General features: G+C 34.0%; 3 protein-coding genes across 8 annotated transcripts; 1 reads left to right on the forward strand and 2 right to left on the reverse strand.

Moving 5' to 3' along the window:
* Positions 1–1,535: 1,535 nt before the first annotated feature.
* LOC7480765 (UDP-glucose:glycoprotein glucosyltransferase) lies at positions 1,536–26,093 on the reverse strand. 2 transcript variants are annotated; one of them, XM_052451098.1, is made up of 37 exons: positions 25,720–26,093; positions 23,805–24,254; positions 23,543–23,696; positions 22,928–23,099; positions 22,725–22,798; positions 21,408–21,504; positions 21,220–21,332; positions 20,978–21,093; positions 18,782–18,839; positions 17,448–17,600; positions 17,269–17,361; positions 17,012–17,176; positions 16,773–16,841; positions 15,373–15,458; positions 15,049–15,211; positions 14,637–14,771; positions 14,422–14,527; positions 14,237–14,325; positions 13,999–14,111; positions 13,702–13,912; positions 13,347–13,415; positions 13,021–13,166; positions 11,573–11,674; positions 10,715–10,862; positions 8,061–8,117; positions 7,856–7,986; positions 7,567–7,655; positions 7,108–7,454; positions 6,900–6,995; positions 5,956–6,020; positions 4,992–5,094; positions 4,736–4,894; positions 4,481–4,621; positions 4,302–4,345; positions 4,097–4,211; positions 2,469–2,621; positions 1,536–2,336 (listed from the first exon to the last, which is right to left on the reverse strand). In XM_052451098.1, exons 1-37 carry the CDS (start codon positions 25,884–25,886, stop codon positions 2,100–2,102), a joined length of 4,986 nt encoding a protein of 1,661 aa, XP_052307058.1. In that variant the 5' UTR covers positions 25,887–26,093; the 3' UTR covers positions 1,536–2,099. The 2 variants fall into 2 exon arrangements, with proteins under 2 accessions (XP_052307058.1, XP_052307057.1); XM_052451097.1 differs by having other exon boundaries at positions 14,237–14,331.
* Positions 26,094–29,769: 3,676 nt separating this feature from the next.
* LOC18096625 (pentatricopeptide repeat-containing protein At1g10910, chloroplastic) lies at positions 29,770–44,831 on the reverse strand. Of its 3 annotated transcripts, none has more exons than XM_024596350.2 (11): positions 44,449–44,831; positions 42,529–42,613; positions 40,594–40,857; positions 39,755–40,057; positions 38,998–39,102; positions 38,350–38,449; positions 37,394–37,713; positions 35,046–35,222; positions 34,837–34,965; positions 33,542–33,793; positions 29,770–30,315 (listed from the first exon to the last, which is right to left on the reverse strand). In XM_024596350.2, the coding sequence occupies exons 1-10, from the start codon at positions 44,769–44,771 to the stop codon at positions 33,563–33,565; spliced, it is 2,037 nt and encodes a 678-aa protein (XP_024452118.2). In that variant the 5' UTR covers positions 44,772–44,831; the 3' UTR covers positions 29,770–30,315; positions 33,542–33,562. The 3 variants fall into 3 exon arrangements, with proteins under 3 accessions (XP_024452118.2, XP_024452117.2, XP_024452120.2); XM_024596349.2 differs by having other exon boundaries at positions 29,770–30,401; XM_024596352.2 differs by lacking the exon at positions 40,594–40,857 and having other exon boundaries at positions 29,770–30,401.
* A 3,144-nt stretch (positions 44,832–47,975) lies between these two features.
* Positions 47,976–58,502, forward strand: LOC18096626 (phosphatidylinositol 4-phosphate 5-kinase 7-like). Of its 3 annotated transcripts, XM_052451036.1 has the most exons (10): positions 47,976–48,313; positions 48,878–48,935; positions 49,102–50,184; positions 51,077–51,244; positions 52,493–52,658; positions 54,544–54,654; positions 54,761–54,948; positions 56,090–56,244; positions 57,214–57,382; positions 58,064–58,502. In XM_052451036.1, the coding sequence occupies exons 2-10, from the start codon at positions 48,892–48,894 to the stop codon at positions 58,341–58,343; spliced, it is 2,364 nt and encodes a 787-aa protein (XP_052306996.1). In that variant the 5' UTR covers positions 47,976–48,313; positions 48,878–48,891; the 3' UTR covers positions 58,344–58,502. The 3 variants fall into 3 exon arrangements, with proteins under 3 accessions (XP_052306996.1, XP_052306997.1, XP_052306998.1); XM_052451037.1 differs by lacking the exons at positions 47,976–48,313; positions 58,064–58,502 and adding an exon at positions 57,898–58,003 and having other exon boundaries at positions 48,780–48,935; XM_052451038.1 differs by lacking the exons at positions 47,976–48,313; positions 57,214–57,382; positions 58,064–58,502 and adding an exon at positions 56,429–56,987 and having other exon boundaries at positions 48,780–48,935.
* Positions 58,503–65,368: the final 6,866 nt, after the last annotated feature.

Consider the following 65,368-nt stretch of genomic DNA (forward strand, 5'->3'; position numbering starts at 1 on the left):
TTGTTTTTTAAAGTATTTTTTTATTTATAAATAATTTAAAATAATTATTTTTTTTATTTTTTAAAATTTATTTTTAATATTAGTATATCAAAATAATATAAAAACATACAAAAACAATTTTAAACAAAAAATAACTTAAAATAAAAAAATAATTTTTTTAAACACCTAAAAAACACAAACAAATCACCTATATATTCTAAAATGCATGTATCATTGGTTCTAGAAAGCTTTTTTCACTGAATCATCAGCCTGAGGCACATTTTTTTTTTCTTTTTTCTTGCTTTTCTAGGTGGGAGTGTGGGACTATTTCCGTATGTTATTTGATGGAATATCTCTGTCGGCCACCCAGAAATTTCTGTCCTGGGAACCATTGTTTTCACTGTGTGCTTTAGCCTTATAATAGAATTTTAAATTAATTTTTAATATATAAAAAGATGTTGATATTATAGGTATATTTTTAGATACCATAATCTTTTTCAATTGAGAAACTGAAGGATATTGACATAATAAAATAAATCAAAAAATATATAAACTAATTAATTAAAAACAAGTTGTTGAAGTTAATTAAATAATAAGGCAAAAATCTAATTTTTCTAGTAAAAATAAAAACAAATATGTACGTCGGTTGTTTTTTTTATATGTTTTTTTCATTTTATCTTAGAGGCAAGCTATTTTCATTTTTTTATATATGAATCATGAAAATATAATTTAATTATAAAAAATATAAAAGAGAAAATGTAAATACAAATTATAATAATTCTTGAAGCAATATGAAATTAAAGAAATTAAAATTTTAAAAAAGGAGAACTAAACAATTAAAAAAAACAAGAAAGAGAGTATTAATTAAAATTTGAATAAAAAATTAATGAAACGTAAAAAAAATAGAAAATTAAATATAATTTGAATAAAACCAGAAATTGTTTTATTTTTTTTAATAGTTTTTGAATGTCCGCTCCACTTAAAAATAAAATATAGATGACATAACTCATGAAAATAAAATAAAATATAGATAATTTTATATTTTATATAAAATATGAAAAAGAAACAATTTAAATATAAATGGCTATAATCTATGAAAATAATCAAAAAACTTAATTACTATTTTAAAAAAACTAAACAATTTAAAAAAATTAGAGAGAGTATATTAATAGGAATTTAAATAAAATAATTAATGAAAAGTAAACAAACAAAAAAAGAGAAGAGAGAGGGCATTAATTAAAATAATAAAAAAAATAAAAACAAAAAGAGAGAAGTCTAGGTCTTGTAGGCCTGATCCATGCACCTAGTTAATTTATTTTGTGATGTTCTGCTCCACTTTATAGATGACCTCTAGTCCACTAATTTAGACAAAAACATTCTCCAGTCACTCTCTCTATCTCTTAATATTTAGGGACTCAAATGTAAAAAAAATAAAAAAATTTGAATCAAAATGTAAAATTTAAAACAAGCAGGGACTACACAATAGATAATTGAAACTCCCAAGACCAAATTGAAGCTTTTCATGCCACTAGAACCGATTCAAATTGTTCAACTGCTTGCAAGAAAAGATCATTGAACTATTAATTATTAAAAGAGAAGCCTTTAAAGCACTGTGCATGCATGATACCCTCAAGACTGCATGTTTACTTTTCCAGGCAAGAACTGAAGGTGAGTTGGGGTTTTGACTACAAGCTGAAATATCAAAGTAAAGCGCTAATTCTAGGCTAACATGATTCATGGCGAAGAAAATCCAGTGCTTGCTGCCATTAAAAATTGTACACCATCAAAATTCTTGGATTAGCTATGAAACCATTTCCCACATCAAAACAGGTAAAACCTAAAGAAAACAACTCCGGCACTTACTCTTCCTTTGCGTTGAGATTACAGAACCAGGTGCAGATGGTAATGTGCTTATTCAGTTTGGGAGAAGAATAAGTAGTACATCCCTAACATGGTGCCTGTGGTTGTTACTAGAGCTTGGGTCTCATTAAGGCATCAAGCAGACAAAACACGCTGCTAACAATTTTTGTCAAGACTTCCATGTATAAAGCACTGCACCAGCTAGCCAAGTCCTCCAAAAAGTGATCACATGAACTGGATTCAAATTGCAAGAATAATGTTCATAATTCAGACTTGGATTCAGCGTCTTCCTCCAGTGAATTATCAGTTTGATAGTCCTGTGATTGGTTGGGGGACACAAGTTCTTGAGGATTTACTTCATCACCTAAGATTTTTGCCTGTGATTGGTTGGGGGAAACAAGTTCTTGAGGATTTACTTCATCCCCTAAGATTTTTGCAGTGAAGTGTCTCGCCTCAGAGTCAAGATTAACCCATTCCGAAACTATTCTTTTTGCGCCCTGAAAAAAACCGAGAAATGAATAGATTCTTGAAAACATAGAAAGTGTTGTGAGCAAATGAATGATGAAACGTGGTGTTGGTTATAGAAACAAGTCATATTTGTAGAATCATGGCTCCAAAGGAAGAATCACCTGAAGCTTGGGTTCCTTTGTCATGGGATTGTTGCAAAGATCAATAGTTTTTGCTCTGGATTTCGTAGCATTACCACACCATGATTCGCACCACAACCATTCTTGAGGCAGTGAAAAGATGGGTACTGTATGCTGAGCATAGTTCGGAAGATCCTGAACAAGGAAAAGGAAGCAACCTTTTAACACAATCTAGTACGTGAAAGAATATCACAGACACACAAATAAAACAGAACCCAACAAGATCCAATACTGTGTGAGGATATCCATTCCAATTGCAAACTCTCATATACTTATGTATACAGCTGAGCCAAACCTTATTATAACACATATACTACCTGTTGTACTACACAGGCAATAAGCAACAACTTGAATGGATATCCAAGTATTTAATGGATATACTGCCTGTTGTACTACACAGGCAATAAGCAATAAGCAACACATAAACCTGGAAGACTGTCTCTGGTAGTCAACGGTGGATAATTGAATGCTTTTGGTGATAATACAAAAACTTTTTCAAGCAGTCAACAACAATCATTAGAGTTCCAAGTATTTAATGAAGATTATAGATAATGTACCAAGTGACAATACATACAGGCAAAATTTAATAAAGCAAATTTGATGATGATTCCTCCACTAAATGGCATGATAAAGTTTCCTCCTTGGAAAGTGGAACCCAGTAAATGGACCCATGTCCAGAAATAACAGCCTGCTAATGAATTATAGCAAAAACTGTCCATGCATAATTGCAGCCAGCTAGCTGCATCTCCAGCTACCTCCCACGCAGCATTGCTGCCAGCAAGCAGTCAATTTTCTAAACTTGATTAGAATATATAAAATTGAGCAGCACTCCATCACCTGAAGGGTGGGCATGGACCAATTGCATGAAGTTTTATAGCCATTAGACCCACAAATCTCATGGCTAAAAACCTTCATATGACATATTCATGTACCATATTTTAGGACACCATGAGTACATTGTTTGTTTATTCCCGAATTCTCTTTTTCCTTTATTTTTCTTGTTTTATGTAGAGCAGGCTCATGCAAATGTAATGCAGGAGCAATGAAAGAACTTCAAAAAAACAATTGTTTCAGAAAAATTACATTTATTTTACTAGAGATACAATTTTATCTTATTTATAAGTTAGGTACTTAGATTTACTGTGACATTAATTAATTAGAAAGTTTACTATTTTAGGAGTTTATTCTATTTCCTACTTGGTTTTGGTCTATTTTACTTAGATGCGTGTAACTCATACCTAGGAAGATGAAGATGATGTCATGAATTGCAGAAATATTATGATGAATAACTTTAAAATGATGAATTTGCCAGAAAATCTTCTCTCCATTCTTGTCCTCTAGTGCTCCAGGTGATCTCTTATCACTCTCCCACTCAAAGCAAAATAAAGATAATTTGTGTGCGTGAAGTTTGAATTTGTTTACTCTTAACATTTTCTCTTCATATCCGATCAACTAAGCCAAACAAAATCATTCAAATTCAGAGAGAACAGTGACACAGGAAATTCTATACACAACAACAATTTTGACAGATCACTGAAATAGTATGGTATGCGAACTAAGTGAGCACATCAAACACAGTGATTATAAGAAAAATCAGGTTGACTAGTTACCTGATCCAAATTTGAAAGACTATTTGGATCCTTGCTCAGTGTTTCATAGAAAACCCTTAGATTATCTCCTGCAGCTGTCTCTCGAAATTTAACCAGATCAACAATGTACAAAGCACTGGATAAGGAAGAGCACATGTCAAGCTCATGGCTGGGTCTAAGAACTGAACCAACTCTAAAGAATAAATTAACAAAAAAGATTGCTTACCTGATATGATATGGTCTTCCCCGCAAATGTTCTTTCCAGAATCCCTGTACCACACAAAAGAATGGGAAAAGATAAGGAAACAGTGATTAGATGGCAAGTTGCCTAGGCCTTCCATGGCACAAAATGAATTTATGGCAAACTATCTTTAAAAGGGGGGAAGACTAATCAGTGAAGTATACTTGGCTCCAAAATCGATATCCATCCATATCTCTGTTGTTATCACAGAATGGTGTATAAGCAAGAGGTCTTCCTTTTATATCCATGTCATACAGTTCTCCCATGTCTGCTCGCACAACCTGATCAGCATCAACAAATATAACCTGCATATGGAACCATTGATGCGTTTTTAAGCAAATGTTTAATAAATATGGAGTCAATAGCAAGAGAATACAACCAAGTTTTGACAAAAAAGAAAGAAAGAAAAACTAATATACCCTCTCCAAAGAAAGTGGAAAGATAACATCAAGGAACAAAATCTTATATGCCCAAATAATTCGCTGCTTTTCTGTCTGCTTATGCAACCATGATGGCCATTTATAAGTGACCAGTTCGTACTCAAAACCATACTCTTGTGCCATATGTGGAATCACATCCTGCACGATTCATTAACAACCAGAGAATGCACACAAGTCAGACAATAAAATTAGAAAACAATATGCGAGTGACAACTATAGATGAAATAAATACAACCTTAAATTGCGGAGAGAGATAGTTCTTTATAAACCAAAATTTCACTGGACGCTGGGTGTTCTTCCAGACACTTAGAATCATGATTTTAAGGAAACGTTCATATCTGCCACGCTCAAAACACATAATGAAATCATTATGATATTACATTAACCAAGCATTATGAGGTGTACAAGCAGATGAGTGTGATAGTGAGACCCAGAGTGAATAGGTCCCATTTAAGTGTGACAGTGAGACCCAGAGTGAATAGGTCCCATTTAAGTGTGATAGTGAGACCCAGAGTGAATAGGTCCAATAAATGGGCTGCTGCAGCTCACACTTTTTTTGCTAATACAACAATTGCATTGAACAAACAGCAAATGTGTGTGTGTGTGTTACCAGGAAGAAAACTGACAGCTATACAGGTTTATCTATGAAGCGCACAAATGAAAGTTCCTCAGTTCCACATACAAGTTCTCATTCAAAACTTTCAGCACATGGCTGTTTGAGCTTGTTGCTTACATTGTGATCACAGAACAGAAAACAATCTCAGAAAAGATTCATAGGGGCTAATTTTATTAAATCCAGAACAGTTAATCCTCTAAAATTTCACTTAGCTCACTTTGGTTTTTCAAATTTCTAGAAATAAAAAAGATAAAAGTACATAATGCAGAATACATTAAGGTTCTGTTTGGATACCAGGCAGGATTGAGAATCAAGGATTCATAATCTGTTCATTTAGCAAAATTGGAAGGGAAATTGGAATTGAAATGGCTAAATGGGAACCCGAAAGAACTTTCAATACAATTCTATATCCAGGCGGTAAGCATTTCTACTATTTATAATCTCATTCCCATTCCAATATTTATAATCTCATTCCTGCATTTTCATGCTGGTAACCAAAAAGGACTAACTTCACATCAGACAGCAGAAGACAACATAGAATAGAAGACAAGCACAAATACGGAGAGAATAAGAAAAGACTTACAGATGCCCAGAAGCAATAGAGAAGATATTAATAGTTTTTCCATGCCGTCCACGCTTCTCATGCTCCTAAAGGAATAATTTTTAACCAATCACCATCTAAAAGAATAATGAAAGCAGATGTGCACCACTGAATTTGTTTTCCAGTGCTGGTAGATGTAATAGTCAGTTTTCCATTAAACAAAGCAACTCAAGAGCTAGTTCTCATAGCCAAAGATAAAATTTTAACAGCACACTAAAACATCAGAAAATGACTTGAGAAAATGATTGACAAAGAAGAGAACTTGGATTTTCATGACAGCAACCATTCTGATACCCTATGGACTGTAAAAAACAAAATTATCCAGTCTTCAAACAAAATTAGCTAATATTCCATCTGGACTGTAAAAACAGTCCACTATTTGATTTTTTCCCATCCCTAAATGTCAGTCCGTACTATAAAGTTGATGAATGGTTGTTTACTGCCCCATTGTATGATGCATCAACAATCTAAATATATCATTGAATCAAAAGGTGCATCTTTATTATTAGGGGCAAATTTGACACTGTGCAACACTTACCTACATTTTGAATAATTGCTGAACACAATGTGCAAAACTCAAAATAAACTATTATTAGAACCAGAGGTAGTATAAAATCCAGAAAGAAATGACAGGGAACCATAAAGATGCCCCTACTTGGTTGGAAAAACAATTCATTAAGAACCAAACAGAAAGCAGCAAAGAATAGCAGGGAAACAAACAATTGTCCAACGAGTACATTAAACAGCCAGAAAAAGATGATGAAAGATCATATTTCTAAAATCAGCGCACTATGAATCCACAAACGCTATAGAGAGGACTATAAGTATAAAATCAGAGAGCCAGCACAATCCACCAAGGCACTGTGAAAATCTGAATAATTTAAGTATAACAGCAGAAACAAGTAAGTGAACAAAAATTAACTCACCATTAAAGCACTCTCATTCTTCTTGGAAAGCCCGCCGCCGCCAATAAAGCCAGAAGCCCATTTAAACAAATTGGAGTTCCAGCTATCATGAGTTCCCTGTAAAAATTTCCCCAAAACCATTCTAAGGATGCAAGACTTAACCAAATTATCCAGCTGTGGTTGTCCTTGAAATTAGTAATAATTATAAACCAATATAACAAGAACTGACCTTCCTTTGTGAATTGTTATCATCATCACTTGAAATGAGCAGTTTCTCATGCTCCATGCCCTTTTTCTTCACCACTTCTAGATGAACTACCTTGCCTCGCAAATCATTAATAGTGATAAGTTTCGACAGATGCTTTTCCTGACTTCCATCACCACCTTCCCTAAAAGCATACAGCTCAGAGCTTCGACCTGGAGCAAGTTGAAGATACCACACCCCAGGAGAGACTTTCATTTGCCAATAACCCAAATTGGCCATCACAAGTGTATCAACCAAGTGAGGATTACTCTTAGTTCCAAGAATTAGCTGAAGTCCTCGGGGGGGTTCATGATCTTTCTCTGAACAATGACCTAAATAAAACAGTGCACAAATAAGTATGAAAGAATTGGTAGTCATATGATGAAACTTACAGGGAAACACCAAATTATAATAAGAAATTACTCAAAAGAAACAGAATCTAACCAGTAAGAACAAGTGCTTCAAGTTCAAAAACTGCTTGCAATGTTCTAGTGTCACCCAGGTTCTCAAGCAAAATATTATCCAAATCATGGCTGAAACATTTAAAACATTCAGCAGCGACAAGAATAATAATAATAATAATAATAATAATAATAATAATAAGCCACTGAGACAGTAAGATTATGTTTGCAAAACTAAAATTAATCCCCTACGCTTTAGTAGAATATATACAATAAAGATGGCGACAGTATAAAGATGATTTAAAATGTATTTGACTAGGAAAGGAACATACACAGCAATAACAGGCTCAACAAGCCAGGGCTCAGGAACATCAAGGTTCATGGTAAGAGTCTTCGATAATGGCATATTTGCAAAAAATGCTTTAGGACCATTTACTGTTAAATCAGTGCTGCTGAAATCATCCTGAAAAGTCATAGCACAACTAAGATACAATGCATTGGAACCTGAAATTACCATTCATAATCAAACATATATACCATGGTTGGGACCACATATCTATAGTAATTCTTCAGCGGAAGATCAACAAGAGAACTCTGCAAGAAACCAAAAATGTTAGTTCCTCGACATGTAGAAAGAGACAACAAAATGTTGATAAAAAGCTCATAATGAAGAAGTTCAGCTAAAAAGCATATCCCATGTGAGGCAATGTCTCAGCTAGCAGTGCAGATGCAAGCTAAGGCACTAAGCACCTAAGAAAAATGTAAAGTACATAGAAGAAAACAGCATACATGCCTTACAAATCCATCATATGTTTAGGCAATTTTGAAATTCATGATACAGAATAAAAACTAAGAAAAAGTGAGAAAAAAATAATTAGAAGCAATCTAGGAACATGAATCCAAAAAGAAAACGAGAGAGAGAGAGAGAGAGGTCATTTGCTGGCATTGTTTCTGCCAGAACAAGGCCCAGCTAAGCATAATATGGAAAATAAGTCCTAATCTTTCACCAGAAAATAAAGACACAGAGGTCAATGCCTGTAAAGAAGTGGCTGCTCCCAGCCAGATGGCAATCCAAACAAACTTCTCAAGGTGACTGTTTATATGGCAGCATCTTTCTAATAAAAGAGTGTCAGAGAGGCAAAAACCTTACTATATTGTTTGAGAAAAGAAAACCTATTTGGCCTACTTGGATCAGGTTGCCTTTGCATCTATAAAGCAGACACCAATGGATTGTGATCAAATCCCAGCTTCCAAGTTAGCAGCTACTAATTTCAAAAGATTAAAAATATTCAGGGAATTAATTCAACTTGTCCTTTTTATTTTAGACTCAATCTCCAATTTGTCCCTAAATATAGCGTCCATCAATCTATCCTTCTATTAGAAATTCTATCCAAACTAACAGAAATGCACATACATGAAAAACTCAAAAGTCCAACCTGATTTACTAAAAGAAATTGAACCGAGAAAAAAGAGGAGGAATTTTAACACCATGTAACAATTCATTATTTTTCAAATTAATTTTATAAATAAATCAGGTTAGGTTTGGGTTTCTCATATAAGGATATTTCCATCAATTTGCATGAGGACATCCACTGAAACGATAGATTGAAAAATGACCTAGAATATAAGGACAAATTAGGAGCAATTTTACTTTGAGAACAGATTGGAGACAAGACTTGGAATATAAGGAGACTAGACTTAAACTATAAGGATAGATTAAGCTAATATCCCAAAATATTCAAATACTTTTCCACAAATCTCTAATCAGCCACAGTAATCTTCATCTACCTTCAGATGTTAACATACCACCGTTTAGAGCATGTCATGCTTCAGATGTTAACATACCAACATTTATGGCATGCCATACTATTCCTTTTCTTTTCATGGTTCTTTCAGAAATTATATCTCGTTGTCTACCCACAAACTGCATGCAAGATCATTCATGTGGACTTTCATAATGTGCTAGAGAGGATTATAAAAAGTTAATCAAAGCATGACTATAAAAGAGAATTTTATTCGAATTCTACAGCCACCATATAAATAATACATTCAATAAAAATAGCTTCAATTTTGCAGAATGCAATGCATGTTGTGTGGAATAGAGTTGGATACATAATTTTATTTTGATACATGAAATCCATCATGCATATAATTAAAAAAAAAATACAGTGCTTTTTTATCCTGTAAATTCGTTCACTTCATGCAATTGCAGTAAATCACATATCATCCAACAGGTCTCCAATCAGGCCAACTGAACCATTGTTTGCATGGATTTGAATCTTCATGTCAGAAAACTAGCAAAACCTAAATGCCCCAATCCCAGTAATAGCACTCTCTAATTTTTACTGCTAAATACATAAACCACTAGGATTTAAAAAAAAAAAAAATTATTATGAACTATTACTGGGTTTACATAGATACTGATGCAAACTTGCTCTTTCAATTACTTTTCCAAGCCGATTGCCTAGAAAAAACTTGGCCTGCGCTTTTATGAGTGCAATAGAGGTTTAAAGAGATATATGATATTCCTAATTCTCAAGCTTCTACAGGTTTCCTTCAATTTCTTAGTTGAACTATTGTGACGGGAGTTTAATTTTTGTCAAAATCATAAAACTTTTGGCTTTAATAGGATAAAAACAGAATCTAAACTATTCAACTATACTTTGTAGGTATAGAAATCAAAGCCCACGTTTCCAACATCCAAGTCATTGTTTCACCTTTGGCCCTTCCTACATGTACAATAGAACTAATCAACACCCCCAGAAGTTGATGCAACAACTTTTTCTAACAACAGAGAACATTCATCAGTTTTCATTCACAACACCAAAACAGATCCATATGCATTGGTGCAGAGGACTGGTCAGACAAGGGGTACATAAAGTCAAACTCTAAAGTGGCAGTGAAAATTCTTCATTTCATTTAAATGAGATCAAAATTGCCAATTCGAAGGGAAAAGGCCATGTCAGGTTGATCTGTGCTTAAAGCAGCAAACCACCATAGGATCCATTGGCCTCCAAATTGTATCATCTTGGTTTAATGGCTTTCAGAAACCACCAGATATGTTACAAGAAGGTGTTCAAGTTATATGGTTGTAGTGGCCCAAGGCTTTCAAAACTGCAGGTTGCCAAACCAGTGTAACAAAATAAGAAATAAGAAAAGAAAAATGTACAATTTGGTAAATTTTAGCTCACCATAGGGTTTAGCACGATTCTCATGCTTGGTTGAACATATTTCCTTAGAACTCTAAGAAGTGAAGAAACCTTCTGACCAGCTGCGCTTAAAGGATCAACAACAGCATCAATATGAACACTGGAATTTTCATTATCTATAATAACAGCACTGCAAACAAGAAATGATTGTATTAGATTTCAAGAGCAATCCATTGTCGAGAAATCAAAAGATGACAATCTGTAGGAAATTACAGAATGATATATGAGAATAAACTATTACCATCATGGTGGTCTTCCATGAATCCATTACTTTCTTTTTTATTTTATCTTGAACATGCCTTTTGCATTTGAATAAGAAATCTCAGTAATTACTAATTTTGTCCATAAACTTGGGGATACAAGAAGCAGGTGATAATCATTGCAATGTTGATGAGGCAACTCTACCAAATAGGATTTTCAAAGGTAGGTTCACAGTGATAAATTGTCAGAATTAAACATACAATTACCAAATATGAGAACAATGTTGACTGAATTATTTATCAGAAGCAAAAGAAGAAGAAAAACATGACAAAAAAAAAGTGTGAAATACTACAGTCTGAGAAAAGAGATGAGATAAAATTTGTGATCTAGCATTAAGTGGGATGGTGGCGAATGTACTAAGCAGAGCAATTTCTCTTTCATATTTGTCAGATTCATCAGACATTTGACAAAATTTGTAATTAATGTTGAATATCACCCAATTATATATACATGGGTCACCATATATTCACCATAACAGTCATTGTCATTGCTACACAGCTCAAACGGATAACAGCGGAAGTCTTCTCCCAAAAACAGGTGGGAAAAAAAACAATCTATGGGATGGCAAATAATTCTTACCTATGTTCAGCATTCAAAATCTCAAAGCGTGCACTTTCTGAACTTCTTTCCCGCATTGCCATTGCAGATGACACATACATTATAATATCGCTGACAAATTTGCTGCAAGTCGCATGAGAAAAATTAACATAAAATCCCCAATGGGAATGGATAGGATATGAAATGTTTTGAGAAGGAATGTCATCTATTAAACTTCACAAATTAAAAACTAATCTTTGTTGAACAGAAACTACCAGCAATGGCATAATTGGAAGTACAGGAGAGAGCAAAAAACTTGCAGATAAAAGATTCAAAACATTAGTCACCAACAGTGAATGCATACCAAAATTGCCAAAGAGCTTCAGCCTCAGATATTTACTATTTTCTTCAATTTTCACCTACATTTACAGGGTCTTTTGTAGGGAGAGTTAGCTTAGTGAGTTTACATCACATTGAGTAGGGTCACACTTATCTGGACCTTATTAAGGGATGATCAACTTGTAGTCAATTGGTCAACCACAAAGCTTTCTACTGGTGGAAGCGACCTCCTTTCACTTTTCAATGAAACTTTATTCCAGTTCTCTCATACTACCTAATAAATCACTAGCTAAACCACTACATTCCTAACCCTCAAACAACGGCTGCATCACATTCTACCCTCATTCACTTGTGCATACTCCCTATACACTATCTGATATTCTCACCTACAATGATGTTGGAGTTCCTTAAGTGTTGTCTACATTTCCTCCCTCAACACTCTGTATACAATTATCGATAATACATCTCCAAATAAATTGATTAATTCCATTAAAAGAACCCTACATTATCACCTATTTTAAGATCCATAAACAAGGGGGTAAAGTGCGTGAAATTAAACCAGTTGGCTAGTCAAGCTGAGAGCCTAGTCACTCCAACCTTCTGCAAATGTCAAGGCAGCAGAAACACTATCTGAAGAAACTAGAATGATATGTTCTTGGAAATGCTTTAACCCGGTGTGCTGGATCAATTGGATAAATAAGATAAAAAGGAAAAAACTGTGTGGAATTTCAAATCAAAGATGTGAATTCAGCTCAACAAAACATTGTGCCAAGAATGAACACAAATGAAAAGAAAATGAAGTGAGCAAGGAAAAAAAATTCAAAAGTGTTCTAGGATACAGAACAATGGTATGTAAACAATTATAGCAACTTTCTAAAATAGAAATGGGCCATGGGAATAACTTCAATATTCCATCTAACCATTCACTAACTTCCTTTTAACAACTTCCCCACCACATGCCCAACACCTCCACGCCCTAGCCATTAAAAAAAGTTTGTTCCCCTCTTGCTTTATGATGGGCAAGGTATTATTAGAAAATATATATAAGAATCTCAGCTACAATTAGAATTCTCTGAAGGGAAAAACTCAGACTGTGGTAGTTGGGTATGGAAGTGGGTGAAGATCCAGGAGCATAAAACAAACAAACAAACCTTGTTAGCATGTCAGGGTCTACATCCTGCCACTGCACTTCTTCAATAATTTCTCCAATGTGCTTTACTCTTTGCTTGAACTCCATCGTCTCTAGAAGATGTAAATCATGACTCAAAAAGGTGCCTTCATCACCAGGAAACATCACCTATCCAATATTGAAGAAAAGTTAAAAACATGAAACTGCACAACATTGACTGAAATTAAACAAATTTTGAAAAACATTGTGTGCAAAAAAATAAAACAACAGAAAGAAAAAAAGAAAAGGATGAGAAATTAAACCCATTAAACAACTTTCTGGTTATGTTTGAGAGTCTAATTAACTCACCCTTCCATTGGTAATGACCGCATTCACTCCAGATTCAAGCCCAAGAAGCAGGTAAAAAAATTGTGACACCTGCATATCATTGGAAAAATTGATGCTATTTTCTCTTGCTCATGGCAACAAATGCAAAATACCAACATCGGGCAAACTCAAACATAAAAAACTAAGAAATGTTAGGGAAAAAAAGATAGCAAGAATTAGTAGAAGCTAGGACTACATTTATAAAAGATCATATCTAGCAAGACCAAAATCTTCATTTAAAAGATCTATCCATTTTAGACAAACAGAAGATGAAAATTAAGACAATTTCATGCATGCAACAAATACCAATTAGCACAAATAACAGAAATATATATACCTTATTCAATTGATTTTTCACTTTGTCAGCAGAAAATTCAGAAAGGATGGACTTGTAGGCCTTCTGTGGTAGCTCATTTGCATCAGCCAGATCATACACCTTGTCTATAAACGTTTGAGTGCTTTCAGCTGCTACAGATGATGCCTGGATGTACTTTTGCTCATAAAATGAACATAAATGCTCCAAAAAGTTCAACACATTTTTCTTATGACTGCATGAAACCATAAAGAAAACAATTAGGGCTAATATCAAACAAAGTTTTATTCATGCTGTCAAAATAATTTTGACTTAACAAACCTGTAAGAGGCAGTGGTGATTTCAAAAACCTTCACAAGAAGGAGACCAGGTAAATCAGAATCTTGACTGGAACTAAAGAGGACACCCAAGCGAGCACCCTTAGACCCTTCTATCTGCATCATAATGTGAACATTAAAAGATAACCAATGGTTGTTATGGAGATTTCCAACAAAGATAAAGATAAATGACAATAAAGAAAATGAACAAATAGAAATACGATTGTAATAAAAAGCGCAACCAGATAGCGTATTCCTTCATGAAGCAAGTTTATCCCCTTCTTTGATGTGATGTCAACAGCAAGGAGATGAGTTACAGGTTTCACATCATCTACAGCTAGAATATTAGGGTTAGAAAGAAGTCAGATTACAATAACCATTAGTGATTCAGTAAAATTTCACTGTTCTCAGCATAGATTCTGCTTACTTCCAGGGGAATGCAAGAAGTTAATATCATTCACCACAGATTTCCCTCCAAGAACTCCCGAAGTCAGAGAAATAAACCTTGGTTTGGCCTTGCCTTCAGCAATGATCTGCACAGAAACATCAGTAACAAAGTATAGAAATATGATGTATGCATAACATCATCAACAACCAAAGCAAAACAGATGAATATGCAATAGCAGTGTTTGAATGATTCACCTGTGGATTGTAGCGGCCAATACCACTTTCTGACAGGAATTTGTCCAGCACATCAGTGTGAGAATTTATTTGCCCATAATAAACTTGCTCTTGTATTCTGGGAAGCTCATCATTCATGGCGTTCATAAGAACCTCCTAATGAAAATAAAACCAAAATTTCTTAGCAGGGAAAATAATTTCCATTACCAGAGGTCAATATTACCACAACAACCATCTTTAACTAAACAAAAGGAGGTCAAAAAAAAATTTGCTTTAGTATTACAGATTTGCTTCTCCTCAAATAATTGTTTTTCATTCAAGCACATTTCACAGTAAGATTTGGCCATGAAAACTGTAAAGCAGCATCTTATGATAATGTATTAAAAGCTGCCCAAGTGCAAGTATGCAATGCAACAGAAAATATTAGAATTACCTCACTAGAATCAAAGACAAGACCGTTCATTAAGAGGCAACACTGCAACTTGTTCAAACCCAGCTTAAACACGAACATGGAGCTTTCTTGTGACAGTTCCTTATAGGTTTGCTCCTTTGCCAGTTTTAGCAATATATCTTGAGGAGGGGTTTTTACCTTTGGTCTACACACATGGAATAATAACATGTTGTAAGGAGGTCATTGATTGAAGGATAAGGAAGGCCAGTTCTTCTAAAAGAATTTGTAATGCACATGGAGAGACATCATGATAGTGCAAAAAAGTTGAAATTGCTCCGTTAACCAGAAAAACCCATTAAAACTCACAATATGGTATCCACAAATGCTCCGTCCACATGGTGTGTTTCAGGAACATCATCTTCAGAATCTGACTCCATGCGTAATCTGTTTACCTGCCACACATATATGAAATTGCTTGTTAACAAAAATCAAAATGTACTGAATAAAAGCAACGCACATACAACAACATGAAATATGTTTACCATCCAACAAAGACCATATGCTCCTACACTTAAAAGAATGGCAGTGAGGGAGGAAACTGTTCCGATTTAAGCTAGCAAAAAAGGAGGGTCTATTGAAACCTAAAAGAAATTAAGTAATAAGGTGGCTTGATTATTGACTTCATCAATCAAAGTGTCTTTTGGGTCAAGCATAAGCATCCACAGTAGATTTCTTTGTTTATAGTTTAATGTATTAACTTAAGGGTAATTTTGTAAGAAGGGGCAGAATTGCAACTTCTGCAAGTTCATGGAAAGCAGAAAGTTTTGGTCATTTTCAGGTTTAGTATAAGATTTGATGTTATCAGAATGTGGTTTCTTAGCCTTCAATAATTTATTCCAATTCAGTTGTTTTCCTAGTCATGTTAGGATTAGCTATGCCAATTCAGTTTAGAAGTAGTAGTGTGATAAGCCGTCCTAATTGTTGGGCCATTCTGTCACACCCGACACTAATCACTATAAATAGAGATGCAATGTCTTATTTTTACTAGAGCAGAGTTATAAAATAAATTGAGTTATGTTATTTTGGAGGCTTGGTGCCTTGGGTTTTCCGTTTTGATTCTTCCTTCTCATTCCTGCAGTACTTCGGGTACTTAGCCATGATTTGACCCCAAAAATCTTCTAAAACACACCAGCCATTAATCTCAAATCCGCATATGTAAAACCCTAACCTTAACACTGATCAAAAACACTAAAACTTCAACATATTCAGGGCTGTTCTGCATCAGGAAGCTAATGTTATGTTGAAGAAGAAGAGGAAAAGGAAGAGGAAGAAGGTTGAACTATCACACTTGCATATGGACATCACCAGTGTCAAGGATTACTTAGAGAGGGGGCTGGACCCTGTCCAAAACCCTATCATTTTTTAGGGATGCATGTGCACTCAATACTCAAACTAACTCACGTGCATTTGGCTCAAGAGTTTACTCATTACATAAACTAATAGACCCTCCCATCACTTGATTGATATTTTAGATCCCTCACATTCTTTCTCCTTTGATTGATATTTTATCAAACTGCTCCTCGTTAGGCAAAATTGCAAACCTTTCCAACTAAAACAAACCAAGTGCATACTTCAAAAAACTAGGAAAAATACAAACCTAGTACTTAGTAACCATATGAGCAGAAGGCATGTTTCTATTGCAGGAAGTTACGGTCCAGAGAAGTGCTAAAAATTGATAGTATGCCAAAGTACAGAGCAAGTCTTACATTGCTCAGAAACTGGAAAGCTGTTGGTGTCCCGTAGCTTTCCTTAATATATATGAAAAGACGTATGATCTGCAAAACATGTCAACAAAATTCATATGCTTATTCCATGAATCACCAATCCAAAAGTTAGAATGAAATCAGCCTGGCAAGCAGACAGCACACCATTTGTAAGGCTAGCAATAAGAGTTAATGGGAAAAGAAATGAGAAAAAAGAAATGGAAACTAAAGAAAGAAAATACCAAACTAGATATATCCTCCTCAATTTCACCATCATTCTCCTCAGCAGATAAATGTAGGCCACGACTAGTTGCTTTCTTGATAAACTTTGAAGAATATAGAATCAATCCAAATCTCATTGGGAAGTTGTTCTCATACAAAGACAAAATCATGTCGACAGACTGCAAGTATACAAAACTCAATATATGAACAATTCAACAGGGCAGGACAGCGATGGGCACTGTTAATCATAGACATCAGAATTAAAACTTGCCTCAAGACCGCAACTAGTGGCTGGATCAAGAACATAAACAGCATGAAACAGGTTCTTGCGGATGTAACGTAGCTGTCCAGGGAAGACAGGCATCAAAATCTGCACAAAAAACAAAAAATTCAAGGAGATTTGAGTTTACAGAACCATCACTCTTAAAAGAAAAATGTTGAAAATAATATATCCACCTCATTTATATTGTTCCTCCACCGCTTATACATGGCATCCTCCTCTAAGTTATTAAGATAATGAACATGACTTGAACGAAAATCAACACGGATCATACTGGATTCAGGAGGAGACGCTGTCGAAAGAAGTTTCCTTATTGTGCTGTGAGGAACCTGCAAAAATTAGCACTATTAACTTTTTAATACAATTCGTGCTATTTTTTAAATTCACTTCATGAAATCACAGTCCAATTTGACATATTAACCTGAATTGCATGGAATGACATATATTTGCATCTACATATATGAATGTACATGCGTGCAAGTGTGTGAAGCAAATTAGATAGAACATGTTATTAAAGCAAAGACAAAATTATAATCAATGTTATTGCTAATAAGAGCACAACATGGTGGAAGTAAAATAGAGAAAAAGAGCTTCATTAACAGATGCAAATCTAAAACAATAAAGCAGAAACAATATATTGTTCCCTATACCATATTGTAGACTTTTAATTCATCTAGAGTTATAGAAAGAAGCAACTCCTCTCCCTCAAAGCCATGTTCTCTCATTACTGAAACAAAAAAGAATTGTAGGGCCTAGGAAGAGGTTGGCTGTTCTCTCAAAAGTTGAAGGGTAGCTTTCAAAAAGAAACTACTGCAAATTGATTAAGATGTGGAGAAAAGTTCCTTAATTATCTGGAGTATTTCTACAACTTTGCAATAAAGGGTCCTGTAGAATTCAACTGTTAGTAAATGCCAATCCATTTAGTTTTCAACTTAAATGGCTAATACAAAACCCTTTCCTTAGGACTTTGAAATTCACTTTACTTATGCTTTTGCAATAAGCACCAAAAAGCTAAGTTGGCGAATAATCCTCCCAAGTTCTCCAGCAACATATACACCCTTGGATTGTGTTATTTCCTGGCTATTTGGGAGCAATTACAAATGATGTTTCCAAAACACTATGGTTGTGAGAAGTTTGTTCAACAGATTGAGCCCAGTTTCACATAGGTAATGTCAGAAACTAGGAAGTAACCAGGTGTACTTCTTACAATTTTGTCACCTCTATGCCAGTGTACTTCTCATCCAGCCATGTAACTTCGCCTTTTTTTTTCTTCTTTCTTCTCCAACAAAAAATGCTCAAAAAGAAAATCAAATATTTCCTTCTCTTCCTCTCCAACAAAATGCTCAAAAAGTAAACCAATTATTTAACCATGCTTATCAAGTCATGCTAGTAATTTTGCTAGTCCAGAAGGGAAATTTTGGGGGGGAGAGGAAGGAATTAAGGGTGTTCATCACCTATAGTCCTTGCTATGCAAACAGAATAAAGCAAGAGAGAATTTAGCAACATTCACCTTCAATTTAGAAAATTGATCGGCCAATGATAATTCCTGCTGGACCATGTCTACCAACCTATAAAAGAATAAGAGGAAAGAAATTTTAAAAGTACAATAAACTCAGTCACAAAGAACTGAAATGCTTCACTGAAGAGATCCAAATTATATTAATGTCAGGTGACAGTATATATATACATATATAGTGGTATTTAGAAATGAAAAAAAGTGAAATGAAGACTGTCTGGTTGTTAAAAAGTCTAAAAAGAAATATCCCTTTGAATTACATGTGTATATTTGGCTGTAACAATAAGTCTCTTGTTTACATCGGCAGAATGCTTGGCCCGCAAAGTACAAAGATTGGGTACTCTTAAGATAACAAAGTCAACTCAATAAAGCTGTTTTAAATCACAAACATCTCTTCTTTTTTTACAATAGGTTGCAGAGCAGCAACCAACCTCGCCCTCCTTCCTCAAGGGGACATTTAGGATATTACACTCTAAAAGTACAAATGAAATTTGGTTTAATTCTAAAAACCAGACAGCACAGTTTGTCCAGTTATCTGAAATATTTAATTTAATGGCAGAGCCTATCAGCAAATGAAAAGTCTTAACCTAAAGCTGTGTTAACCTAGAAGTTCCCCAACTAAATAAATGCTGGAACGCACTAGTAACTAGCATTAGTTTGGAGCAATTATACATCTAATTTCAGATTCTCCATTTCCAAAAAACATAGGAATAAATAATCACATGAAAAGAAAAAAAAACATTGCACCACATCAAAAATAGCACATGTATGTCAAAGTAACAATTCCAAAATGGTTGTTACAATCTTACTATTCAACATGAATCTTATAATCTGTCTTGATCACATACGAAACAATGCAAATCATGGAGTGAATAGCTGATTTAAATAAATCAGTCACAATTCAATTCGATTCATTGAATCATACAAGTCAACTCAAATAGAAAATAGAAGTAAAATGCATAATTTTAAAAGAGATAAGAATACAAATGCGATGTCTTAGAGGTCATGGATGGAAACAGCGTATAAACAATTTTCTGTGGTAAATCTTTCTATTTGAAACTTAAATAGGTTATTATTAATTCAAGTTTCACAAAGAAAGAGAAGAGTGCAAGAAAGCAAGAGTGCCAAAGACAACAAGAATGACAATGGTGATACTGACATAAATATTGAGAAAATTATTACTGTTTGTTAAAAGATTAATTATATACAAACAAATTTCTCATATAAATAAGTGCCGGTGACATTTTAATGGAAGGCCAATCATTTAAAATTTATGAGACATGCACTTTACCAATTATCAGTTGACACATCTGTTTGCAAGGAAATTTAGTATGAAGGGTTTGTAAATCATTTTCCTTATTAAAACGAGGACATTCAGTAATTTAACTAGCTAGAAGATGGCTTTTAGATATATCATAAGTTATTGAGTCATTAGAATGATCAAAGTACCAAAATAATATGTTGAATTTTGAGACTTTGGGTTCAATTACCGACTTAGAACTAGAAAATTAAAATGATTTGCAGCGCATTTGTTTAGTAAATGATCATTTATCCTTTATTTAGAAATATGTAGTATGTTATTTATATTTTATAATGTTGCTTTCATTTGTGACTGAATGGTGCAATTCTCAAACTCAAAAAGGGATGTTACAATTTTTGAACCCAAAAAGGGCTTTCTGATTCCCAATTCAAATCTCAATTTGACAACAATCTTCAGATAAGTAAACATGCACCCCAGACCAATGGTTAATGAAGACAAGCAGATGCCTGAAGCACAACCCTCCATTTTTTTCAACAATTAATGAAGCCAAAGTAAATTATGTAATATTCACCATAAATCAATATTAATATGCTCGTCGGAAACAGACAAACTACTTATGTCAATCCTCAAAAATTAACATGGAGAAGCCCAGTCCTTTAAGTTTGCAAGTTGCAGAAGTTTACAAGCATCGAAGCTAACAATAAACCATACAACTGCCAAAATTTTGCTTTGGATGGAATAAAGATATTGAATTCAAATGATTGTGTCAGGAAAGCTTTCAGAAAATAACTTCATGAACCATCACCCTAACTAGTTTGTGTATTAAAGCTTGATTGAGTTGAGCTAAATATGAGATTCAAGAACTCAAAACAGGTAGACAAAATCATCAGCAAGAGAGGGAAAAAGTTCACTGAGAGCAGAAGCATTACAGATAAAGGTCAATATCCTCAATATTGATTAAAGCACCATTCAGAGCCATTAAGGACTTGCCGGGAGGGATCATTCGCTGGTTTGCAGTTATCTCATCTTTAACAGAATCCTTGAGCTGTATGAGGCAACATTCGCGCAATTACATCAGAACAACCAGCATCACAAATTTCCTTTGTAAAGATATTAATTATGAATATTTATTTCAAAATTTGTCAAATCCAAACATCATATGACAAGTTACCTTCATGCGAGACAAAGAAGAAACTACACTAGGAAAATTTTGGTTGATTTCCTGCATTGATTGTAGAGGGTCAGAGGCATGAACTATTCTTTGTGCTGTTTGATGTCCTAGATCTGTTGAAAGGAAAAGAGATCAGAAAACTGCAGTTTCTCTAAGCAATCATGAAGAAAGGCTTAAATTATAGATACCCTTTAGTTCCCAAACATCAAGTGTATCAGATATTGTTGACGACAATAAATAGTCTCGGAAAGCCATAATCTCTGATGTAAGCTCAGGTTTACGTTCCTGCACGTGAAAAACATAGCAATCATGATCCCTACAGTGAGCGGATAGGTGTCTTGTACTTCAAAGTATAGTCTAAAATACAAAAGTTCCATGAGATTTTAAACATCTTTGGCTTCAACAATTAGCCTTTACAGCTCATGTTTACATCTTCCATCATACAGGAAAAATGATTCATGTTATAGCATTTTACAGCTCATGTTCAGATTTAAAGATGATAAACCACTCAACAATTTATATTTTAAAATAAGAAAGGATAATGAATTTAGAAATTTCCAAAAGAAAAAACAGAAGATGAGCATTATGGGAGGAGACAGAAACTAAACAGACACCAAAATAGGAAGCAACGGATCATGTGGTAATTTTGAGCAATAGGCCACACCAAACTATTGAAGAACAGAAGCCAGCGAAAGAATTTATCTAATTAACTCTTCCTTCTGGCCTCTTCCAAAGTGTTTACCGCTTTACTTTCTGGTCAGTAAGATTTTAACTTAAGCCTGTCCCTCCCTACATTGCACCTGATCTTCTACTTCTTTCTTTTCTTGTAAATTCTTGTTTATACTTCAAACAATATTTACAAATCAAGAACAGTATGAGATTTTAGCTACACTTAAAAGTTCAGAAGTTGTATGTGGTCTATAAACATTAGTGCTAATCATTGTTTCCCAATGAGGGAGTACAGTACAGAAACATATATGTAGGGCTTTCTTAATTAATTTAGTAAGCTTGGGGATATTATTACAGAGATCTCAGCACCCTTATACTGATCTTGATGAGCAGAGTTTTTCAATTGAATGGGAGTTTCTATACACTTTCCAATTACTCACTTCCATTTTAATCAACCAGCAGGAATTGTGTCAGGACTCTATTTGCATTAAGCAGTTCCTAATCAATGGAAGACAGACCCAAACAGGTAGCACTAGAAAAATTAAAAATTTGTGCATGTGTGCGTGCAGGAGTGTGTGTGGACGCGTGAGCACACTGCATGTGTGAGGGAGGGAGAGAGATGAATGGTTGGCAGCACTCAAGGCGGTTTCTTGTCAAGCCAAAATGAAGACAACATGCAACGTACAACCCCATCAGATTTCATTATTATAATAAGACAAAGTGCAGGTACAAGCGTGAACACGCACAGAAAGAGAAATAGTCAAAGACTTGTCTAAAATAAGACAAATAAGTGAAAAGAAATAGAAGTACAGGGGCAAGTTTCAAGTATAACAAACCAGTATTTTGGAAAAAATGAACCCTCTAACTTCTTGGCTAAGATCTTCAGTCCGAGGATCCTCCAAAGTGACACCTGAAACTTACATCATCAGTCGAAAAGAGTGTGACAAAAAAGGTAGTTTGGCTCATTCAGAATAACACTGCTCTTATAGAATTTCATCTTGGCTTTAAATTATGTACATAGAATGATTATCATTCTAACCTTTCTTTATTGCACTATCATCCATGGCCTTATATTCCATATTCTTCAGAGCAAGTTCTACACCATAACCACCTAAATTTAAGGAGTCACTCGCCCCAACAGCAACACACCGCCCAACTTTTGATTCACAGCCAGAAGGTAAAACAGGTCTAACTACATATTTTACCTTCCCCTGAAAATTTTAGCCAACTCGTCAGCAAAAAAAAGTGAAAATAAATATTGAATATACATATCATACTCATAGTATGAGAGAAAAATAGTACCATAAATGTACACAAGTGAAACAGTAATCTCTCGAACAGCAAAACTATGGTTTGTTTTTTTCTCCAACTAAACTAAAATATTTTTCGTTCAGCTTTTAATAAAAGAAGACATTTATACTATTGTAGTTCTGGCAAACAGAGTATTTATGTCTGTAAGTGTGTTTCATATATTTTATTGTAGCTAATATACGAAATAAAGAATCCGTATCTTCTGGCCAATCTAAGAAAAAGGAGAATATATGGTTTGTTTTGGAGGGGTTTGATTTCATTAGATTTAACTGTTTGAAGTGAACGGCAAACACCCCTAGATTCCACAGCATAATAAGATCCTCTAAAACACCAAGTAACATACCTGTTTGGCAGCTTCCACCAAGGCGGAATGAAACTCCTTAAAGCAATCAGTTCCAAGAGCTCCATACAGAATAGTAACTGGACTTCCAGAAAGTGATTCAAAATGAACATGATCAAAATCAAATAGTTCGGGTTGCTGAAACGAGTCCTCTGCCCTGGCAACCATGAAAAAATATAACCAAGGTAAACCATGCAGTGTATTGGTGATACCAGATTTAGATGTAAGTACCGATTTATCAACCAAGAAACAAGGAAACACTCACATTCCAGTAGGGCTATGAAGCCACAATAGCAAATCCGCAACATCATAGAACAATGCCGCACCAGTATCCACCCAACAGCATTTCCCACCAGGAATTTCAGGATTTCTTCCCACAAGCAAGGGATCTGACCTTTTCATTTCATTGGTATCATTTGTTTTGGCAAGGCCCCCACTAGCATTGTTTGAGAAACTATCATCCAAAAGCGGAAAAGAAGAAAGAGACTCCTCTGCTAGCTGTCTGTAAAGCACCAATCTTGGGGATGCAGATCTTAGAATAAGAGAAAAATCAAATAGTGAGGCCAATGTGTCACTTAAAAGAGCATGTCCATGTTTCATAATTTTTTTGAGGCAATCTTTAGCGGTATAAGAATCATTATCTTCCTTCTTTGAATGAAGCCAGCTATCAATGAACTCCCAATAAATGTCTTTCCTTTCCTTAGATAGTAATTCCCTGCGCCCAGAAGTGAAACAAAAGAAGAAAAAAGTTTCACAGATTCAAGAATAATGACTTAATGTATAAGAACTTGACAGGAAAAAAAAAAAAGAATACCATAAAAACTCATTCTTATATTAAGGAGAGAAACTTTCATTTTTCAGGAAGGAATGCTAATGTATATGGAACTGCTAAATGAGTAAGGCCAATGAATCGTGAATGGGCAGCCCAATTTGTCTAGGGGCATTCAACACCGATACTTACTAGTTAAAGAATCTAGATTTGTCAGGGAAATAGCTGAAAAGAACATGAGTTTCCACAAGAAATTGCCTCAACACAGAATTTTCACACAGATTCTTGAATTTAGCTCATTCAAGCACACAAACGACCAAACAGAGTTAGATAATAGGCACCTACACATTATCTTACAATTCTATCGCTTCTTGAAACCCACTCAACAATATATCAATGAGAAATCCTCCAGCCTACGAGAGGCTACAAATTAACATTTGGAAAGGACCTCGCCACAACATCCTGACTTCCAACAAGTTATTGGTGTTTCAAGACCACCATCCACTTCCTTTCTTAGAAGAGGCCTTGATGTCATTTCAAATTTCTCACTAAAAGAAAACAACAAGAAATGGTATTTAACCTAGAGACCATAGAAGGTCAATATAAATTCATCATCAAGTAATGAACTTCCCACACAAACTTAAGACACTGATAATATTCTCCACAAGACACTCCAACATAATTAAACGATTATTGGTTCTTTTATTCCCATTTTCTTCCAAGAAAGAACCCCTATGAAGAAGCATCCTCTTTCAGCCATCCCTGATCACACCATTCGCCCATATGTTCTACCTCTATCAATGACATTCTCGCATCATTAACCTGCTACGTATCTAGGACCGACTTCTGCCTACAGAAGCGGTTCCTTAGCGTGAAGCCTCAGTTATGCACTTCCAATCAAGAAAATTCAAGAAACCAATCAAGAAAACATGAAAACAACAAAGAAAAGAAAAGATATTTCGTACTAATAAAAGAAACACAAGATCAACAGATAAAAACCCACATAAAAAAAACATCCTCGAATACAAACAACGGCATCCTTGCATTTATGTATGTACGACGAACTTCTGCCTACAAAACCCCAATTATGCACTTCCATACAAACAAGAAAATTCAAGAAACTAATCAAAAAAACATGAAAAAAAAACAAAGAAAAGAAAGGAAATTTTTTACCAACAAAAGAAACACGTGATCAAAATACAAAAACCCACTTCAAAAAACCTCAAAGAAACATATGACCAACTTCTGCCTTGTTCCTTTAAACATGAAAAAAACAAAGAAAAGAACTTTCGTACAAATAAAAGAAACACAAGATCAACAGACAAAAACCCAATTCAAAAAACCTCAAAAAAACATTAACTCCAAATTCCCAAGACAAAACAATAGTTCAAGAAAGAAAGAGCAAATATACCCAGCTTCCAATAAAATTGGAGTGCCCTCCCATTTAGCCCGAACAGCAACCTGAACGTTTTTGGGCCTTCGATTCTCCCCACAAGAAACCGAACCAAACCCACAAAATCCTACAACACAAACTAGAATGACAAGAACACAAGAACCGGATCTAAAACGGGTCCCCATTGACAGATCTTCTAAACATATACGGGTTCAACAAGATCCAACATTACTAGTAAAGAGCTCTCTCTGTGTCCCTGTGTTGTACTGATAAATAAATGATAGTTATAATTGTTGGGTTTTCAAGGCAGGCGAGGCAAAGAAAGAGGGAGAGTGAGACCGAAAGAATCAACAAGGAGGAGGAGGAGACAGACGACTTCGGCAGGAAACAGTGGACTGGACTTACTTATGGCTCTTTTGGTCTTTGAGTTAATTATACTTTAGTCCCTCTAGTTTATCAAATCATATTAATTAAGGATTATAGTGTGAAAAAATAAATTAAACAATTTATTGACGAGTGTTATTCATGATTATTAGTAATATTTTTAATTTAAAAATATTATTTGTTTTATAGCCAATATTTTCATCTTAGATATCTATTTTTTCTTGTTAAAATATAATAAATTGGGAAATAAAGGATTAAGTTATAAGTGATTTAAAATTATAGGATTGCATATATAGTTTCTGAAATCATGAGTACTAGTTAAGTAATATACAATTGCTGACATTAGGACTAATTAATTTATTATACTATAAATTTAAACGCGTCGGATTTTCATTATGTAAAATTTAATTTTTTTAATTTAATTTTTAAACTTTGTTTTAGAATGATTTAATCTTATTTAATGAGAAATTAATTTAAATTTTTTATGTAATGATGGGATTGGAAAAAAAAAACGAAATAAAAAACACAACAAACATGAATGGCATATCATAAATTTTAAAAAAACTCACTTTAGACCTCCAACTTAAATAATCACGCAGATTATACAATTTCGGTTCCTCAAAATTATTTCTATTCTATTTTGGTACGTGGGTTTATTTTTGTTATTGTTTGGTCCCTAGTTGAGAGAGGAGAGAAAAAAAAGGATCATCAAATTCCAGCGATAAAGATAGAAACTTATCGTTGGCACCGATTTAGGCCACCAAAATTGGGGATTTTTGTGTCAAATTGTTACATTCGATAAGGAGAGTTTATATTAGGTATTTATGTATCTTAAAAGTTCGTGAAAAATAGATATAAGCTCGGGTTAATTTTTTAGGGGTTTTTTAAAGCCATTGATAGATTTATCATGATTTCTAAGGTGTTTTATAAATATTTTGGGCCAAAAACAGGTTTTTTTTTATCAAAAGAATATAGGCCTCGATTTTCGAATCTGGACAAAACAGGCGACACATTATTTGTTTCTTTTTTTATATAAAAGAAAGGGGCAGAAGACATGCCCCAGACGCACATTAAAAAAAAAGGCTTGTTCATGCGGGTCTGCTTTGGGGGCCCGCACATGGACCCTAGTTAAATAGGTTAGGTGGGCTGACTTGACTTCCTAGATATAGCAGCGCCTGATCTTTTTTCCCCCTACTTTTGTTTATTTCAATTCATGTTTTTTTTCATAAAAAAAAAAACTTAATTATATTTACATTAATACATATTTTCTCTTTTGTTTTGTTTAAAGAGCCTCTTTTAAATAATATTAATTTTTTTAGTTGTGGATTTAATTTTTATAGGTTTTTTTTATTCATCTATTGTTTTGTTTTTATCTTTTTGTATAAACAAGCTATGTTTTTGAAAATAACAAATATTTATTTTCAAATGATATTTTTAATATGTGTAGCTTTACATGTTATTTCTTTTTTTTATTCAATTAATTTAATATGTTTGTTTATTTCTCTTATTGTTTGATTAATTAACAAACATGACTGGATAAATGTTGTATTTTTCAAGATTAAATATCTTGATCTACATCTGTTTCTTGGTTTTTCAAATTTTGTTTTTAGGTGTTATTAATATTTTTTATTTATTTATTAGCGCATATAATTATTATTTTATTTAATTATTGAGGGCATAAACTTTTTAATTTGTTAAATTTTTGAACTACAAAAATACGTTGAAAATATCTGTATATATAATTTTTCATGAAAAATAAAAATATTTGACCCATAGCGGAACGCGGGTCACTTAGCTAGTATTATTAGACTATAAGGACTAGATTCTAATATTTTGATTTTGTTTATTCTTTGTTATATACAACGTGGTGATTTGCTATTGGATCATTTTTTCCACTAAATACACGAGTTTTAGTTTTTTAATGGGTGGTTTTTTTTTGGTATATTATAACATTTTTTTACTTAATTTTTTAAGGTCTATTACATAAAATATTTTATAAATAACAATAAATTCATTATATATATTATCATCAAATTATTTCAATTAATCCATTATATACAATATCTATTTATTTAAATTAAAGTTTTATATAAAAATCGTTTTATTCAACCTTTTTATTTTCAAATATTAATTAATTTTAACTCTTTTATCCAAGTATTTTATGATGATATTTTATCTTGATTAAAAATTTTGGTATGATTAAAAGGTGTTACTTGATAAATTATAACAAATTAGCTCAAATTCTTTTTTAAAAGATAGCCAAACTAAAATGATATAAACTCAAATTATAATGACAAGATTATAACATTATCTTTTTGGGCTAGAATTGGCAACGACCCTCCTTTGCCACCGTGTACGATCTTGGCCATTGGAAGCTGAGGGGGGAAGATTTCAACGTTTTAAAAATGTTTTTTAATTTTTTATTTGTTTCATATTAATATTTTGAAAATTTTATTTATTTTTATTTTAAATTAATATTTTTTTATATTTATATTTGGAAGCGGTTTAGAAGACCCTATCCTTCTTGTTTTATATTTTCATCTTTACCTCTCTAACCAAACACGTCTGTGTCCCTTCCGTATCTGTATCACAGACACTAATCAAACACAACCTTGAAATATTCCTATTTATACTGTATAGTACGAATCTAGATACATTTTCCATGAGGGTAGACTTACGCTAGCTCTGAACTTGATTGAAACATATGCTCAAGCAAGGACACCCCATGAGAAACCAGCCTCCATTTATCCATTGTTCTTTCTTATTTATGACCGGAGAAAATAATGTCATTTAGTCATGAACGAGAAATCTATGACTAATTAAGAACCCGTTCGGCTACATGTAGCGTCCACATTTCCTTCAGTTTTATTTTGCAAGCTATTTGATTAATTAACAAACACTTGTTATTGTTCATGGATCCCACAGTCTACTGTGTTTGAAATGCAAGAAAAAAAAAAGCAGCTAGAAGCTGTTTCCTACGCGTTAAAATGCTGAACCGTGCTCTACTATTCATTGAACAGTAGAGGCATGCATCCACTGTTTACGTGAATAGTTTTTTTTTTAAAAAAAATCAGTGCAGTTAATTGATTTCACTCGCACTGTTCACGTGAACGTGAACAACAATTTTTTTTTTGTTTTTTTCAAAAATTAGTTTAAGGTGAATTAAATTTACTCATACTGCAATCTCAATTTTATTCATGATAATATTTTACCTAATTTTGTAATTCTTGTTGGATAAATTTTGTACGTAATGAAATTGTAGATAGTTTAATGGAACAATAAAATTTTTTTTATATAAAATATGATTTATTTCATGATGTAATACCAATAGTTAAATCCATAATATTTAAATTAAAAACCATCAATATTAATATATATTTTTTTAAATTATTTTATAACCTCAATTTCAAAAACATTCTTAACCAAACACATTAAACTATTTTTTCTTCAACCTCAATTTCAACCACAGTTTTAACCAAACATCTATTATTTCAAACCAATATCAACTAAAAGTATTTTTTATAAAACAATTTTTTTAAAATCATAACCACAACAGCAACCGCAATACTGAGCTGATAAGGAGAACGGTTTTGTCAACTTTTTGAGAATAGAAGTGTTTTTGTAAAAGACCTTACAGTTGGAGAAAAGCAGATGCTCTATCACAGAAAAAGGGGTACAAAACAATTATAAGAGAAGTACATCTTTTCCTGCTACTCTTATAATGAGCTAAAAAGGGTGCGGTGCTTGATTTATAGGCACATAGGGCCAAACAGACTCTAAAGTATGTACATCTCACCAAATTACTCTAAACTAGGAAAATTCAGAACATTATATCCTTGAAAACAAAAGGAATAGCAAATGCATGTAACAATACTCTTGATTTTGTATAGGCCCAGTACAGCAAAATACCTAGTAGCAACATACCTAGGACGGTCCTGCCATTTTATTGAAGGCGTATCTGTACCAGCTGAAGCAAAGCATTTTCTTTGGCTTTTGATAGATTACAAACCCTTTCGCCTAGAGGCATTAGCTGGAAACATCTTCAATTCTTTTTTGATGATTTTATCAAACCAGCTCCTTTGTATTCCCAAAGAATCAGATGCAACGAGACTGTGTGAAGTACAATAACTTAATTGTGTTCCTTGTGATGGTTGTGTTCCTTTTGATGGTATTGCTTCAATTCCAGCAAGTGAAAAGACCATGTATCTTGTCCTCGTCAGCCATTTCCTCCTAAGTTCTCTAAGATAGTTAGAATGGGAATCGAATCAATACAAGAGGGAAAAGTGCCCAGTCCAAGTTCTTTGTCTAACAGTTTCCTACAAAGAGAAAGAGGTAGAAATCAATATAATGTAAAAATCAACAGTGGGACGACATGTTAGACAAAATTCAAGATAACAGAACATACATTGGAGTATACAAAGAAACTCATGAAAAATAAACTTGAAAAAAAAAAAATACGGTGGGTCTAGAACTCAACAACATTTGACCTGTCAAGAATACACAGTAAACCCATAAACTTACAGAATCTACCTACAAGCATTAATATGCAAGACTCCTTAAGGAGATCTAACTTTGCCGACAGCTGATGTTTCTGGACCAGGCTAGGTTCCTAAATAACGAGCCTTTATTTGATACCTTAGAAGCACATTTTTTTATGCAAATCCATGAATAGCAACACCACCAAGGAGGGGGACAAAGATGGAATACTGAGTTCCACCAATATGCTCTAGCTAGGGAAAATGCCGCCTTCTAAAAAAAAGTACCTCTATCCAAGCATTAACAACAGAGAGCATAGCATGACTGATATGGAGGGAATCAGGAACTAATGCAAAGGAGTTTTTTAAGTTGGTATTCTATCACTGATTGATAAAATCAGAATAGAAAGAATTGAGGCATTTAGTTAATCCAACATCATGACTTCATGCATTTTTAGATGTAAATTCAATAATGGGAATTGTTCAACAATTTTCACCCCATGACTTCATGCCTCCTCACAAAAAGGGTCATAGGGCAACATTTATCAAAACACACGTCCACAAAGTCACAAGACTAGGATGCAAGGTTGACATCTGAATATGCAAAAAGGTCTGGCAAGTTGGTGACATAATGACAAGGGAGCCATAATGACAAGGGAGCCATTGATTTTAGATGATAAGTTCATACCATATCCCATTCCTATTTTCGGTGGAACAAATACACTAATTCTTTGATTTTTGTGAGTAAGAGGGATCTTGAACTAAAGAAAGTGATTCTATAAACTAGAAGAAAGGTATATCGAGCTTCAACTCATTGATAGTTTTGGTATATTAGATGCTATCGCACATACAATCATACTTAATTTGATGGATTTTTTTAACTTCAAGGGACCCTGAGATGTTCATGTCAAGACCATTGTGAATGAATCAAATCAGGTGTTCTATTTCTTAATCTTAATAAATAGAAACACGGTTCTAAATAGATCATATTCCTCGCCAATCTAGGTTCTGCAAACGATAGCAATCCATACTATTAAAGACATCTATGATGAAACGGTCACATGCATGAGCACAATTGGAGGGGATACAAATGAGTTTAATGAGTTTTCCATAAGAATGGGTTTACAACGATGGTTTACTTTGAGATGTTACTTGTTCACTTAAGTTATGAATGAGCAAACTTGCCAAATACAAGATCACATAACTTGATTCATACTTTTTGTTGATGATATTTTGTCAGTTGATGAAACAAGTGGCTGGAGTTTTGGAAGAGCAATCCTACGAATAAGGATTTTAAGCTAAGTAAGGCATAGTATATCCACCACGAATTTAGCTCTCATAAAGAGAATCGAGGAGAGGTACATGGATAGGATTGTGGTGTCAAAATACAACCAAATTAGGTATTTGGGCTCTATCCTTCAAAAGAATGTAGAAATTGATAATGATGAAATTCTTACAATCAAAGCAAGGTGGCTAAAGTGGAGAAGTACTATAAAGCATGTTATGAGACCGTAAAATCCATGATAAAGTGAAAGTAACTTCTTAGAAGTCAAAAGACCAAGTTTGTCGAATTGGATTGACTAGCTACCTTAAAGCCAAGCTTTAAGTCATTCTAGAAAGAAAATGGTGATAGGGCAAACCATGCTCGATGGGAGTGAATGTTGGCAATTAAATCACTACCAAAACCATAAAACAGATGTTGTAGAGATGTTTAAGGTAATGGATGTGCAGTAACATAAGAACGGATAAGATTAGAAGTAAATTGTGATCATATCACAAAACAGTGGGTTTATGATGGATAAGATGATATTTAAATTGTGATCCTCCATATCACAAAACAGTGGGTTTATGATGGATAAGATGATATTTAAATTGTGATCCTCCATATCACAATACGGTGGGATTATGAGGAATTTTAAAAAAAATATAAGGAATGGCTTAATGACCTATGTGGGATAATGAACCTTTTAGACAATGAAGATAAGAAGCTCAACTCAATGTTGCAGTTGTAGGCAACTAATCCCCCAAGCCTAGGGTGTGACACAATGGTATCTAAGCCAATCCTAGCAAAGTGTGGAAACTAAATGCTATGTGGGCAAAATGCTACATCCTCAGAGAGGGTGAGGACCATCTCTAGAATCCCCCACTCTTGTTGGTTGATCCTAAATTTGAGACCTAAATATTCCACATTGGTGGATTATGAAGAAATTGAATAAGATATAAAAATGACTCAAGGACCTATGTGTTATAAGGAGTTACTTTTAGACACTGTGGGCAATAAATCCAAATCAGTGTTGTGCTTTTTGTGCAACTCTTCAGGTCTCACAACAAACCCTACCCTTAGACTTAGGGCATGGCATAAACACATCTGCCAAAAGGTGGTTTGACCATGTCTGACAAAGGACATTAAAGGCCTTGGCTTCCAAGAAGTTGCCAGTGGAATGATATAGGCGAGAGAAAAAGGAAGACCAGAGATAACGTTGAAGGAAGTGGTGTTGAAAAATATGAAGTCTCTTGATATTGTGATGGATTTGATTTAGGATTAAACTAAATGCCACATAAGGATCCATATAGTTGACCCAGCTAGTTCGAATTAAGGCTTCATTGTTATTCTTGTACATGTACTTTAATTGCAAGATTGAATTAAGGCTTCATTGTTATTCTTGTACATGTACTTTAATTGCAAGATCGAGAGGTCATAACAATGGATTGTTAGGCAACTTCAATGTTTTAATAAAGTGTTGTCATCAAATATTATCGTGAACACTAATTACCTTTTTTTTTATTTGATGGTGATGATTACTTGTCACATTACAACAAAAAAAAATTTAATCTGGTCCCATCCATGTATAGTCAGAACCAAGTGTTCAATCTAAAAGATATTCATGAAGTAAGAATAGTCCTAAACAAAATTTGGAGAGACAAATAAAATCCAATGGGTTAAACTACTAGAAAAGGATAAACTCCAAAAGTTGTATTACCTTCATCTCTTTAGTTCTAGACTAGCCTTTTGTCATCCAATGAGATTTCAAGGCTTTTGACATCATGTGCTTCTTGGACAAGATCTCAGCAATGAATTGCTGACCAAACAAGTGTGCATTCTTAAGGATTAGGTTTCTTGTTGATGAATCAACAACATAACCTTGGCCTCTCATCCATTGTAGCAATTGTAGAAGCAAGTCCTTCTTTTCAGGTTGAGCAATGTAACGTGACACGGCCATCTGAAATAGTCGCTGAGAAACAGAAGACAACTGATTATGCTGAAAAGTGACTTATATTATAGGATAAGAGATGGAAAAGGAGCAAGGGAAATTGGATTCTGAATTGGCATGCACATATCAACTACTCTAGTTATATTCCTGAAGAGTTAATGCAATTGCTGACTTTGGGAAATTGCAAGCTCTAATGTGTGCATGCCCAACTTTTGTAGTGATTCATTCTTTTACAAGTCTTTTTCTTGTAATATGTGGGATACTTAGGATATTATTGTTATTTATTAGGATATATTTCCTATTTAGCAAATTTATACATTCTATTAGGAAGGCAGTTGTAGGCTTTGATGGTCACTTTGTGAGGACCTCATCATGTTTTTCTTTGTTTTTTTTGTGGATCTTAGAAACTTGTTTCTTGTGGATTCAGAAAACACCCACTCCAGGAATTAAGGGTTTCCTAATGCATTGAAAACCTCCTTGAATTCTCTCCATCTTGTTCTACAGGACTTGGTATAAGAGCCTTTAATTTCATTGCTATAAAATTTGAGAAAACCCAATTTCTTAGCTGCTATCGGAAAGCCTTCTTTACCACTTTCTACATCATCTAGTGGAATTGATAAAAGTTTCGACCTACTCAATTACCCAAATTAATGCCTGCCTTTTGCTTACAGAACTACTTGGACTGTATTTGAAGCATGCATGGATTTACATATTTATTCATGGCATGGATTTTGTTACACACATGATTGGACTTTTGTGTGCGAGTTGTTAAAAAAACAATCAGGTTATACTAGATGTATTATGTTCCGTTGGAAAAATAAAATTCAGGGAGGGAAGGAAAAAACAGATGAATTGGAATTTTGATCATGTTGAAAAGCCAACTAGCATTTACAATTCCCAAGATGCATTCGTCTGTATCATAGATTCCCCACAGCCTAACATGCATCATGAGTTCAGCATAGTAATATGAATTAGAAGTAATGAACAAAACTGCAAGCTTCCCCTCCAACAAAAACAAACAAAATATTTACTGATATAATTTCGTACAAGTCCATCATAGTTACCTGATCTATCTTGTATCCAGAACCATGAATAACCTTCAGAACATCATTTATCAAATTGATGTTACCAAGCTTCACAAATGATTTTGCAAACTTCTTAATTGCAGCTGAAGAGATAAATTTTGCATTATCCTGAGAAGTTTTAAGAAAACAATCAACACAAGGACAGATCATGCATGTATCCAATTTATTTCCAAGACAGTATAGCATACCTTGACTACTACATAAGCGTCTTTGAGAAGCTTTCCAGCAATAAGAATGTGTAAAATTTTCTCATGAAAGGCTTTACACATTGTTCTTTTGCTATACTTCAACATACTATAAACTGAAAAGGCTTCTGAATGGGCTTTAATCTTACCAAGATGGAAAAGCAACGAAGAACAAAGCTCCTGGAAAAGAATAGATGTTAAAAGTTTCAGAGTCGCAATCCTCCACTTAAATTTATTGATTCTAAATTACAATTTGCAGCCCATTTCCGGAGGTCACTAGGAAGTATGGAATCAATTTCAAGCTCATTATAGCAATCTCTTATGTATATGTATGTATGTATGTATGTATATGAAAGAAGAATAAGCATAACAAGATACATATACATTAAGTTCAGATCAATTAAGATTGGAGTGGCTGTATCATACCAAAAGAAAAACTCACCTCTCTGGAAACTCAAGGCGTGTTTAATTGTTGTTTGGTCAAGGAACATGTGTCTATGATAGTCTTAGATGGATGGTTTTTGGTAAGCATGGGCAGGACAGTAATTTCTGGCATGCTGCTGCAAACAGCAGTATTTTGGAAATTTTATGATTTTGTAGAAGGCCAAGGTTTTATTTTGGAAATTCACGTCTTAGTCATCAATGCATTATTATTCCCATTTAACTGTTTTTCTGATCAAGGAAATGTAGATACATTCCTCTTCAGAAGTCTTAGAGTTACATTCTCTATAAATAGAAATGCAATGTCTTATTTTTCATTATTCATAAAATAAAATTGAGTTTTTATAGTTAAGGCTTAATGATGCAGATGCAAAAAAGAAGCTGAATTTGTGTTTTCTATTGTGATTTCCATAAACAAGGGTGTTTCTGTGATTTCTAGATTTTCTGGAAAATCTGGAAAGTTTTCTAGTTCTAGCTTCTATTTTCTATATAGTATTTTATTAGTGCTGAAGCAATTCGCTTTATCAAGTTTAATAGATGATTAGTATTTTCTTATATAGGAATATTGGCTTTGAGCTATCAGTAACTTTATATTAAGGTTATGCAATGTTCAACAGAGAATCGATATATGAGTAAATTCCAACAATTTGTTGAGATTGTGTTACTCGATCTTTCCCTTAGGGTGACTCGTAAGAACCCTAGGTGTGAAGCTTAGGTTTTCCACCCTCTAGGTGTGACTTCTAGAAACACTACTAGTGTGGCTCTATTAGTTTATACAATTTTCAGAAAACAAAGTAACAAACCCCATCAATCTAACCTTAAAACACCCATCAATATTAGTCCTAACCAACCTCTGAAAGTTAGATCTAGAACAGCCCCCAAAAGCTGTCTTGCATCACTTAGTGCCTAGAGTTTTTCTTCCTTCTCTTATTATCTAATTAGGAGTTAAATAGAGATGCAATGTCCTACTTTTCATATCGATGAGTTACGGAATAAAATTGAGATTTTAAAGATATTTTGAAGGCTCAATGCCTAGAGTTCTTCCTCTCTTACTCTTCTATTTTACTCTTCTTCCTTCTTGCTTAAAAATCACCAGATACAATACCCCTAGTTAGTATGTTAACAGTCTTATTCCAAACCAATTTCTTCCAAAACAAGTCATATTCGACCCTAATTCCACATATAACAAGCCCCAACTCACCATGAATCTTTTGTGGGACACAATGCCAAAGCTATCCTACATCCAATTCGTAAGAACTAAAGCAACCCCTTCCCTCCCCACCCCACTCATGTAATTTTCTTTCTAGCATGCACTATTTTTCCAAGTTATCATCATGGTTCCCAATGCTTAGATTTTCTCAAAATTTAAGAAATTTCAAAAAAAAAATTGGAATCCTAAAAGCAAGGTCGCATCAATGGAATCAAAGATGGATGGGATAAAAACAAAATTGGCAATGACAGATAATACAAAAACATTGGATAATCTATCTGGTCCAATTTTTGGTAAAAGAAACCTGTGGAAACTGACACTGTTCAACAGCTAGTTCTCCCTCACATATGCAAATAACATTGTTTTACCTCGTCCACAGCAGCTGCAGATTGATTTTCATATTGCTGTCCCAAGAGATAACTTTCAGCCTTATAATTCTTTGCAACAACAATGTTTTAATCGAGAGAGTGGAAGCATGATCACTGATTCAATAGTCAATAATATCAAAGACTTTTTTCAGTGCTGCATCTTTATCATTTCTATCTTGCAAGACAAGAAAGGGTAATTAATGAAGTACACTTTGCTTTTGCATGATTATGTCTAATTCGATATCACTAACATTAAAGCCTTCCAATTGTATTAGAAAGAGAACAAATGGATAAATAGATGAAAGTTGGTTAAAAATAAAAAACAAACATACCTCTGCAGGTTGATGGCCTTTCCTATGCATGTCTTCCATGGTCTGGTAAGCAAGCATATATAACTTCTCCTTACAGAAATACTTGATCAGAATATGAAAAGTATTATAGTCAGGACTGATTGCCAATTCATCCATTTTCCTCATTGTTCGCATCACGCTCTCCATTTCACCTGCTCTACAGTAGGCACATAGAATTGCATTCGATATAGCTACATCATATTTATCATACTTGGCTTCAAACTCCTCTGCCAACTCCTTTGCCTCTTCAAAAAGCCCACCTCGGCAAAATGATGAAATCATTATACTGTAGGAATAGCCACCTGAAGGTAGGGAAAAGGATTAATGTTCACAAAGTGTAATAAAACAGCAGAATGTATAGCTTGTAGAAGCATGCACAAAATGTTCTAGCAATCTTAGAATGTAACAAATGTAGTCATGAACAAACACAGTTCAGACAGCTTATAAAACAAACCAAATGGTCAAACAAAGTCACACTTTAACAGTGGTGCAGGTAAATATAAACCATGCACCAAGCATCATATTGTAGTGAACTGCTTGTAGTAACCTTGGCTACCAACCTCTGAACAACTCAGAACTTTAGAAGCTAGGGTAAAACATAAAATCAAATCCTAAAAGAATAAACCAAAAAAAAAAGTAAAGTCTTTCCTGAATCCATTGCCAAATAATCTCAATCCCAAAATGATGAAACAGAATTAACCAGGATTGTCAAGATGAAAACAACACACTCAACGAAGACCATATATATTAAGCTAAATATGCTTCCACTTAGTTTAAGCCAAAACACTTACAGATTAACCCTATGGGTAAATAAATGACATTTAAGCTTTTTATTCAAACAAACATAACCAGTATACCGAATTCATAATCACAGATGTTTTGGGTATGTAACTGATAAGAATTGTAAAATGCCCAACAATATCACATAGATTATATACCAGGTTTAACACATTTTTCCTTCATTTCATTGAAAACTGATCTTGCTTCATCTATACACCCAGTCTTGGCAAGGCCATCCATCAATAAACAGTAGGGCATCTGCAAATATATTTTCATGTATTGAGATAAAGAAGCATAGTAAAAAGAAATACAAAAAAGGATGGCTGTAGCTAAAGAAGCATATTTTACTGCAGCTTGTAATTGAGGCAGTTTTAACAAGTATAGAGCATATAAAAATCATCTGGAACAAATTTCTGATAATAAATCTTGAATTCAATATCCTCTTAAGAACATTAAATAGTGGCACCAGCGACACGGGCATTCTTTGAAATGCAACATATGTATCTTTCTCTTGGAAATAAACCTAAAGAAAAACTTTTCCCCATAGATAATTAATGATTTCTGTGATGAATGCTTGGGATTTAAAATGAAAAAAAATATTAACAATGTCATCAAGCAAACATTAAAAAATTACATAAGAGATGTGCAGAAGAAAAAACTAATGAAAAGCATAGAATCTGGAAATTATTGAACCTGAACACAACTTGTTGATACAATTTCTTCACTCTAAATTTCCATCTAAAAAATAAGAGATAGAAAATACAGCTTTGATGAGACATAAACATGTCAGTTTGAGCTTTATTTACCTCATCTTTTGCAAAGCCCAAAGTGTCCAGTTCTACCAGAAGGTCTCTAGATTTTTCAAACAAGCGTCCTCTTACATATACCTTTAGCTGAGTTGTCAACATTACCTGCAAGCATTTTCAGAATGATAAACACGGATGCCAAAGGTTTAGTGAGTAATTTATTTGTTGACAAAAAAGGAAAACCATATAAGAAAAATAGTCCAAGGAAAAAAAGGGCAGAAAACAAGATCAAGATAAGGTCCTTGATGTTCATCTTTTATTTGAAAAATAAAGAAAATATATCAAATCAAAAGTTATAAGCAACACAATATACCAAATAAATATTAAAAAAAATAATTGAATCTGCAACAAGAAGAAAATGAAAGAAGCTATGAAGTATTGTTCAACAACAAGAATACCATTGACCTCAATTAGATATTTTATGGTCAAATTTCCTCTTAACTACAACAAAGGCATCATGATAAGGAAAAAAGTGTTTTTCCATTACTGCTTCCACGAGTATAACCATTGAAATCTAGCATTAGAATTAAATCTAGAAAATGGTGTTTGATAAATGTAATTTTTTTTGATGATCTATTTAGGAAAGGCTATATATTACTTTTTCTGATTTTCTATAATTATTGTTATTATTTGAAACAACATCATTTCAGAACAACTGGAACCAATGAGTATATGATTCTATTATATTTATTGCAATGGAAACAAGCACGGATATGCCACCACTAAAAACTCATGGCAAGAAAAAAATGAAACAAACCTTATTTGGTACTAACCCTGAAGATTTCATGTCCTGCACCAACTCCTCAGCCTTCTTGTAGTTTCCACCAGAAGCGTAAGCATTGAGTAATGAGCTATAATGATATATATTAGGTGAATGACCCTCATCCTTCATCTGGTTAAAATAGCTTTGTGCTTCTTCGCACCGATTATTTGAAGCACAAACCACCAAAAGTGTCCCATACATTACGCTGTCCATCTGCAGTCCATTGTAATTCAGTTCCTGAACCAGATCCAATGCTTTAGAATACCCATCTTTGACTTTCATGCACCCTGCTAGCAGCTAAGATTCAAAAAAAAAAAAAGTGGTGGTGGTGAAAGAAAGATATCAGAAAAATTAGAATGCAAGAAAATCTTAAATTGCCCAATAGATTAAAAGCTGCCATCTAGCTGAGCCTATATAGAGTAAATATTTAACCATATCAATTATCAGTCAGCATGTTATCTCCTTCTGCAGTGGGATTGGGTCATGGCTCAACCAACTTAAAAAAAATGAAAACGAAATTTTGACAGTTTTAGTCTAAATCATACCTCCGCATATAAAGTTGCATATAACTGATCACATTCCCATGTACACATACAGGCACATTATTATGCATGGGTTTGTTATGTGGTACCAGATAAACCATTAAATAATGTTTTTCTTAAAGATATGAAGATTATGTGTCTAACTCTAGCTCTAAAACAGGAGGAATGTTTTGAGACCCATACTTATATAATTAGAGTGATAGTGTCCACCATAACAAGGAATTCTATCTTCATGTATTTGGCTGTAGTTGCAAACTTAAATGACAAATGGTGTTTTAAAATTTTACATACCGTACTATATGTAATAGCATCTGGTATTAGACCATTGTGCTTCATCTTACGAAACAATTTCATACTGCTATCAAACTTGCCATTCCTGACCAGGCATCTAAGAACTGAATTACATATGAAGACATTATTTTTTGTCGATTCATCAGAAATGCTGTTGTACATTTCTAATGCCTTTGCAGGGTTTAGACTTGTCCCCGTGAACTTTATATAACTGCTATAAGATGAAGCACTGATTTTGCTGTGCTGTTGCATCCAATCAAAGAGCTGCAATTGTCACAAAAGTAAAACAAAACAAGAATAATTTCAACTAGAGGGAAAGAGAAATGACTGAAGTTATTGATTGTGTTAAAAAACAAAATAAAAACTCAATTTGGCATACATGTGCATGCACATAGGGGAAGAGAGAGAGAGAGAGAGAGTTACAGTAACACACAAGTCCTTTAGGCAAATGAAATAAATTCTAAATGGAAAATTCTCAGCACAAAATTAGTAGAAATTGGATTGAAGAGCTGTAAAAACAATCAACCAATAATTCTAGCTAAAATCCTTTTGTGGTGAAGACAAAAATGACTGATCAAAATAGGGGGGGGGGGGGGGGGGGGGGACATGTTTCTAATGATGGTTAAAGTAAGATGCTATTCGTGGATACTGGTATCATGACATAGAAGAAAAACGGTTTGACACCTGAGAACTAAAGCATTCTGCTGCATTCAAATGCAAGAGGGACCCATTAATTATATGATTCCATGCATTCTTAATAGATAACTTTAGCTTATTTTATACAAAACCATAAAATTGGTTGATGTAGTTACATGAACTTATTATCAAGTACCTAAGCATGTCTCTTCTTGGGTTACTGATTCTACCCACACCCAAAAGTATCAAAAAATAAATAAATAAAAATAGGTAGAATCAATAGTGCAAAATTTTGAATCATTTAAAACTGGATTGACTGGATCCCTTTCTCAGTTTCAACAAATTGGAGATGTGCACCTATTAGTTACTGTGTTTTTACCTTCAATTATTTCTTTTGGACATTTACCTTTAAGTATTCAATTAAATTATATGCAATTGAAAGATATGAAGTTGGATACACTATAACTCCCCACTATGGCACAACTCATCTCATTTCCACTTTCTTAAAGTTATTTTTAATTGACAGACCTTTAGAAAGTTTGAGCACCGGTGGCAGTCATCCTCCTATGCCAACTGGCTACGATTCAAAATAATGGGAAACTGCAATAAAAACTTAGAGCAAATTGAGTTGTTGATGATTATTATGCCCCAATTAGTCTGATTCCATGTAAGCCTTAACTCTGCCCTTACATGCAGCTCTCAACGCATCATGTTGAATGAAAATTACCCATTTATTTAAAAAAAAGAAGGTACAGTAGGAAGCGAAATAATAAAGATAATGTATGGTGTCAATTATTGTTCTTGTTATTGGACACCATAATTTCATCACTTTTTCTGTGTTTCTAGAATATTTAACAAGTCTATAATAGGTGCTGACACCACTGGAAGGGAAAAAATGTACCAAAAGAGTTCTAGGGTTAGGACAATAAATCTACAGAAAAGTTTCTTTTAATCCAGGACTGGGAGTCCAAGGGGACTCAACTTATTATTGAAATCATATCATGGAAGAATCAAATATAAGAATATGACAAAAATGATAAAAAAATGTATTTCACCTTGAGAGGAGCTGCACCAGTGAAAAGTTATGATTTAAAGTACATGAGAAAAGACTAAACCAAGAAACAAATAGATGACACGTTAACAGCATAGTGAAGTTAGTCATGTGGAAGCATGTATACATACAAGAAACTTTGAGAATCAGAATGATTGAAACAGAAGAAATTTCGAAGTATAAACCCATGCAGAGCAGCAATAGTTAGCATATTAAAACCAAGTGTTGCAGTGTTCAGGTAGCAGTACCTGAGAAAGATCCTGCCATCTGCTTTGCTGCCCAAAATTCCGCAAAATGACATTCAAGTCTTGCACCTTCAACACCCCTCCAAATCTGTACAAAGAGTAATATACAGACTGTTTCATTTACATCAAACAACTCTAGTAACAAATCAAAGAAATAAAAGGAATAATTTAAGATGGAAGTAATCAGAAATAAATTCAAGTGAAAAACAACCAGATTTCTTTGAGTCCTCGTTTTGATGTTTTGGCAGCCCAAATCCCCCATTAATGTAATGGAGGCCCTTCGTTCCCCCCCCCCCCCCAAACCCAATCAAAAAAGAGAGAAGATCAGTTTATCAATAACAATGAGATTAGTGTCCCGTCTGTGAACCATGGTATATTATGGAAGTACAAGCTCACTGACTGTGACTAGTGTAGATAAAGGGTCTTTTAATGGTACAAGGGTGAGGTATAGTTATGCAGTAATGGAGAAAAGAAGTTGTAGAGAGTAAAAGATGGAATTAGAGAGAAAAATTCTCAGGTGAATCTTGTCAAAAGCTGCCAAATGAGGAAATCGATATGGTATTTATAGATATTCATTGGAACTTTAGCAATGCAAGGGATGAGATGAATTCTGATCAACATAAGGATGGGTAAACAAGCCGAACAGTGATGATTTTTTTGTGCATTACAGGATCCATCATACAATAGCAGGGAATGTTGATGAAGAATGGAAGATAGTACTCATAGAATCAGTGAAATATAGTTATAATAAAGAAGAGTAACGGGATTGTTATGCTAACCCCAAATGAGATGCAGATGCTAAGATGAATTTGTGGTGACACAAAAAAAGACTGGATAAGAAATGAGTGCAGCTGCAGAATGGTGAAAGTAGCACATTTTGAGGATCATTCAGGGACAAAATATTTCATCCATATCCAATGGAATCTTGGAGAGGAAGAGGGACCATGTTGAAGTACCAATTGTGAGAAGAGTATATGCAGAAAGGTGGAAACAGAACACGTTGAGGAGGGCTGTCCACGTAGTTGTAAGTTAAAATAAGGACTGTCCAAGATAGTTTGATCATGTCCAGTGTGGGCATTAGGAGAGCAATAATGAGCATATTGAAGACATGAGTGAGAAAAAGGGGAAAGCAGACCAAAACTAATGTGTGTTGAAGTGATAAGGAATGATTTACCATCACAACAAGTTGCAAGAAGTTTAGCTAAAGGGAAATGGATTCATACTAGATACTAGAAGCTTAATTTAGTTACATTGATTTTATGATCAATGTATCACCAATATAACAGATGCATAACACCAATTTACAGAAGTTTTCTTTTTTTATTAGAATCATTTAAAATTATGATTTCATGGGAAATTAACAAACAATTCCCATTATCATAGTTTCATCAAAATCTGTCTGCAACGAGACAACCTCCAGCACATACCATCTCTAAGAATCTTAGCTAAGTTTCAAATAATTGGACAAAAAACAGTTCATATTCATAAGTTCTAGCTCTCAATCTTGATCTCCACGGCAAATATCACCCCAAGCCCAATACCTACCACTAAAAAAGAAACTGTTCAATGAATTAACACGCGACCCCTTGCCTAATTTCAACCTTAAGGAACAATTCCCACAAAAGGGTTAATTTCTTGGAATTATAAGTTCCATGTATCATTCAGAGAATCCTTTTTTATGTAATATCAAACAAGTAAAATCAAATACCACACAAAAAAGAAAGAAAGAAAAGGCATCACAGCAAAATTCCAGAACCCACAAAACCAGGCAAGTAGATAAAAAATTGCATTCAAAAGTTACCTTGGAAGGGTAAAAAACGATTAAAACGTAGTTCACATTTTCACTGAAAAGTAAAATCTTGGCACTCGCACTGCATTTTTACGGCATATTATCATTCAAGAATAAAAAAACAAAGGAAGGACCTTTGGAGAGCAGAATCCAAATGGGGTGATTGTTGAACTTGAAGAATGGCATTTTTTCTAGCCAAGTATGGCTTTGAGTGACGCCTTTGAGCGTCAACTGCACAGCCGTTTTGTGGGTCATTACAAGAGATATCGACAAGTGTTGGTGTTGGTGTTGGTGCTGCTGCTGCTGCTGCAGAACTGCGTTGGCTGCCTCTACCGCCGCCGCCGCTGCTGCTGGTGATGGCGGTGGATACACGAGGAGTTAATGGGAAAGATAAGGGTGTTGGGCGGGGGTGGATATGGTGAAACCCTGTGCAAGTGCTTGTAGGTGATAACTCCATTCTTCTGGGTTGGCACCAGCGAAGGAAGATTTTTTATTTTTATTTCTTCTGTGAAGGTAATTATAAAATATTCGTCCTTTAAAGAAGGGAAAATTGCAACTTTGGCAGACTTCCACCTTTTCAATTGCGCCAAGTACTTCATTTTCATTTTTTTCTTTTTCTTTTTTCTTTTGCTATTTTTTCCTATTAGCCCGGTATTTTTTAAAAATTGATAAAATAATATAATTTAAAAAAATCAGTGAAATAATATAATTTATACATGTGTTGGAACGATAGCACAATATTTAACTTTATTGATATTTAAAATCATGACATTTTGAATAAATCGTGAAATATATTGTATAAATTATGATGAAGAGAAATGAAAGGAAAAAAAAAAGAAATTTCAGTGACATATTAAAACTCCAATTACAACTTTATTAATACAATCATAAAGATCTCGACAATACAAATTCAAAAACATTAAAAAGATCATTAATCATAACAGGAATGAAACCACACTTGTCGTTGAAGGAAAATGAACACCCACCATCTTCGAACTGTAAATATAGCACACTTTGGTCATCGTTGATTATCTTTTTTGGTGTCGTTGTATTTGTTTTATTGAGAATTTTCTAATTATATTGATGGTGTCGTAATCAAGGCTTCAATGTCCATCCAAAGTTTTTTTTATTTTCTTCTCTCTCTCTTCTACCTTCTTCTTATCATAATTTGTACAGTTCATTTTACAATTCTTTTGAAATGTTGTGTCTCTAATAGCAATAAATTTGCATGTTGTATTTTCCAATCACGATATATACAAATTATATTATTTTAATAGTTTAAAAAAGAATTACTTAATTTACCTCCTTCTATTTGTATTTATTTATATGGCCAACCATCTAAATAAACAGACTCTTAATTGCCTATAAAGTTTTTGTATATTGTAAATCCTAGTCATAAGTACGAGAGAGAGAAAAACAAGCATATGGCCAAGTCAATAACCATTTCAAATTAGTATTTATTTACCCATTTCAAATTAGCCCTCAAGTTTATAAATTTTTAATCCAATAACCTAAAAATTATCTTGATCAAGTTATGGGTACGAATTTTTTTATTTGAACTTATAAATTATCATTATGCTTTAATGACTTAATTATAATTAACTATAAGGATGAAAGTGTACTATTTCAAACTATAAGGATTGGTCACTACTTTTTTGACCACCCAGTCACTCAAATGATAATTAAAACAATTATTTTATTTTTCAATTATCTAGTAGGTAGTCAAGTGGTAAAAGCTCGTGATTAAGAGATTTGTTCTCCCTGTGATCTCAGGTTTGAGCCCCGTGGTTGTTAATATGATGGCTACTAGAGGCTTACATCGTCGTTAACTTCAGGGTCTGTGAGATTAGTTAAAATACACGTAAACTGAGCTGGACACCTACATTAATAATAATAAAAATTATTTTATCTTCCTAACAAATATTATTCTTCAAGAAGTATATTCAAACTCAATTGAAATATAAAATTTCAACTTTGTATCTAGAACTTTTAAATTCTAGCACAATAAATCCTACAATGTTTGGTTTTTAATTTGTAATTAAGAAATTACTAGCTAGGAAACTTTTCATTCGGTGGGTTTTCCACCCTTAAATAATGATTGGAAGATGAATATCTTTTTCTTTGATCATGATTTATGTTTAAATTTCTTATTATAACCTCTCTCTCTATTTTTTTTAATTTAATAAAGATTATTGTTAGCATGCTCTACCAACAAAACTTTTCAAGTGAAGAAAAAAAAAACCACCTTACCAAATATAGTTTCGACAAGCCAAATAAGTTAACTCGAGACTTAACCAACCCGAGTTTAAACCAATCTGAATTAAAAAAAAATTAATTTAAAAGATATTTGAGAATATAATAGTGATTACTTTTCAAAATACTTTTACTTAAAAATATATTAAAATAATATATATTTTTTATTTTTTTAATTATTTTAACATTAATATGTTAAAATAATTAAAAAAATAAAAAAATAATTTTTTTTAAAAAAATCTCAAAACTTTTTGAAACGTGAATTGAGTTTTACAACAGTGGACGAAACTTAAGAACATAAAAGATAAAGACAGAAGAATCTCACATGTAAGAGTTGTGAGCTATGCGATTTATGCCTTTCTTTTTCAGCACTTCTTTTAACAATTTTAAAATGCACTTATTTATTATTTATATAAATAAATTAATAATACAATACTTATAAAAAAGAAAGAAAATCAGGTACAGCTCATGTACACCCTATTTCCACCTGCTCCATCATCCAATCACCAACACCGTAGCCGACTGGGACCCATGAAATCTGTAAGGGGGACCCAAGACGTCTGTTTCACAAACACACGTAGGTCCCACTAATGGTGTCCGACACGTGGCAATATTCTCGCGAGTGGATGGATGGATGCTTATGCTCCCAACCTCTCTCTTTCTCCTTTGTCTTTTCAGAAGGGAGGTGGAGGGGTGAACGTATAAGGGCAAACCTAACAAAAGTCCCCAGCTCATAAGGACAATATCAATTAAGTTTCCAATTTATATTTTATCTCAATTTGGTCCTCAATGAATTCTCAATCAAACCCATCCTTAAATTTTCTCCATACAAAATCAAAGAATTCTGTAAGATCCTTGTTTTGAATGACATGGAGCTTATACAATAGAACTGTGATTGTTTAGAAGTATAGTTGCGGTTGTTTTTCAAAGTATTTTTCATGCTAAAATGCATCAAAATGATTTTTTTTATTTTTTTAAAAATTATTTTTGAGATCAGCATATCAAAACGATCCAAAACATATAAAAAAAATTAAATTTTAACAAAAAAATTTATATTTTTATGAAACACGATTTGTACTGTGTTTCCAAACAATACTAATTATATAAGGAAATGTAAAGCTTTTGTGTATCAATATAACGTAAAAGATTTTAGTAAATTTGTAAATTTATTATGGACTAAATTTAACTATTCCAATTAATTTAAACTAGCAATGATTCGACTGAAAATTTATTTACTATTGAGGACTTAATCAAGATAAAAAAAAAAACTGAAGATTTGCATGTGTTTGGCTGTGCAAACAAACAGGCCCTTAATTGATATTAACTTTACAGATGGGACTTGTTTTCTGGTTTGTCCAAAAAAAGAATGAAAGAGAAAGTGAAAGTAGGCGTAAGGAAAAGGAGGGAACTTGATGCATGGGCAATTGACAGACAACTGCCACCACAACACAACGGAACACTTGAAAAGGAAAGGAAAGGAAAGCAAGAAAGACACATTTTTTAATAGTTGAAGAAAGAAGCAAACAAAGAAAGAAGTTAATGTTTTTAGAGAGATAAAAGAGGTGAAGTGTCCATTGTAGCAGCAGCAGAGGATCTGGAGGCTCGACAGGACAAGATACAACCTTTTTTTGTATGTTTTGCTCCTTCGAGCTAAAAAGTTTTGGGTTTTGTTTTTTAGAGAGAAAGAGAGAGAGATTCATCATCGAGTTGCTTAAATGCTTGGACGATGCTTGGATTGATTTTCTTGTATGTTCAGGTGACTTTATGATTTCTTTTAGTGCTTGTTTCTCTCTCTGTGTGCTTGTGTAATTTGGTTATTTCCATTTTCTTTTGATTTTCCTCGCTCTTTTTTCTTTTGATGCTCTGAAAGATTACGGCTTTTTCTTTTTTACTGGCCTTTTGTGTTCAATTACCTCGATGATGATTTTGGAATTGAGTAGGTTCATTAACCTTTTGTGGGATAGCAAGAATTTTTTTTTTTCTATGTAATAATTCATGTTTAGTTTCAATTCATTGTGGTAAACCTAATGCATGATGTTTTGAAAGATTATGGCTTTTTCTTTTTTCTTTTCTTTTTCCTGGCATTTTGTGTCCATTCACCTTAATGATGATGGGGTCATTAACCTTTTCTGGGATAGCAAAAATGTTTTTTTCTATGTGATAATTTCTTGTTTAGTTTCAATTCATCGTGGTAAACCAATGGATGAATTTAGATGATTAATTTTAATATTGAGATAATATGAAATGCTTGAAGTGGAGGAATCTTGTGGTTCCATCATTTAAATATGATAAACTGCATCTTATTTTCAGAACCAAAATAGCAAATGGTGCTCCTTCGTCACTTATTAGATATTGAAGACAGTGAAAGGTACTAATCTTGTTACCAAATCTTCCATTTGTTGAACCATAACCTTCTTCTTCTTCCTTTTTTTTACAGCTAAGAATATCCTTTTGCACATACAAAAAATCATAATGTCACCCTCAATAATTATGATGATGATGAAAATTTCCTGACTTTTACTATCATGTCCCAGTATTGACAAGAAGGCCTTATCAAATGGAGAAGTCTATATTGGTATTTTCAAGGCAACACTTCCTCATGGCAAGGGTAAATATATATGGTGTGATGGAACAGTCTACAAGGGTGACTGGGAAGAAGGTAAAATGACCGGGAAAGGACAGATACTTTGGTCTTCAGGAGCAAAATATGAAGGTGATTTCTCTGGCGGTTACCTTCATGGAATCGGCACCTTGATAGGACATGATGGGTCCGAATACAGAGGGGCCTGGAGAATGAATGTACGGCATGGGCTTGGAAGGAAACAATATTCTAATTTAGATGTTTATGAGGGTTCTTGGAAGGAAGGGATGCGTGAAGGCTGTGGTAGGTACTCTTGGAATGGTGGAAATACATACATAGGGAATTGGAAAGGTGGAAAAATATGTGGCAGGGGGGTTATGAAATGGGAAAACGGTGATCTTTTTGATGGCTTTTGGATAAATGGCCTTAGACATGGATCTGGAGTTTATAGGTTTGCAGACGGGGGATACTACTTTGGAATGTGGAGTATGGGACTTAAGGATGGAAAAGGGACATTTTACCCAGCTGGAACCAAGCATCCATCTCTAAGGAGGTGGTGCAGCTCCTTAGGCTGTTATGAAAGTGGAAGAAATTTGTTGTCTCATAGTTCGTCTTTAAATTCAGAGAAAACCAGGGTTCTTATACCAAATGACATGCGCAGTCTATCTGAGAGAATGTCAATCAATGGAATCTTCAAAGATTCTGGCCGATTCTCACAAGGAACTGTCTCACTAGATGAAAATTCGAGCCGTTGTAGCCTTGGCAGTGAATTTATATGCCGTGAACCATCATGTATGTTGTCCCAAACCTCTGATGAGGGTCAAAGTGGTGTGCAGGATAACTGTACAGTAGTTTATGAGAGGGAATACATGCAGGGAGTTTTGAAAAACGAGAAAGTTAAAAATACTGAACCATCCCGCAAAACTAAACAGAGAAACAAATTTCACGTGAAAGAAACAAAAAGGAAGTCATATGTGGACATTTTCCAAGGCCATTGGAGCTATTATCTAATGCTTAGTTTGCAACTTGGCATAAGGTAAATGGATAGACATTGAAGTCTACCTTTCCTGCTTTATCTGTTTTTCCCCTTATTCTTGTTTGTTTCTGGTGTATGTTTTCTGCTTTCAAATTGTTCATCTTTTCTTTTCCAAATTAGTCCTTATGAAAGTGTTATTGGTGTTCACAAATCCATCATTTTTTGGTTACAATACCATCTTTAAGCCCTTTTGTCGAACTGGACTGGAACTGATTGTATCAACACTTTCATCAGAAATGTGCTGCTGCATGCGTGATAATGCTTATTGTATTGTACCTTATCTTTAGTCTCATATGTGCTACTGAAAACTAGCAAAATCTGATAGGCTATTGGGATTTGGAATATCTGAGCATTTGATCCCAACTGATCACACTACCCAAGCAAGGTTACAACCATATGGGTTTGTACCATATAAAACTCTTAGTATTAATTAAAAAATCCTTATACTTGTTAGCTTGTAGAAAATGTTGATTTGGCTGCCAATATCAAAACATGTTTGACAACATGTGGAGTTTTCTTTCTCTTTCTCTTTGTTTTGTTATGTTTTTTTTTATGTTTTTGAGATGGACCATATGTGAAGTTATTTTTGGTATGATCTCTTTGAGAGCATCTTCAACTATTAAAATCTAAGTTACTTGGTGTGTGCATGCATGCTATCATGTCTAAGGAGGAATCAGACATCTATTATTATTTCTTTTATTCCATCTTATGCTATAAGTTTGCACCCGTAGGAAGTTGATCATCCTAGTTTAAGCGGACCAAATTGGTATTTTAATAGTTCAGTTTTTCACCAGGTTAATAGCTCTTTCAGGCATGTGCAAGTTTATTTTATTTCATTGACATATTCTTGTACATTAGCACACTTGCAAAATATCTGATCTTAAGTTCACAGGTACACTGTTGGCAAGATTACACCAGTGCCTATGCGTGGAGTTCGAGATTCTGATTTTGGAGATCGAGCTAGAATAAGGATGTATTTCCCCAGAAAGGGTTCCCAGTTTACACCTCCACACTATTCTATTGATTTCTATTGGAAAGACTACTGCCCTATGGTCTTCAGGTATTTATTGTCAGATGTTTGCTTAACTCACGAAAAGAGACATTACAAGCAGCACACATCTTAAATATTTGAAAAATGAGAATAGTGCTGTAGATTTTTAATCTATCCCAAGTGACTTCCAGCTGTAAACTGGGGAGATTATGTGTTCTGTTTTTTCCCAGCTGAAATGATATCATATAACTGTCATTAACAACAAAAGTAGCTCTTAATGGAGCAGAAAGCTATGGCTGAGTTCAAATAGGTTGCTTCTCTGATTATTAGAAAGAAGTGGATGCTGTGATTTTTTTCTCATGGTCTTCTCTTTGCATTTTCAAGCAGATATATTATGTCAATGCCTGTAGGAACATAAAACCTAGGTCTTGTCAGGCCTCCTAGAATTTTGCTGGGAGTCACCTGCCATTAGGCCTTTGAGGCTATTGATCATATTTGATGAGTGTTGTGTTGTGTTTCGAATGAGAAGTGTGTAAATTTGGAGAGATCTTATAACTTTCAGCACTGTTCTATTCTCATAGGCAGGTGAATGCCCTTTTCAATGAAGCATAAGGCTTGAACAGGTTTCAGCTTGGATGTGTTGGTATTCACTGGTTGAGGATTTTTTGTTTTCCTTTTCTTTTTTTATTCTGATCACCCTATTAAACTAAACAAATATCGACTTTGCCACGGGTTGCCAAGATATTTATGACTATTTGTTGCTTATGGTGGATTGCTGGTCTCCAGGCATTCTAAAACCTAAAACAAGGACTTTTTTCCTATGTGACATTTATTTTAAGGGAGACTATAAGAGTTTGGGACTTCTAGCATGAAATTAACACTCCTATGTATCAGAAACTGTTATGCAAGGGAGTGGTTGCATGGAATGCAATAATTTCCTTGTTATTTCACTTTCCCGCTTACTTTACTCTCAAATGCGGACATCAACATTCGATCTTCTCTCAGTATGATTCTGTCTACTACTTATTGAAGCCTTTATGTCGAGAAGGTTTCTCTTCTTTTTGCTAATTGCAGTTTTTTCGATCATATTTTCTCTATGATTGTTATTGTAGCGCATGTTTAAACTTGTATGAGTAGGTATGTCAAGGTAAACTAAAATAACCGCCCAGAAGATTTCCATTTTAAACTTTTTATCAAACATGAAATTATAATCTTCACATATATATTAATGTAAGCTTGAATGTGAAGAAGAGAGCTTGATATTCAATACTTTTACATATGTTAGACATCTCAATTTTTGTGGGATTGTTATTTCAGGAATTTAAGGGAGATGTTTAAGCTCGATGCAGCTGAGTACATGATGTCCATCTGTGGTGATGATGGTCTAACGGAGCTTCCTTCCTCTGGAAAAAGCGGCAGTATCTTCTTTCTTTCACATGATGATAGATTTGTGATTAAGACATTAAAAAAGTTCGAACTCAAGGTTTGAATCCAGATAAACATTCATTCTGACTATAACCTGATTCTTAGCATACTCAAAATTCCCAGCGTTTCTTTGGCAACTTGTCTATTTAAATCTAAAATCCATGAAACTATACTGTTTCATGAAATGGCCTTAGGTATCTTATTGCTATTATTTTAGTAGGATTGAATATGTGTAAGCTTCTATTTTTGCTTCTTTTTTTTGTTTCCTTTTAAATTTTTTATTTCATAATGGATCTGTAGATCCTTTATAGTTGAGGTTTTAAATTGATTGTTCACATTGAAACCCACCTAGGAAATGGAGATGCCAAACAAATCCTATTTGATTCTGCGGCCACTTTCAAGCAATTGTCACTGGTATTTGCCGTGCCTTTGAAGGAAAATCCTCCTGCTAGATAGATGTCATAAATCATGCTTTAAAAGGGTTTAAAATATGGAATAAAGCATGAAATATCCAGTTAGATTTTGAGATTTTATTCACAATCATGCTTAAAGATTTTTCTTGCGTAGATGCCACTCATTTCAACATGATTCTTAAACTTATTTTTTTTTTAATATCTTTCTTGGGGTTGGAAGTTGAAATGTGGAGGTTGGCTAACGACTTTGTTTGATATTTACTTTGATGAAGTTTGGTTCTCGAGGTTTTTCCCTTTATAGTCTTTTTAAATTGGAATGAGAGGTCTTTGTGCAGATGGTGAAGAGAATGTTATGACCATCTTAGTTAGAAGTCCATTTGTCAAAGAAACCCAACTGCATGGAGTTGCTTGTAGTTATTGAGGGCCTGAAGAGGGTATCTTCTCTTTGTGGCAGCATAATAGAAGTAGAGAGGAAAATTAATGATGGCTCTGGAGATGCTTTCATGGTTTTGATTCATATATTAGTAGTACTGGATAATTCATATGGCTTTGATCCAATTAGATGTGAGGTTTTTCAGAGGATTAGGTGCACATGACTGTTGCTGCTTCTCACCACGTGCTTTCTTCTATTGGAGAGTAGAGTCCAGTTTCCTATTGAAGCTAAGAGTTTTTCACATGGATAAGCAACAAGTTCAAAATGGACTCCACTAGTAAATAAATGCATTTGTGCAACTAACAGCGATGTAAGCTAGAAAAGAAGATAGGAAAGCTTTGTTAGTATGTTTATGTTTTACTATCAATAGTTTCACCATTAGAGACTTATATATGGTTTTGTTTTCAGATGTTATGATTTAAGGGGAGAACAAAAGGGATACTGCGTGAAAAATCTTGAAAAACAATTATCTGAATAATTAATGATAAAGGGTCTTTGTCTAGTCGAGTTCATCATTGCAAGTGTTGCATTTGTATTGACCTAAAGTTTCATATGGTGCATTTATCACTGGGTTAGGTTTATGTGTGTGTTCTTTGATATTTTATTGAGTTATTTGCTATGGGTTAGTCTAGTGTGTGTTTCCAATGAGTTTCTTAAATTTATTTAAGGCAAAAGGTAGCAGATAATAAAAGCCTTGGGGCGTGTCTCTAATGGACAGTAATTTCCGCCTATCTGGATTGGAAGAACTTCCTCTTGCCCATAGGTGTCATAATATTAGGAGGCTTAGGTTGCCATGTGCTAGCAATATTAATTTTGCCTTAAAAATTTCTTGCAAACCCATATTCTTCTAAACAGAATTAAAGAAAAGAGAGCAAGATTTGTGCGGAAGAGAAGATAGTAAAAAATTAAAAAATTAAAATTCAAAGCACAATTAATATTGTCAACACATGGAAGAGTAATATCAAGACACCAATGGACATGAGAAAATTTCCTAACCGAATGTACTCTCTAGGTGTTTTTCTAAAATGGCAAATTGTAATTTTCTCTTAATCAACATAGCATTGTAAATGAGTGTATGTTCTTCTTCGTCTGTGCAGACCCTTCTTAAGATGCTTCCAAAATATTACATTCATGTAGGGAAGCATGAAAATACTCTCATCACAAAAATTTTTGGGGTCCACCGAATAACATTGAGAGGTGGGAAAAAGGTATCTGCAGCTTTCATACACCCATATATTACTTTCTTCCATTCATGTCACTTCCATTCATGTCACTTGTGTTTAGTGAGGATTTTGGGTTTCCTATTCTTTATAGGTACGCTTTGTAGTCATGGGAAATATGTTTTGCACAGAATTAAGAATTCATGGTCGCTATGACCTGAAGGGGTCAACTCAAGGGAGATACACAGATAAAGACAAGGTTGGAGAAAATACCACATTAAAAGATCTTGATCTAGCATACGAGTTTCATATGGATAAGTTGTTGCGCGAATCTCTTTTCAAGTAAGTTCTTTTGATTTTCTATTATCCATATGCAACCTGTAACAGTCTAATGGTATCACACCCAATGGTAGATATCAAAGGATCTAGTTTATGCTCTGTTGTATGCGTAGAATAAGATTACAATATCCTGCAGTGGCCGAGGTTTAGTAACTACTCAATTGATGAAGTTGTTTTGTTAATTAATCAGTGGCTTTTTGTTTACTAACACAACTGTCCATGACATCATTTGTATTCTTATCTCTACCTTTGGGTTAAGATGTTGCACCATGTGAACTCTTTGTTGTTAAATTTGCTTTCCTTTTCCATTGATTGTTCAATACAGTGCGCAATCATTTGCTTTTGCTTTTTTCTTGTCCTTTCACCTGCAGAACTAATTTTTTCTTTAAATTTTTTTCATAAAAAAGACAAAAACAAGTTACTGGAAAAATAAGACTGGGTAACGTAAAGAATGTTTGCGGGAAAAACAAACTTAAAATCTTCATTATTCTCCCCATCTTTCATGTGTAGATTTTGAAATATTTGAGCTGCATAATTCAAGGTCAGAAAGTGTTGTCGAATCTACACTATTTGGACATTAAACTCCATTACATTATGGCACACTTTTTTTATCAGACACAAAGATGTCCTTGTGTCTCCTAGTTAATGACATAATTGCTACAAATATCACTGGAAGTCATTGAAAAGCATTTCTTGCCTTCAAAGATAGATGTTCAGAGTCAAGCATCCACAGCACTGCTTTCTGTTCTTGCCTTTCTCGACATTGATTTGTTTACTGTAGGATTTTGTAGAGTACCCAGACAAAGCACCAAATATGGGAACAGCATGATCCCAACTGCAACCTAGGTGGAAGGATATTCCCCAACACAGTCTTTCTTTTTCACCGAGTCAATCGCTATATTTAGATTGAGATAAAAATGGAAGAAGTATGCTTCTTCATGTATTCATTTTTTGTGGCATTCTCATCATGAAGTTCGGTGATTATGTGTGAATATTAGTTCTCTTCAGAAAATGTTTGTTTGTACTACAGGTTGTATCTCTTTCAGAAAGAATCCATAAGAATATCATTCTTTAGTAGTTATTGATTGTCTGATCAAGTCTCCTACCTTCTAATTGTTCGTTGAAATATTTTCCTCCTGTGCAGGCAACTCTCTTTGGACTGCAGTTTTTTAGAATCTCAACAGATAATTGATTATAGTCTTCTATTGGGAATACATTTTAGAGCACCAGAACAGTTGAGAGCCATCTTAGAACCTCCTGCTACAATGCAAAATCATGCTACTTTGGCTACTTCTGATGGTAGGTATCCTCCCAGCACAAACATCTTTTTTTAGTTAGGTACCTAACTGAATTTTACGTTCTAATCACCTCTTGATTTTTTCAGTAGTTTCTAATGGTTCATTTAAGAGTTAAATTGTGCAGTGAGTATCAGATCTCCTTTGCTAGATGTATTTCTGAATTCACGATAACTTTAACTGTACAGTTTCACCATAATAAAGTAAAAAACGGAGTCATCTGCAGCATATGTTGTGGAAAGTATTGGGAGACTCCAACAAAGTTTATGCAAGATGGTTTAGGGATCTGCAATATCTAGAAAGTGAGGATGAGAAAAATGATCTTGACATGAATTCTTAAGTTTATGGTTTGGTTCTTACACTGAAACTCATTCAGAGAGGAGTGGATATTGCTAAAGTTTTGAGGTTATACTTTTCGAGGGGTGACATGGCTCAAAACTTGCTGGGTTATATTTTGCAGTTAAGCTGCTTTGATTAGTGGTGGCAAAAATGCTTCCAGTAAATCAAGCTGATGGCAGTTAGTTTGGAAAAGCAAGCATGAGTGTTCAGACTGGGATAATAGGTCCGTAAGTGAGAAATTTCACAAGGGTTACCCTGGTTAGCCAGGCCTTCATCCTCTTGTTGACTCCTCTACATGGATTGGAAAGTGAACTTTTAGCGGTGTCTTTAGGGATGGTGAATTTGGGTATGCCTTTTAAAAATGCTCTATTAGATAAATATATCAGTTCCAGTTAAACAATTCATGTAGTCTTGGTGTGTATCCTTTATATCATTTTAAATTAGATTAGGGCTAGGGCTATGTGGTAGTTTCAAGATTTGAAATCAATTAACAACAATTTCATACCAACATCACTGTGGCAACAAACTATGCATATTCTAGTTAGGAGGAATGTCACCTATCTTCTTTCTTACAGTGTCTGCGCATGTGGTCATGTTTATTCAGTATATGGCACCTCATTTTTGCATCCACCAGGTATAAACTCACAAGGGCCGCTCGTGATTCCTCCGAAAGGCCTTCTCCTAGTAACCCATGAACCTAGCTCAGTGAGCACTACACCAGGATCTCACATCAGAGGAGATACATTGAAAGCAAATTCTGTTGGTGAGAAGGAGGTGGATCTCTTGCTGCCTGGCACTGGAAGGTACCTTTTCTTATTCCAACTTTTTAATGCCACTAGAAGGAGGTTTTCTGATGCTAAGGGTGACAATTGCTAATACCACCTGGCCGAACATGCCTGGTATTATGAAGGGGATCCTATTCAATATCCATATAGAATCTAATATAACCAGCACCAACATAAGCAAAATCCTCTGAGAATTTCCCAAACATATTTGGCTGGGAAATCCCAGTGTTAGATATTATCACACCATATATAAATAATTAACTTGAAAATTAAGCTGAAATTTGAAGTCATTTTCAGCAAAAGAATGAGGTTGGACTGATGATTTATGCTCATAGAACATATTTTTGTTGAGCATCCCCCCTTTTTTTTTCTATCAGTTCATGCCAAACAGTATTTGAATACTCTGATTCTGAAGTTAGACTGCTGATATTTGGTTTCACCATTTAACTCTGCATATGGTTCTTCCTTCCTCCCTTTCTCAAACCCACATTCTTCATCTGACTTATTTCATTTTTTTCTTAAACCTTGACCAGTTTGGCTTGTCTTTCAAATCACCGGTATCAACTTTCTTTGATATGGTCCCCATGAAAATTTCAGCTGTGCTTAGTTTATGACGTTTCCAGATGCTGTGAGTTGCTACATTCACTTACATATCAAACAGTAGTTAAGGTAATTGTTGATCAACTGCCATATGATTAGGTTGCGGGTGCAGCTCGGAGTGAACATGCCAGCGCAGGCTAGCCACAAGCTTATGCAGGACGAGGTTGATTCTGCAGAGATTGAACTTTTCGAGGTTTATGATGTTGTTCTCTACATGGGCGTAATTGATATACTACAGGAATACAAAGTGAAAAAGAAAGTTGAGCATGCATGCAAATCATTAAAATTTGACCCTCAGTCGATTTCTATTGTTGAGCCCAAATTGTACGCAAAACGTTTTATCAATTTCTTGCACAAAGTTTTCCCTCAGCAACCATGAAATTGCCAAGAGCTTGGTCTTGCATTCCTCCTGTTTATTAATTACCATAGATGTTCTGGCAAAGGTTTCCCTTTCCTATTTTATTTATTTACTCTTTTTTATGCACTTATTTCGGTCAATGCTTGCTTCATTGCAGAAATCATATTATTTGTGAAGTTATGCAGGTAGGAGCGCACAGAATTAAGCTAGAATTTCTTGTTCCTTTTGTTCACTGCTTCTACCACTGGCAGCATATCTGTTTCTTTGTTTTTCACAAATAAATTGTTCGTTTGGCATCTGTGCAATCATTATTTTTTATCTGTGAAAAAAAAATTAATATCAATTTCTTTATCACACAATAAAGGAAAATCCAAAGAATTTCATGTTGGTAATTTGTTTTCATTTCTTTCCTGTAACACAAACACTCGGACTAATGCAATTGAAGATGTAGAATTTCATGTTTCATGCAGACCACTGGTTAAGATATCTCCCGGTCATTTTCTTTGACTTCCATGGACCAGGCTGCACAGAGCTGGAATCTCTCAATTAGATGGCATTAAGTTACAATTTGGCCTCGTGGATACGGTACAACTTCTCTGATTCATTAAGCAACACATATATGCCTAATAGACTAACATTTTCTATCTCCAGATCAAATATAACAACGTATATGCAATCAATAAAGCAATCCTGAAAAAACTTGCATGAATATGCCAAAAGTTCAAATGATAAGTTTAGAGTGCTGAAACTTAGGAATGGTAATAGAAACTTGATGATAGACAGAGCCAAGATGCATGATAGTCGATATACCTCTCCTCCTCCTCCTCCTCCTCCTCCTCTGTTCTCATTTTTTCACTAAGAATTTTGCACTCCACTAACCCAAGACTTGGACTAGAAGGCTTACGAGTAGGAGACACTGAGGAACTCCTAATTCTTTGCCTCTTATAACACCTTGGAGTTGAAGAGAATGACTTTTACGACGTCTTGGAGTTAGAGAACGGCTCGTGTGCCAGCGAGGAGAAATGGAGCGACTTCTCTGTATGATACAGAAACATGATTAGTGAGCAAAAATCGCAGAATGCTCGTCGCTAATGTGCAAAGCGGTCATGGGTCCCTTCCGCCATCTAGGACAATAGACATAGAAGCATGTACAGTTACCTCTTACACCATGGTGTGCTCCATCTTTTATCACATGAAGAAGCTACTATCACAACCGAGCAATGAAAAAGGACACCCATCAGCACTCATCACCTGCTCACTTCCCACCCAATACAACGGGAAGAAACTAGGTTTTTGTAACTTTATTATAGATCACGTGAATCCTATGGCGCGCCCTAACAGCCATCCATATGATTTTACTCAAATATTTGAGATCTCTCCCGGAAGAAGGATGAGTGTGGTAGAATATTAAAAACACTAATGTAAAGTTAAAAATTTAAAAACAAGAAGAATATTGAAAGAAAGATATTTTTTTATTAAGTGTTTTTCTCTAAGTTTTCTAAGTTATTCTCTTTCTTTTGTGTTGTTTCATAATGTTGAATTACAAGCCTTTTATAGGTATAAAGTCTTAGACAATTAAGGAGTTAAAATAATACAAGGAAATCCTAATTTTAACATGAATTGTATTCTGCCGACTAAACCGGTCGACCAATTCAACTTATTCCAGCAGGTAGCCTAGTTCTCAATTGGTAGATCGGTTACTCTGTTTTTCACAACCCAAATCTGGTTTACTTTCAACACCTCTCCTTAAACTTGATTTATTCATAACTCCTAACACATTTCTCATCTTGATAAAAAACATCATGTTTGCGTGGTTTTGTGAATGTATTCACAACTTGGTCTTGTGTCTTCACATACTTGACTTTAATTTTCTTGTTTGCAATGCAATCTCGTAGGTAGTGAAATCTTGTGTCAATATGCTTACTTCTATTATGAAATACAAGATTCTTTGCTAATGCAATGACTGATGAGTTGTCCATATAAATTTCAGCAAGCTTCACTTGTGGCATTCACAATTCCTTTAATAATCTCTTTAGTCATATGGAATGACAAACATATGATGTAATAACTACATATTTAACTTCACATGTTGATAAAGTGACTATATATTGCTTCTTTGAACTCCATGTGAATGTTGTCTTCTATGTAGAAAACAAAACTCGTAGTGTTATTTCTATCATTCATATCTCCAGCCTAATCACTATCACTATAACCCACAAGTTCAAAGCTATTAGAATATCCATAGAACAAGCCAAAATGAACAGTACCTTTGATATGTTGAAGAATTCGCTTCAATGTTTTGATGTGTCATGATTAGTGTCCCCGTAAATTTATTCACAAGTTCTACTCCAAAAAGAATATTTAGACGAGTGCATATCAAATATCTTAAACTCCCAACTAAGCTCTTAAATGTTGTAGAGTTTATCTTTTCTCCTTCAGCATTCTTTGACATCTTTACTCCACACTCAACCAGAGTATTTACTCTTGCACAATCCTCTATCATGAACTTTTTGAGAACATCCTTTACAAACTTCTCTTGATTCATAAAGATTCTATCTTCTTTTTGTTTAAACTCAATCCCTAACTAGTAGGACATGAGATCAATATTCATCATCTCAAACTCCTTGATTATTTTGTACTTGAAGTCTCCAAATATCTTTGGATTATTTTCTGTAAAGATCAAATCATTCACATACAAACATAAAATAAGAGTATTACAACTCTTTTTTATCTTTACATAAATAACATATTCATGAGGGCATTTAACAAATCCATTCTTTAAGATATAGTCATCAATGCGACTATACCAAGCCCTTGGTGCTTGCTTCAATCCATTCAAGGCTTTGTTCAACTTGAATACCTTGTTTTCATGTCCTTTCACTTCATATCCCACAGATTACTCAATGAAGACCCTTTTTTCAAGAAAACCATTAGGAATGACTGATTTGATAGATTCTCCATCTATGTTGGACAACAATGATAATGATTAATCAAATTGTCTCTAATCTAGCAACTGGAGCAAATACTTCATCATAGTTAAGCTCATGCTTTTGACTATAGTCTTTTGCCACTAACTTTGTCTTGTATCTCTCTATTGGTATTTCTCTTTTCTTTGTAGATCCATTTGACACCTATTAGTTTTTTTCTATTTGGTATAAGAACCAATCTCCATATGTCATTCTTCTTAGTTGATGTAATCTCATTTATAGCAACTCTCCATTTTGCATCCTTTATTGCTTCTTCAAACATTATAAGATACCATGTAGCAAGGTGACAATATAATGTTACATCATCATCAATATGATTAGTTGTCTCATATAAGTCATCAAGGCTTCCCATCTTTCTTGGAGGACTTGATAGAGTGTCACTATTTAAGCTTCAATTAGAAGAAAAAAAAGGAGAAGTTGAGCTCATTGATGTTTGTGGAGGTGTAACTTAAGTTCTTAATGATCTTTATATTTTTCATCCTCTTTATTAAAAATCGGTAGAAAGTCATATTTCTTACCATCATCTACCTTCCAATCTTATGCTCCTTCTTCATTGAACTCAACAACTCTACTAATCATCATCTTTTCTTTATTAGGGTTGTAAAGCTTGTATCATTTGGAATTTTGATCATAGCCCATAAAGATAATCTTTTTGCTCTTGTTATTTAGCTTTGTCCTTACTTGATCATCTACATGCACATAACCAATGCTCTAAAAAACTTTCAAGTGAGAAACTTGGCTTTCTTCCACTCTATGCTTCTTGTGGAGTCATGCCATTCAAGCCTTTAGTAGGACACCTATTTGACAAGTAGATAGCACAATCTACAGCTTTAGCCCAAAACTCCTTAGGCATCTTTTTGGTTTTAAGCATGCTTTTCGCCATGTTGAGAAAACTTCTATTCTTTCTCTCCACCATGTCATTTTGTTATGGGGATCTAGGCATTGTTAGAAGTTTTTTTATACCATAATATTCATAAAACTCATTAAAATCATTAGAACAACATTCACTCTCTATTGTCTTCAATGATTTTATAGAATAATCACTTTCTTTTTTAACTAATGCCTTAAACTTCTTAAAATAACTAAAAACTTTAGAATTTTGTTTTAAGAAGTATACCCAAGTTTTTTTACTATAATCATTAATAAAAAGTAGAAAATACAGATTTTTACCAAACGAACATGGTTTGATAGGACCACAAACATCGACATGTTTTTCTTATAGGGGTTGACTTACTCTTGATGTAGACTCATTCAGAAAGCTCTTGTAAAATTGATTGCTCACTAAACATCTTTTACACAACTGATTTGGATGTATAATGGATGGTAGACCCTTCAACGTCTCTTTTTATGCCATTATCTTCAAACTATCAAAGTTTACATGCCCAAGTCTCATCCTTCACACATGCATTTAGGCATTGAGACACATCTGTCTCTATGTTTAGCAATAACATTCTATTCTTTGTCATGTCTACCTTTGCAATCATAGCTTTTTTAATGTCAAGTAATGTTAAAATACGATCTTTCATTTTAATCTCATACTTTTTCTTCAATAATTGTCCTAAGCTCGATATGTTACTTTTCACTGTTGGTATATAATAGACATCACCAATAAATTCATGACTTCCATCTTTCAATTTAATCAAAATCATATATTTTTCTTCGATGGAAACTTTTGAATGACCTGCAAAGGTGACATTACATCTAATTGTTTCATAAAACTCTATGAACTTGTCTTTGTCTCCATATATGTGGTTACTTGCTCCATTATCTAGATACGATATGTTCTTTTTGTCTTGCATTCTCTATCATACACTAATAATAGGGTAGCTTCCTTCTCCTATTCTATCACTAGATTTGCATTCTACTCAACCCTCTTAGTTGGACTCCAATAATCCCTAGCATAATGACCTATCTTTTAAAAATTATAGCATTTAACTTTTGATTTGTCAAACTTGGATTTCAGATTGCTACTATTAGTGTAACCGGTCAATTGGTTTGCTTCATATTGTCGAATGGATGACCTATTGAGGCTGCCACGACCTTTTCTTCCAAATCTGCCTTTTTCTTTGCTTTGTCCATATCCTTTACCCCCTTGAAAATATCTAGAACCATCCTGCTTTGAAAAAAGTGTTTGTGCACTCACATCCTCTTGAATCTCATTGACTCTTTTCTCATGGGCTTGTATTTTCCTATGAGATCTTTGATTGAAAAAAGCTTCCTAGGTTTGATTATTTCTTCATGTCTTTTGTTAATCAAAACTTGGTGGATGAAATCAATGTTGCTCCATCTATAGGCTCATCAAAGCTTTTTTCAACAATCTCTTATACATCTTGGGAACTTAGCCAAGCTTTTACTCGAACACACCAAGTTTTATGGTTGTCATTTATCAACCTAGGACATTGAAGTGGGAAGTTTGGATTGACCATGTTAAATAATCAAACCTAAGCTCTGATATCACTTGTTAGAAGAAGGATGGGTGTGGTAGAAGATCAAAAACAGTAATACAAAGTAAAAAACTTAAGAATAAGAAGAAGATTGAGGAAGATATATTTTTATTAATTGTTTCTCTCTTAGCTATTCTCTCTCTTTTGTGCTGCTTCTTCATAATGCTAAATTACAAGTCGTTATAGGTATAAAATCCTAGACAATTAATGAACTAAACTAATATAAGAAAATCCTAATCTAAACAAGAATTATATTCTGCTGATTGAATCGATCGACCATTTCTGAACTGGTCGACTGATTCAATTTATTCTAGTCGGTTGACCGGTTTTCAACCGGTAGGCTAGTTTCTCTATTTTTCAGAACCAGAATTTGGTTTACTTTCAACACTCTCCATCTTACACGCGATATTTGGTAGTGGCGGCGGCGGTGGTGAGATGGAAGAGATGATGGTGAGGTGGTCATGGTGGTGGCAAAAGAGGAGGAGGTGGTGGGAGATGACGATGATGGTGAATGAGGTGGCAGAAAAGGAGGAGATGATAGTGGTAGTGAAATTTTGAAAGAGGAGGAGGTGGCGGTGGTGGTGAAATAAAGGTGATGATTGAAATAATTGGATGTTATTAGAAGTTGATTACTATTCATAAAATATTTTATGGAACTTCATAAGTTGAAAATATTTTTCAGTAAATGAAATAAGTTTGAAAGTTGACTATAAAATATTTTATATTGACTAATTTTTCCGTAAAATGTTTAACGGAAAACAAACACTATAAAATATTTTTTAAAAATACTTCTAAAAAATAAACACAGAAAATCTGAAAAATATTTTCCCGTATCTTTTTTCGCTTTGTTAAAGTATCAATGAAGTGTCATTATTTTAGAACTAACATTTTGCATAGAAAAGACGCTCCATCTAAGCAAACATGCATCTCAAGTTTTTGTAATCGAATACAATCAATACGTGCAACGAGGGTCGGACAATCAAGTGTTGAATTTCAGGTTCAAATACCTTTCCAAAAAAAAACTTTTAACAAATAACTTGGGTGTGTGAAAGCAAAAGGCTAGTTGAAGTGTGCATGACTTAATTATTCACATGAATAAATTTTAATTTAAAAGAGAAAATCAACACAAAAGAGCCACAACATCCTATCCTAATAAAACAAAAGAAATTTACACAATTTTAATTTTAAAAAATAAATTAACACAATTTTAATTTTAATTTAATCGAGGTGCGCGCAAGTTGGTCCGAACACCCACATTAAAATAAAACATAAAAAGAGAAACATGTAGTTGTAACTTGTAATAAAAAAATAATAAATTACATATATAACAAGGCGAATGCCTCCTTTGATGCCGCAATTAATGGTGATCAACATTGGCGTTATATTACTTTTTAATCCATGGAAATCACGGGAAGATTTTGAGACAAAAATATATATTAAAGCCTATAAACAACACATTATCACCCATATCAGTCACTCTACGCCAATTCCTTTACTTGCGAAGGAATTTAAATACAAAGAATTTGCATGTTCTACGTTGAACTTGAACCGAAGCTATAAACTCTAGATGAACCTCGGAACAACAGTCCTTGAGTCTTGTGTAATTCATGGTGAT

Source organism: Populus trichocarpa, chromosome 3, assembly GCF_000002775.5.
Source record: "Populus trichocarpa isolate Nisqually-1 chromosome 3, P.trichocarpa_v4.1, whole genome shotgun sequence".
Classification (NCBI taxonomy): Eukaryota; Viridiplantae; Streptophyta; class Magnoliopsida; order Malpighiales; family Salicaceae; genus Populus; species Populus trichocarpa.

What these genes read in the sequence shown, in the direction of transcription:
- LOC7480765 (XM_052451097.1), bottom strand. Translation starts at nt 25,886, where the DNA reads ATGGGGACCCGTTTTAGATCCGGTTCTTGTGTTCTTGTCATTCTAGTT. An exon ending in CTTCTTGCATTCCCCTGGAA is followed by an intron (nt 14,332 to 14,421) that starts GTAAGCAGAATC and finishes CTAATATTCTAG; the next exon opens with CTGTAGATGATGTGAAACCT. An exon ending in ATAACAATTCACAAAGGAAG is followed by an intron (nt 6,996 to 7,107) that starts GTCAGTTCTTGT and finishes AAATTTTTACAG; the next exon opens with GGAACTCATGATAGCTGGAA.
- LOC18096625 (XM_024596350.2), bottom strand. Translation starts at nt 44,771, where the DNA reads ATGGAGTTATCACCTACAAGCACTTGCACAGGGTTTCACCATATCCAC. An exon ending in CAGGGTTAGTACCAAATAAG is followed by an intron (nt 39,103 to 39,754) that starts GTTTGTTTCATT and finishes AAATGCTTGCAG; the next exon opens with GTAATGTTGACAACTCAGCT. An exon ending in ACGCTTATGTAGTAGTCAAG is followed by an intron (nt 34,966 to 35,045) that starts GTATGCTATACT and finishes AAAACTTCTCAG; the next exon opens with GATAATGCAAAATTTATCTC.
- LOC18096626 (XM_052451036.1), top strand. Translation starts at nt 48,892, where the DNA reads ATGGTGCTCCTTCGTCACTTATTAGATATTGAAGACAGTGAAAG. An exon ending in GATATTGAAGACAGTGAAAG is followed by an intron (nt 48,936 to 49,101) that starts GTACTAATCTTG and finishes ATCATGTCCCAG; the next exon opens with TATTGACAAGAAGGCCTTAT. An exon ending in TTGCTGCCTGGCACTGGAAG is followed by an intron (nt 57,383 to 58,063) that starts GTACCTTTTCTT and finishes CCATATGATTAG; the next exon opens with GTTGCGGGTGCAGCTCGGAG.